Raw genomic sequence first — 72089 nt, 5'->3', positions numbered from 1 at the left:
AAATGTACTTACTTTTCACCTTAAGGGATAGAAACTTCGACAATTTGACCATCTTGGGCTTGTCAGCGGGACCAATGTTTATATGTTCAACACCTTTTTCGATGGGGACCATTGTTGGCTTTTTGGTGAAAACATCATGATCAAATAACTCCTCCAAAGGCTCGAGACCTCGTGGAATGTTATTGTCTTTCTGCTGTAACATTTCAACTTCAGTAGCCTCAATTTCCATATCATTCTCATCAGATGCATCACCAATTAGGGATTGCAAGAATTCATCATCCATCTATAGAAAATTGTTAATTTGTTTATCATCCCAAAACACCTTCCAATATCTTAGATTGTCAGGGACAGCTGGATGATGCTTGACATGAGTTGAAAGCTTCTTGTTTGAGTGGATGAGAATTTTAAACATACTTGTTGCAGTAGCAAGGGAATCAGCCATAAAATTCTGACTTCTAGGAATCAAAGATAATGTATATTCTAAAAAAGTTTTGAGAATATTAAGGAAAAAATTTCAATAAGCTCCCATCCTTGGATTCTTGGCCTGGTACTCCCCTTTTACCTGTTTAATCACCAACTCGGAGTCGCCATAAACTAAAAGTTTCTTTGCTCCCAGCGTTTTGAGAATTTTAAAGCCAACAATCAATGCTTCGTACTCTGCCTCATTATTTGAGCAATCAAAAGCCAACTTATATGAAATTAATATCACATTGCGAGGGACTTTACTCGCCTGATGCAAGGGACCATGAACCCACATGTCAATCCCTACTCCTTATTTTCCCAATGCTCCATCAAACTGAACGGTCCAAAGGCCATCTTCCTCATCTGAAAACTGAAATTTGGAGGATTGATCTCTCTGAATTTTTGGAGGATGACTCGCTATCTCAACAATTTCTATTTCTGGCACTGATTCAACAATCCTTTCATGGGAATTTCCGGTGAAAAACAGTCTACATCCTTTTTCTCTTTTTCTACAATCAAATCTTCCTGTACACTACTTCTAACTTCTGAAACTTTTGAAATTTCAACAATCTGACTATTATAAGCTATTGGACTCATATCACTATACAAAATAAAAATTTCTAGGTCGATATGTACAACATGGATTGGGTGGTTATTAGGTATCTCTTTGCTACTAATGATGAGTTTCAGATTTTTCTCTCGTTACATTTTTCTAAGCTGTCTGAATACCAGTATAGTGGCATACGAGAAATCAAGTTGTAGGGTGACTTTCATCTTTTCTCCCCAATACCGTTAGAGTAACATGCCAAACTATGGAGGTATATTAGCGATAAACACATCCATCAACACATTCTTGGCTGGAATTTGGTCCAGGGACACTACTAAGTCTTTGATAAGACTGAGGCATTTCACTCTTCCCGAATCAAATGAATAGAGGTCATGGTATGGTCGGGTGATATCTAATCCCAGTTTGTCCATAATGGATTTTGGCATAAGGTTATGTGAGGCCCCAAAATCTAACATGGCATTATGGAGGATAAACTCATGGAGTTTCAGACTAAGGTAGAACGGTGCGACTTCACTATCTTCTAGACTTCCTTCTATAACTGGACCAAACAGAATTGCAGGTTCATCATCGACAACATTAACCATATTTGACATTTGATCTACCTTCAATATTTTAGCAATCTGAGATTTGTATTTATCATTCTTGATTAGTTCAATTAGAGGAATTGAAACTTTCAACTTAGAAATTTCATTCTCTAGACTAAACAAATTAGATTTCTTGTCTACCTCTTTTGAAGTGGTGTCCTTCTTTTCAGGTTGTCCTTTGGTTTGAGACTCCTTTCTCTGAACTTCACTTAGAGCTTCTTTATCCTTCCTTACGTTGCTGGTAGAAGCTTCATTTGTCTTGTCCTGACTTAGAATGACAATCTCCTTTTCTATGTTTTGATCTACAGGGGTTGTTTGTTTGTGTTGTGCATCTCTCTGAGCACTTTTTCCTTTTATGACTCAATGTAACAGGCACATTCCTGCTCCTCAAATTGTATTACTTCTTTAAATTTCGAGAACATTCCAATATCCCCTTTGGTATTCTTCAGTCTATACTACCCATGAGTCATCATTTTCAAGGACAAGCTGCTGATCACTTGGTGCAAGAGACTCTTGAGAGAATTGATCTTCCTCAGTTAGAAAAATAGGTAATTGATCTTCCTCAAAGAAATGATTTTCTTCAGCAATCTCTTCTTCATCTTCTTCTAGGCCTTGAGTGTAATTTTGCTGAAATGGAGTTCTGATTTGTCCCTAAGGATCTTGATTTTTCTGCTCTTTCTAGTTATTTCTGAATTGTGACTGATTCTTTCCCTTGTAATTTGGATTCCTTATTGAAGGCTCCACTTGTCGATTTGCAATGGTCATTCTGTCCATCATTATTTCCATAGTTTTTATAAGAGTGTTTAGTTTACCATAAGAAGAAGAAGAGGACTCTTAATGGAAACTTTATTCTTTGGTTTTATTTTGGACTTCTTGATTAGTAAGCTAGCCTCCACAATCACTGCGTTGTTTTGCATTTCTTCTAAAATGGCAGGGTCTCTCTCCCTAAGATGATAAGCCATGTCTGGGTCAAAGGCATTAGGATAGTGGAGGAGTGCTAAACCAGGGGGAGGTTTCATTTCATTAGGGATATACTTGTACAAAAAATTGAATCTTGTTGTGAACTCCTGCATTGTCTCATTTGGATTTCTCTTCATGGAATTGTATTCAGCGAAAATATGTAATGGATTTTTCTTTTCTTGCCATTGGGCTAAGAAAAACTCTATCAACCACTGAGAGCTATTGATTGAACCAATTTCCAAGCTATGAAACCACTTCTTAACATCTCTAGAAAAGCTTTGTGCTATAATTCTCATTTTAGCATCTTCCTCATCAACCTCTTCAAGATCGATGAAATCCACCAGTTTGTCAACACGCTGTTGAGTTGTGATTTATGGATTTCAATAAAAAAGAGGAAGTCTTTGGCCATAGTTTTGGGGTAGGGAAGCAAGTTGACCAGGTAATGCTAGAGGGGAAAACTTTTCCATGATAGCTGGAGGGAGTTGTACGGGAACTACAATGATTTGTGCTGATGGAGATGATGATGTCAAAGGAGGTAGTGGTGGATTAACAACATCAAATGTTGTGGCTGATGTATTTGATGGTATGTAAGAGGATGTAGCAACAAACAAAATCTCAAGTTGATATTGAATGTAGGCATTTTCAGTGGTGATGTGAAGTTGGTTAGCTAGGATTTGGAGCTTATCAAAGTTTGACCAGATTAGTTTTAGAAAACATAGATTTAGAAGAAGGTTTAGAAAACAGATATTTAGAAGGAGGTAAGTAAGAATCAAACTTAATGGGGTCAAATACTACCTCTGAAAGGAAAGATTCAGATTTTGATCAAAAAAGAGATAACTAAAATTGGACATCAAAGGAAATATCTTCAACAGTAAACAATTGATCAGGAAAAGAAGTAGTCCTTAGCAATTTATGAGCTCCAATTTCAGGATGAGGACATTTGAGTTTCCTTAGTAGTTTCTCTGGATCATCAACAATAGGAGGTGGATTTGGGTCAGGGTTTGACCTCGTGTGTCTTTTAGGAGCCAGAATTTAACACCTTAACTTGATGTGATTAAGATCATCCTTATTTGAGTACTGGAACCTGTCACCCACAGGACCAGTCTTGAGAGAACTTGTAGAACTAATCCCATAAATAATATATTAGTTGTCTCCCCAACAACGATGCCAAAATTTTATCCTCCACAATATCCCAAGGCTGATAAGGGAGATCGAAGGAGGTAACCTCAAAGCCCTTAGGTTTTAGCACCAAGACTTGCTAAACTAGAGAGGGATCTCTCTATGAATTCAAAGCCAATGATAACAGGCATGGAAAAGATATTGGGATAGATATGTTCATCTCTAGGGTTTTGAATATTTTAGGGTTTTTTTGGACCAGGAGCAAAAATCGGGAAACTAGGTCAAAGGATCAAAGGTTTTAGCTACAAGAGATATAAAGGAGCAGGGTAGTTATGGTTTTATGATAATTTAGGGTTTTGTCGATGTAGTGTAGGGTAGAAAATCAGAGATCAAAATGACCATGGCAAGCATGAATTCATTTATCAGAAGACAAGTGACATAAGCATGAAGTTCCTAACAAAATAGAGCTTAAAAGTAAGAATTATGTTTATAACCTTTAAGGAAAATCATTGAAAAAGCATAAGCATGGAAAGAGGATGAAATTATCATTCATATAAGACTATAAAAAAAGAGAAAACATTATCACAAACTCACAACACAAGAATTCTTGAATAATAGCTACAACTGTCCTTTGAATTTCTGCAAAAGTGATGAGGTACAAGCTCTAAGAGTTCAACTCACTGATGTCCAACATGTTCTATGACTGAAAACTAGATACATATATACCAAAACCATTTTCCCCTCTCTTAGGGTCGAATCCTTCAGTTTAGGAATTAATTAGATGAGGTGTTCAAACAAATCCCTAATGTCTAGGGAGGTTAAAACAAATCCTCCATTTAAACTTTGACTAAACTTTCCTCATAAACAACGCCTAAACTTACATGAAAATAAATCTAACCATCTCATTTACCTTTCATTACATCATTATTACACTACGGACAAGTAATTACACCACAAAAAATCGAATCTAGATGATCAAACTAAGAAAAAGTAGTTACAAGCAAGAGGGCATCGAATTCAATCAAAGCGCAGCGTGCTAGGGGAAAACATAGTGAACTTGGGAGAATTGATTTTTGGAGGCCTTCCCGACGTCCAAATCAGGATCTTGATGGCTCATTCCAAAGCTATGGATGTATGCTACATGATGGAATCTTTAAGAACCGAAAAAGGTTTCTACTAGCCCTTCAAAACTTCATTCTCCAAGAGCTACTTCAAAGGTGCAGCAAGCTCTTCAAAAAGAGGGCAAAGAGGTGTTTTTTGAGTATTTTTCAGCCTTTTCCACATACCAACACTTGTTGAAGGTCTACTCCCAAAGGCTGGAAGTTATCTACAAGTGATGAGGAATCTAAATATGTAAACCAAATGTAATTTGGAGATCCCCATCAAAAGTGCAGTGTGGGGCAAGCTGTGTTTTTGACCAAGTGACTATCTCAAAAAATTCCAAAAATTCATAAAAACGAAAATTTCTCCAAGTTCCTTCAAAATTAGTCCAGAGCTTCTCCATGAAGACCTGAGAAGGTATTATATGCTATGAGGGAAGCATCAACAAGAGAATCCAACTTAACATTCTCTTTTTGCTTGATTAGGGTTTCCTTGAGTTTTTCCTTCAATTGCTTGATTTTAACATTGGAGACTTGACTCATTGTGTAGTAATGAGAAACCATGCATCTTTGCAACTTGTTGTCTGTATTTTACCTCTTAAGAAGCTTCTCTAAATGAAAATTCACTTTGTCGAGCCAAAACTTCCTATTCTGGTTTATTTCTTCTACAATTAGGTCAGCTGAAGACATTTGCTCTCTTTGTTGCTGAAGTGCCCTTTTGAGACCTCTAGTCCTTGGCCTCTTCCTTGTCACCTATTCTTGATGCTCATTTGAATCATCTGTTTCAACTACTTCTTTTCCCTTTACATCTTCTTTGCTACCATCAACCTTATGCTTACTCAAGTGTAGTTGATTTACCTTCAATTGCTTATTCTCCTGCTTTAGGAATGAAATTATTAAATTGGCCTTAGACAAGCTGTCCTTAAGCTCTTTGATCTTAGCATCTTTCTCCATGTTGACCTTCTCTACTATCTTATGCTCCTCATTAACCTTCAAGTCTACCATATCGGTGTCAAGATGGAATGGCTCCTCACCTTGCAAAGGTGCCTTGAGTTTTGATGGTGATCCCTGTTGTGTTGATGTAAGCTTAGACCCTTCCATAATGTGTGGAGTAAACACAAGCCTCCTTCCTCTCTAATATGGTTGAGACACCTCAAGCCTAAGTTTCCTCTTGACTGCAATTCTACTAGATGAGTCAATATCCATATGCTTGGATGATGATGATGGTGTACTTTGGCTTGTAGATTGACTAGCAGAAGAAAAAAATAAATTTGATTGAATGAATGTCTCCCAAGTGATATTATTTTGTGAAATCTGATGCAATACAAAGATTTTGATGAGGGCATGGCGAAAAAGGCTGGTTTGATGATCATTTTGTTTATGTTCCACCTTCTCTGCCATTTTAGCCAAGCTCTTATAGAGGTAGTAGGGTAGGTTAAGCAGTTTTACCCCTATGAAATGCATGAGCAACCTGACATGATACTTGTACAATCTCGAAAATTACCCTCACATGTAAAATACTTCATAGTGATCTTCATCAATGGAGAAAATTTCTCAAGGATCTGTCCAAAAGGAAAAACCCTTTGATGAAAGGTTGGTAGTTTTGCAGATCCAAGTCCAAGATCTTAAACAAATTCTCTCCAATGTTTACCATCCCTGTGGCTACTGCTATGGCTTTAGTTGAAATGGATAAACTGACCCAGGCTACAACAGTGACCTTATCTCTCCTAAGATTAGTGGCAAACAAGCTAGTTAACTTGGCATGGTACTTAACTTGTTGAACTTGCGCACAAAACCCTAAACACCCTACATTTTGAAAGCATTTCTTGGACAGTGGGGAGGACATTAGCTCATGAGTGTTGAGTGGTTCATACCTTGAAATTTGACCTCTGTTATTATAGGATTTCTTTTCTTCCTCCATGTTGATAGTTTGCAAGGGAAAACCCTAGTGGGAAAAAGAGGGGAAGTGGATGAGGGGATAAGATAAAGGGTTTAGGGAAGGGAAATGAGGGTATGAAAAGTTAGGGAAGTAGGTAGGGATGTTAGTGAACTTTGGGAAGTGGAAAGGGATGAATTGGGTGTAGGACTTAGTCTAGGGAATTTTTACACAGTCCTAGTTAGGAAACTACCAAAAACGCAGCATGGGGTCAAATGGAGGTTATTCACCATACAAAGAAGGAAATCGATTTGATAAAGATGTGAAGAGACCTGAACTTACTTGTATAATAATGATGAATACTTCAATTACTCTTGAAAACCCTTAAAAACAAGTTTTTTGGCCTTAGAGAGAAAACACAGGGTGTCTGCTTGAAAGCGTAGCGTGGCTGTTGGAAAGTGCAACATGGCTGCCTGAACTCAAATTTTGGAGTATCCTTTGCCTCTGAAATGCTGTGGAAGTGACTTGCTGGAGAGTGAGAGCTATTTTCTAATGAAATGAGTGAAAGAAATGAATTGGTGTGGTATTTTATAGGTTGTGGAAGTCAATTTCTTCATAGTGGTAGGGTGTCCCACCATGTATCTTTCACTTTTGCTTTGAAAACTATGTATATTTGGAACATTTGAATGCAACTTTAGAGAATTAGAACTTATTATAGGACATTTGAAATAAATTACACTTTGAAACAAAAACCTTTTGAACAAATTTCCTATTACTACTCCTTCATTTTCTGGATTTATGAATGAAATGACAAAGTTTGATGACTTTGGCTATGTTGACCTAATGGTGACACTAAGTTGAGTGAGGACCATGCTGGTATGGCTGAGATGATGATGATTACCTTTTAGTGATGGCACATCCAAATGAGTGATGGAAGTGACCAGAACATGAAAATTTTGAAAGGAGGAGTAATAGACTTAGACACACTAACTAGTGACCAAATTTTATTTTGAAAACATAATGAAATGATAAACATTTGACTTGAGATGCTAACACAAACCTTGTAAGAGCATATTTGATTGTTGGTGACTCGCAGGACTAAGAGACACTAACACATGCTAAGGAAAAAACTCAAGCCTTAGCTAAGTACATAAGGATGATACAAAAGCACAAAGGGTTCTAATAGAATCAATCAAAGACTCTCTCATTCCTTATGTCTCCAAATTTGAAACATCAAAAGAAATTTATGATAAGCTAGTAGAGTTGTTCTCGGTATCCACAACTAGAGAAGTAATATCTCTAAGGAATGAATTGTACAAGATGAAGATAAAAAAGGAAGAAATAGCTCCCTAATTCATGAAAATCTATGAAATGAGAGATCAACTTCAAGAGCTTGGGGAAGTCATGTCTAACAAAGAGATGACAACTGTAGTACTCAATGCTCTAACTAAGGATTCGGGAAACTGCGCATCAAGCAAATATGCCAAGAAGGAAGAAACCACACTCAGTGAAATGTGGTCTCTATGCACGATAGAGGAAATGAGACTTAAAGCAAAGGAAGATGTGGGATCAAAGGAGCAAGCATTTGCTACCATGGCCAAGAGAAAGGGAAAATTTGGAAAATTTGGTCTGCGAAGAACAAACAACAAATACATGTCCAAAATAAAATGTTATGGATGTCAAGAATATGGACACTACAAAAGGAAATGTCCTAAGCTTAAGAATGCCAACTACAACAAAAGAAAGAGGGAAGAAGCTCACCTCACTCAAGAGATGAAAGAAGAAGAAAAGAAGCAAACGAAGGAAAATCCTCCAAATCTCTACTATGACTAGGTCAAACTCTTTACTTCAAGTCCTCTTTCAAAGTTTTGAGTAGGATAGGAGCATGTAGGAATAAAATAAAATTGCATGGTTAGAAACACCTTCTAAAATCTAGAAGCATGAAGTACATAGATTTCTAGATACTAATGAAGATGTAGCATTTATAATGAGAATAAAAATGCATGGCTAGAAATATCTTCTAGAATATAGGAGCATGGTAGATATAGCTCAAGATATTCATATAGAAGGAGCATACCTAGTATAGGACCTCATACATGATAAAAGAATATTGATCATGATTAAGAATCTTAGAATATCTCCATCATCAAAATAAAAGAAACATTTGCAAGGCAAGGATCTTTAAGATCCTATAACGGAATGTTCAAAAGAAGGTTCATGAACCAAAGCACATGTCTCATTAGGAATCCCATTCATGGGATTCAAGAAAAGGATGATATGCAAGCAAGATAAGATGAAGCAAGAAGGGCCACACCAAGGACAACCAAATGAAGCTATGATGATAAAAGGAGAATCAAGATGAGGTATGTATGCATCAAAGTTTATTCATGTTATCATTTGTATATTATTGAGTCATGGGAATAGTTATATAACATGATAAAGTATGAATGAATCTCTTTCACCAAGAACATGCTCGAAGGAATGTACTACAATACAATGAAGGTCAACAAAAGAATATGCTCACATAAGGAGTATATGATTGCTGACTACGAAGCAAGAAGAAATGTTGACTAGTCCAGGAAGCAAGGAATAAATAAGTTTTGTCACAAGAAGCATAAGATGGTTGACCTATCTATCTAAGAAGAATTGAATGAAGAAAGAGATCAAGCATGTGAAGAACACCATGATCACCGAGAATCACTATCTGATAAGATACTTTGAAGATATCTCCTGAAAGAAGGCAGGACAACTCTGAAAAAGCAAGGAAGGGCCCTTGAAACCTATGAAGGCCTTGAAGATATGAAATATGTAGATAACTGATTCTACTCTACAAAGATCTCATGATGAAGAAGCCATCCAGCAAAAGAAAAGGCAATGTCGAAGTAGTATCCGAATGAAGTCATGATGGGCTACTAGGTCAAAGCATGTAAACAAACAAGTACAATGAAGCATCCATGAGAAGAATATTCCTAAGCATGGACAAGATGACAAAGGAATAGCCAGATGACAAGAAAACCTAATGTATGACAAGAAAGCCACTTTCCATGAAGGAAACAATGACATAAAAAACCAGGAATGATATTGATCAATGGATGGTTCCACTGCCCTACCTAGCAGAAGTTCGAACAAAGACTTCATGAAATCAAAGAGAGGAAGGAGATCAAGCAGCTAAAGAACCAATTAAGAAGAAGTTGCCTATGAATGAAAAAGTCCCTAGTTAAGAGGGAGCTTTGACACCACCCTAATAAAAAGGGAGTTTTGGATCACCCTTGATTACAAAAGAGTGATAATTGTGTTTTTCGATTTCATGGGTCATGCACTAGACCAAGACTAACAACCGTAAGTCTAGATGAAGGCCATGAATGGAAATGTAGACACAATATAGAAACAACATTCTTGCCTTCACTTAGGAAGAAATAATGGGAGGATTAGGTAATCATCTGGCATACGATACTCTTTGGGGATTTGTAGGGTATCCAAGACAAGAGTAGGCAAGAGGACCGATATTATTTGAGGGTTGGGAACCCAAGACAAGAATAGTCCTAGAAGGTCATACTCAGAGAACACCCGGGTGGGTATGTACCTTGAGAGACAATGATGAAGGTGTCTATAAATCATTGGTCTCGCCAGCGTTGTATCTCATGATCTCATGAAGAGATGGAGTTGTCAGTCAAGGCCTTGCACTATGACAATGCTGATGGATATGATGCTATAACAAATGGATTGCAAATCTGGTTTCTCTTATGTAAGTTCTTCAAGATTGATAATATCCAAACACCTTGTAATGTTGTATGAATACCTCCCTAGTTAAAAGGGAGTGTTGAAGGAAATGTAACTAGGTTCGGTCTTCATAAGTGTACTTTTGATATTTGTATTTATTCAAGAAAAGAAATATTATTTTTATAATATATCTCAATGAGCTTCTTTCTCATTGAAATAGGTCTAGCACATTGTTTATGGTGCTGGATCCACCAACATGTCAGGGGATATCCTTGGTGAGAAGTCCCAATTAGACCTCAGACTGTTTGGTGTAGGAGTCCCAGCAGTGGGTCATATGGTAATGCCTTGGCTGCAATTTCGCACAAAGGCAAGTAAGATAACTCTGTAGGTAGCAAGGGTGTGACAGATGGAGTGAGTCAAGGAAGGTGCATGAGAGGTTCTAACACACGAGGGTTGAGATGAGTGTGCCCCTTGGAAACCTGTAATAGTACTCGGCTTGGAAGGGAACACATGAGCAAAGATACATCACAACATGGAAGGTAAGTTAGTAAGAAATCCAAAGTGATGGTTAAACCAACAACACATTTTAGAAAGATTCATACATACTTATATAGAATAGTCCATACATGCATGCGTAAGCAAACCAATACATATATCATTTAGAGTAAATGAGATAGCATAGAATACAATACAACATATGCATGAAACGTGATGGCTCTTATTATATAAAGAAGTGTAAGTTCTAGTCATACAATACATCCATGTCCAACCACTAGTTCGAATAGTGGAACGTTACAACTACATCCACCTACTCCTCCAAAGAGATGTACTATCTTTGCATAGTGGAGAAGCCAAGGCTCATTACAATACTGTCTAAGATCTCTCCAAGATAGTCTTATCGGAAGCTTGATTGACCAAAATATTTTATAATGACTTATGAGGGACTATTTATAGAAAAGGGTGGGGTGACCCTTGACATTCTCCTTCATGACAGTTCAACTACCCTCATGACTCTTCACCTACTCTATGACTGTTACATCCAACTATCACAACTTGACTTACACTTGACATGACTTTACATTACAATGCACATGTACCCATGTGAAACAAAATGGCTTGAGCAAGCTAAGCTAGATATCACTCTGACTTATGCAACCATGGAAGTGCAACTCTTCAACATCCTCATGCTGATCGACAGTAACATACTGATGCCAAGGTCGGTAGTCCTTGATGGTGTCCGTGTGCTCCACGGTGACATTTGTTTGAAACCTAACTCTTGCCTCCATAGCATCGTGGTACACTGCTCGGGCTTCTCTATCCAACTTGTCTGAAAGCATGCACATCATTGTCTTCAATGCGAATGGACCAGAAACATACTTGTTTACGATGTCTGCACTGATGGGAAAGTCTGTGCTTGTGGCAATGCACATCAACTTGTCGAAGTACGAGTCAAGCTCTAGCCGGACCTATTTCTTTGTCTTCGCCTGGGTGAGATTCGTAATAGATGGGATCGCATGTGTGCACACCACAATATCCATACTCTTGAATACTCGTGCATGGGAAGCTTGTATGCTAGCGATGAGCTGCGGGAGCTCTTCATAGTTCCAGACATGCTTTTAGCTTGACCGCATTGGCCCTCATCATCTTAGGCAAGTGAAGTGAGGCTCCCTTGTATTTCATCATCCATGTTTGCATGTCATCAACAACAACATGCAAGTTCGTTAAGATACGTGCTCTTCTAACACATCGTTGTTGCCATACGTTGAGATGGACGACTGCCTTATGCACAGTACCAAACTTGGAGTATGACACTCACATCACTGTGTTAAGGGACAATACTTCATCTAGCATTGCCTTCTTCAATTCAGCTTGGGCAGATGTTGTCACCATGTCTCCTCCTTGCTTGGTCGTCTGTAGTTCCTTCACAATTCACTCATACTCAGCTATCAGAAAGCGAGCACTTGAGCTAGTGGCTTCAACATACACTTTGGTTGCATCGGCCAAGGATGTTGGATGTTTGCGCACATCAGTCATGATCACTCATTCCTCAACTTTCGCATGATATGTATGATCCTCTAGAGTTGACACTTTGTGAGACTGCACAACTCTATGTTGAGATTCATCAAATGGGATGTTGTGCATCTCTCCTTCGAGCTAATCACCAAGGATCTCAGTGCCTCTTTGGTCACTCAAGACTTGCTCATCATCTAGATGTGGTGAAGCAGGTAAGTTGACCTCTTGGTGATGAGGCATGAGGTCAGTGTCTTGTTCCAACTCTTGCTTCTCCATGTCTGCATCCAACTATTGAAGTGCTTGTTCTATCTCATGAGCGAAGTATTGGTCCTGCTATGGTTCACCCTGTTTACCCGATGCTATTTTTTTTTATGAATCAGCTACTTGTATGAGCGTTGTTTCATCTATTTGTACATGTTGCGCCCCCTGCTTTATTTCTTACTTTTGTGCTTCCCACTCCTATTTCGGCAGCTCTTGTTCCTTTCGAAGTTGCTCCCTCAGCTCATGCAACTCCTTCTCTGCTTCTTCCATTATTTTCTTATCCCCTTGCCTCTGCAAGATTCACATGTTGTGTTGATGCCTTTTTTCCTCTATAGCCATAGTTAATTTCTCTACTAATGGATCTTCTTGGAACTCACTGCTTTGCTCCTCCTCCATGCTATCGACAATATTCCTCTTACCCTTGTCGTGTACTGGTATGCTTGCCTGTGATGTTACTAGTGCTGGTTCTCTCTGAGATGCGTGCTTCATGTTTCTTCACTAACCACTCCATAGTGAAGCCGACCTATTCATTGGGTCTGGAGAAATTGTAGAAATATCTCCATGGGTCCTCCTCGGCCCAATGAAATGCCCCGTGGATACAATTGAACTGAACTCTCATGTAGTGATCCTTCACAATACAATGTGGGTCATACGGATTATAACTTCAAAGGTCGAATGGATACTTCTTCATCTGTTTTGCTTTGAAATCCACTTGCTTGATACTCTGGATCTCATATAACCCAATCCTCAATGGAAGAGAGGGCCAAGGTGCCTTCTTCTTTTGGTGCAATCTAGTTATCAATCCTGCCAAGATGTGATAATCTACTTCTTGCATGACAAGCATGTCTAAGGAAAACTTTGGTAGAACATGCGGATGCTTCTCCCCGCTAAACATTCGGATGAAGGTGTCGAACGGTGAGGCATACCAATCAGAAATGTCTAACAGTGCCTCCATTGTTTCCTTTTACATGTAGGGTGGATCCTGTTTGAAAATCATCTTGTAGACTGGGGTGACAAAATGACTCGACAACCATGTGATTACTCCTCTGAAGTTGCATTTGGACAACAACCTGAAATATGTGTTCATAGCAGTCTTTGTCGATGACCATGCCCACTCCAAGCCTGGGAACTCTTGTCGGGCACAAATTACATCTAAGATGTAGGTAGACATGTAAATCTGTGCATGCCTTACCTCCAGGTGACTGTCAAGCCTTTGTTACTTGTTCCTTCAGCTGATGATCCAGCATGCTAGACTAGTTACATGGTTTTCCCTCTCTAGCCAGTTGGTCCAACATGATCACCCAACTCTGTGGGAAGGTTTCCATGCTTTCTTGGCCATACAGTTAACATGAAAATATGACTAAGTATTGATATTCCTTTTGCAGTATCTTCGACTTATAGATTTGGTTGGGTGTCAACCTGAATCGAGCCGACTCCTTTACCCAGTTCTTTAGAATGTCCCCAGAGTTAGCACTATTGTTGGGCGAGTTGGAGGGAGTCTTCATGATAATCATGGGCTCTGACATCTGATATATCTCGTCATAGTCTCGTTCCCAGAAGTTTGCAAGCTTCATCCCACTGACGTTGCTCAAGATCATCGTCCTGGGATCAGTGTGAGAGATGATCCAGTGTATCATGTATGCGCATGGAAAAGCAGGTAACTGCATGCAATCCCGTAGAAGCCAAACTTTTGAATGTTCACATACACATGATGGTCTTCAAGGTCTTCTTCAAAAGTGCCTGCAAATGCTTCATTGACCTCTTGCCACTTGAGTTTGATGTACTTGTCTAGAAACAGTTTGGTATCTTCATATATTGGTAGACTAGAGGACACTCGCTCAACTATAGATCCAGCTGCCTTTCCATCAGTGTCATGTCATCCCACTCTCTTGGAATCCATTGATACTGTACTACTAAGATGCAGATGAACACCTGAAATATCTAGAGACAAGCAACATGCATGGAAAAACATCTGTCAGCAAAAACTAAAGAAAATTCGGGGAATGACATAGCACATGGCTGGGGAACTGATAGGAAAGATTACACAATTTCTTTTGGGAGGTTAGGTGACTGGCTGCCAGAACTACGGAAAAGGTAGCCTGGTCTATCTAGGAGGCAAGACTGGCTGCAAGATTTTCTCAATGTGCAATCCAGATTGGCTGCTGTCTGTTGGGATTGAGCAATGCTCAATTCCAGCTGGGAGTGACTACAGGCTCATGGACTGCATTGCGCAATTTTCTGAACTAGTAGTCACTGTCCCTTAGAAATGCACAAAACAATCCTGGAGGACAGTGCTTGGGCATAAATGCACATTTGTATAGAGGAAGACAAAGGCTTCCTTCCCTAGATTGCGCAATGTTGTCTCAGTGAAAGGCAGAGTCGGGGCCAAGGTTGGCCAGACTCATCGACGGGAAACTCAAATAAAATATGAAAGTTAATTCATCGTGACACTAAGTGAAAGAAGAAATTGACAGTGCATGCAAACATGAATGAAAGATTTAGTAAACAGATCAACATGCATGTGGGTAAAGCGAGTCGCCGAATTGCCAACCATTCGTGTAAAACAATTTCATGCATGCGACAGCAGTGAGATAGCAAGGAAAATTGAAATAGTGCTATGAAAAGCTAGTATACATGTAAATGACAACAAGAATTCAAATAAATCAAGCAAGCAACACTCGCACAAGCGAAAACACAGAAAGGAGCAGAAATGCTGAAAAATACAAGTTGAGGCGACTTACCCGTGAATAGCTAAGCCGAATGTGTCGAAGAGTCTTGGATGTGATGTGGGATGTTAGAGATCAAAGATCGATGTGAAAGAATGAGCTCTGATGCGTCGAATAAATAAACTTTGAGCTCATGACGCGCATGCCACAAATCTAGGAAAAGACGACACTTGGAGGAAAGTTTCTAAAATAACGTTGCATGTAACCTCCAGCTGCTAAAAGTAGCTTCCTGAATCATGGGATGCCTTTTTCTATTCCCGGAAAAATAAAGCCATGCATGCAAGTCAAGTTTCCTTGGTCCCGGGTGGAGCTACTCAACCGAACTACTCATGCATGAAGTTGCTTAATTGCTTGAAGGAAATACACATTTCTGGCTGGGAGCTAGGCTAGCTACCTAGGAGATTTGCGCAATTTTTGGGCAGAGTAGATAACTGTTGCCTAGATTTGCACAAATTATGGGCTGAGTAGCCCTAATGGTGAAAATTGCATAATTTTCACTGTGAGGGTTGATTGGCAGAATTGCGTAATTCTGGAGCCTAATAGGTTGCCAAACATGAATGTGCAATTTCTTGGGGGAGCTGCTCAACCTACAGCTGGACCAAGTCTAGATGTATAGCCTGTGAGGGGAATGCATCAAGCTGTGATCGACAGGCCGCCTCTGTGCAAGAAAAACATTGAAGCTTGTGTTCTTGACGAAGCAAGACAATGTGCTGTGAAAGGTTGGTAAGGAAGCTCCAAAACGAAGCGAAGGCTAAATTTTGGAGGGTGGTTGTAGCTGCTACAACACACATGTTAAGTGTTATAGGTGATTAAAATAGTCAAAAGGAAATGTTGAAGGCCTTAAGGGCATGTTACACCATGTATGGATATGTATTAAATTCAAGAGAATACTTCCAAGCAAAGTCAAGTGTCCTCCTAGTAAAGACACCATCAAAATAAGCAATTGCACCATTAAAAGCACCTATTGCAGCAACAAAAGTCAATTCGGCCTCAATGCAGCAAGTTGGCCTATAATTCAGCCTAAAGGAGGGAAAATCCTCTATATATAGAGGTTGTCCACTCCTCCATAGATAGCGAAGATCATCTATGAAATAAGTGAGCAGGTGCAGCCAAGTAAAGGGTGGAAAAGTCAAACTTAAGGGAGCCTCTAAAGCAGCGAAGAAGGAGGAAAGATAACTGAAGTATTAAGGACACTTTTAGGGTAAGTTACAGCCACATGTGTGAGAAATAAAAGGGCTTACTGTAGTCACTACAACAGCAACATTAAGGTTTCTCATCCATCATTGTTTGGGCTTCAAACTAGGATTACTATGCCTCCTATCCAAGCGAAGAGAGAAGCACTTCAAGCGAACTTAGAGGGAGCCCTAGCTAACTACAACAAGAACTTTCACACGTGCAAAGATTAGGGCTACAGTCACCAGTACAAAATGGCTAATTAGTTACTAAAAGAATGACTAAAATTTGCATATAAACAACGATTTTTCAATCGGTGACCAATAGTGGCTAATTTATAGTATCTTATAACGTGAGAAACTTTTAGTCATATTTAGCTTAGTCATTAATTCGGTGTCTCAATTTTATGGTTTAGTAGTATATTTAGTCATAAATTTGGTCATAAATTTAGTCATTAATTGTCAAAATTAATGACCAAATACACAACAAAATATACTATTACATGATCACCCAAGAAAATCAATTAATGACCAAGGAAATATGACCAAAATGTTAGTCATGTTATAAGATACTATAAATTAGCTACTAATAGTAATATATATACAAATTTTAGTCATTGTTTGAAACCAATTAATGACCAAAGAAATATGACTAAATTTCAGTCGTGTTATAAGATATTGTAAATTAGCCACTAATAGTCATATATATGCAAAATTTAATCTTCATTTGTAATCACAAATTTATCATTCACAATAGTCATTTATCTTTTCTTGGTAGCTTCATATTCATTATATACATGACTGATTTAGTAGTTTATATTCATTCCATTTACTTTCATTAATAATCATTATAAACGACTAATTTAGTCATATTTTCATTTTATTTGTATTCATCATTAATCAATATGAACTACTAATTTAGTAGTTTTAGATTGATTTTATGTGTTCATTATTAATCAACATAAATTAATTAGTATGATTTTGCGACTAAATTAAAAAATAAAAATGTCATACAATGTGCATGTTCATCTAATATGAAAACACAAAGTTACATATGTTAATTACAATACTAAATGATATCTACAAGTACAACTATAAATAATTTCAACCACAAAGTATATTATATGAAATGTCAAGTATTACAATATGAGTTTACAACTTAATATTGGTTGGACAAACATTTATACATAAAATATTGTTTCATCACTTCAAAACATTATCATTATGTTGCCAAGGCATTGCAGGTGAATTCACCAACTCTAAAGACTTGACCATCAATCTATATGTGTGTGTCTCATGTGGGATATTGGCTTTAAGGGTATCACTAGACTAGTTCTCTTCTCTCTCTCTTTCTATATTTGTCACTCCAGTGCTATTGTTCTCCTCTTTCTTCAATTCCCGCTTACCATCAATACTGAGTTCCTCTTCTAAAAATGAAAGAAGATACAATGGAGAGTATAAGATACAATGTGATGAATGATGAAATATAAACTAAAGTAGACTATATAGGATTTATACAAATATACCTCAACATCAGCAATGTCCACCATTTTTCCCCAGAAATGCAAGAAATTCGAACATGTTTCTTCAGTTGGGTAATAGTGACCACTATGTGACTAGATGACCTGTATAAACAAAGAAAATAAAATGTCACCATAGAAAAGAACACCTTAGGAAATTAGTATTCAACCTTCAAGAAAAGCCTAGGAACAATCATGCCAACTAAGTTACATGCTAAAAAACTCAAGTTGTAGATAACTTGTGAAAAAATATGGAAACAAAAAGACAACATATAATAAATAATGTATGACAACTAGCTAGCAAATTGCATCATAGAAGAAAAAATCTCTTATGGTTACCCGTACATGTGGGTGGGTAACATGCCCCAATATGTCATGATCCTTAGGGTCTAGAGGAAGTAAATCTCCTACTAACATAATGATAAAGCTTGGAAATATTACATGGTGCACAGGGCCTTTTAGTCCCCTTGAGAAACACGGTACACTCTCACAAAACTTACCAATACTACCACAGTAGATAGGGGCTTGTAGCCTAGCCAAGGAACAAACACAATCTCAATAAGCACATGTCAAGATCAATTCGTATCACATTGTTAAAAAGCTTACATAATTTATGAGTTGGTAGATAGAACTACCCAATAATTTCATCATTAATCAATAATTACATGAAACATATTTGTCATCTAACCTTACACAATAACAATAAACATTCATCACAATAACATATTTATTGGCTTGAAATGTATATCATTTTAACAATTTGATCCAATCATGCTGCAATAAATAAAATCATAGAACACAATTATCATTCAATGAAAGTACCACATGGGAATAAGTAGTTGAAAAAGAACAATTCAAAAAATGCCTAGAAAGAATAAAAATTCTAGAATCACCTTAGATTATAATGCAACCAACTACATGATCCCAAATATTTTCACTATAGCCTGGATTGGGAAAGTGAAGATATAATTCTCCATCACCCCTTGTCATTGCTCCATATTTTTCCTGACTATCTATTCTAATTGATGGTGCTTTTACACCCAGGATCTGTCAAGGATATTTTCATAGGAATCTCACATTTTATCCAGTAAATAAACTACTAAACTCTATATTAAAACAAATTGAAGAAAACGACTCAAAATCCTCTCAGGTGGGTTGTGGTCATGTGGTTAAATCAAAGAACTTTCAGTGCACAAAACTAGGTTCAAAACTACTTGAAGACATGTTACTGAATTAATGTGGCGAATGGAGTTATCTACCCCATCCAAATGTGGGTGGAAGTCCTAGAAACATTGATGGCCCATGGTTGTGGCCTAACTCAATAGAAGAGGAAAGATTCAAGTATTGGATGAATTTAATGGAATAGATGCCCCTTGGTCATGGCCTCTAATAAAAGGTAGATCCCAACTCATTAACAAAGGGTCATTTTCCAATTGCAAAAAGGAATATCACAAGATCTTGAACTTGATGGAAAAATACCTTCACTATTGCAACTATTAAGTCATGCATGGAATGTGTTGCCTCGTATGATTCAAAGATAGATGCTTCTACAAACTTTTCTATGGCACTTACATACACCTATGCAAAAGTACATTAAATCAAATTTGAATATCAAATGGAAATAAAGCTAAAATATCAACTATGGTGTTAATATCAGTCCCAACAAAAGATTATTCTTGGCTAAAAATGAAAGTGTTACACACCCTTTTAGGCTGTATAGAACCATCCAATGATTTCATAATAGTGCCATCTCCTTTTCTTGTAGATAAAAAAGAAAACCAATTGGATCATTTGAAGGGTGAGAATTGATGCTAACAGATGTCCAGAGAAAATTTGGGCAGACCAACACACCCAAAATAACTTTTCCTTCATCCAATAAGCCCAAGGCTACAACATATTGGTCTCCTCTAAGAAATATACAAAATAGGTTGGTCTCCTTAATCAAAATAGCAAAAACTGTAACATGAAAAAGTGTTAGAAATGTGCAATGGCTGACATATTGCAGTACACTAGAAACTGGAATAAGAAATGTAGACCAATTGTAAAAGCTTCACTAGAAATGCATTATAACACTAGGAGAAGCTAGGTGCATTCTACAACCCAGTGTGTATGAGATTATAACATCCATGGGTAACACATGTAAATTAAAACAAAAAATAAAATTAAAATTCATAATGTCAAAAAGAAAATTTACATAAAATACCAAAAATATATTTATGCGTGTGTATAAATCAATGTTTTCAAACTCATAATCAGTCAAGTGTCAACTTGGACTCCAACTCAGACTCAGACTTGGAACTAGTCGTGGGTCAACTTGGACTCCCACTCAAACTCAGATTGACTCAAGTTGATCTGATTTAATTGACTTGGTTTACTAAAAAATACTTAAAATACTTAGGTATTGATTAAAAATCATTTTTAAAGATTCCAAGCCATTAGAGAAAAAATATATAAAGTTTGCTCATGCACATAACATGTAAAGTTTGAATATCTCAAAAAATTTCAAAATGGCACTCATCAAAATACATGTCAACAACAAAATACATCATTATTGATAAATGGGTCTCTAAATTCCCTCTATACACTAAAATCTGAAAAGCATACTATATACATCTCTGTTTTCCTAGTATTGTCTTCCTTAAATTTCACAAGTTGATTTTGTAGTTCCAATATGATTTTTTCAATCTCCTCTAATGGGGCGATGCTTGGGGAAACTTGGCTTCCTGTACTAGCCAAGAATTCTTACAACTAGTTTCCCCCACCCAACCACCCCAATGCATTTATTGCGATAAAATACTCATCGACAAGATCAACATGGATCCATGTAGGGTCTTTGACTCTTGGGGGCATGGTAAAATTCCAATATTAAAATTCAAATATGCAACATTGAAAACCCTATATTAACTTCTAATTATGCAAATTTCGTACTGAAAACTTTAAAGTTCAAATTGGTAATGGGTTGAAAGTATGAAACTTAGGGTATACCTAACTAGGACAAATCACTACTCTTCAACGTTGCTCCAAAACTCCACATGCTCAATAAGAGAGGTTTGATGCAAATGGAGGGGTGGGGCAGGTCTCTTTACTTGGTTGACTAGGGTTAGTTTTCTGCTAGACTGGCTGAGCCATGCTTTGACTGGTTCGGCACCAACTGGGCCTCCAAACTAAATATATGGCTAAGTTGATATGGTCGACAATCAACTCATCCAAGTTAACCAAGTCTGAGTTGACTTGGACTGCTTTTAAAAAATGATATATAGAGAGATAGATTCTAGCACAAATCCATCTTAACTCTAGGTCTTTGAAGCACAAAGAGATTTTCATTTTAAATCATTTTTGGCCCCACCTAGTCCTTAACAATCCAGAGTTAAGATGGATCTATGCAGGTTGATTAGTTGATGCAAGTAGGAAACATATATTAGACATTGATTCATAGGAAATTAGTGCAACTTGAATAATAACAACTAACAAAGGTATGAACATTTCATATAGTGACTACAAGGTTTCTCCCTGCAACATAAAAAAAACAGAGACAAGAAGGGAACATACAGTAGGTAGACACGAAGAGAAAAGTTGGTTTGGTGACCAAGAGAAAACTTGCAACCACATTTACAAAAGAAAAGGTAAGGACTTACAATCTAGATAAATCACATTATAGGTCCCTATCACATTCTCATGGCTTACCCATTTGTCCCATCAATGGGGTCTAAAACCTAGTGCCAACCATGGGGACCTCCTTTAGATTTACCTATATCTATCGTTGCAAGCACATCTCCTGTTGTTAATGGAGAAATATCATAGGTACCATCATTAGAAATTTTTTAATTTACAAGTGTTGTAATGCGTTCCACCATATCTTGTGCATCATTCTTCTGTAAATCTCCTAAATCCTAATAGAAATACATAGATTTTAAGTATATTATTTGCAACTTAAAAAAATTATAGTTTGTATGCTGACTAAAGAAAAGAACATAATTGTTCTTCTTTTTAATAGAAATATGAAAACTTTTCCTTGCCATAGGCAAACATTTGGAAAAAAAACATGGTTGCAATTTGAACGTACCACATTGGAATAAGTAGCTGAAAAAGAACAATTCAAAAAATGCTTAGAAAGAATAAAATTTCTAGAATCACCTTGGATTACAATGCAATCAACTGCATGATCCCAAATATTTTCACTATAGCCTAGATTAGGAAAGTGAAGATATATTGCTCCATCACCCGTTGTCATTGCTCCATATTTTTCCTCCTGACTATATACTCTAACTGGTGGTGCTTTTACACATAGGATCTGTCAAGGATATTTTCATAGGAATGTCACGTTTTATACTGTAAATAAACTGCTAAACCCTATATTAAAACAATTGAAGCAAACTACTCAAAATCCTCTCAGGTGGGTTGTGGTCAAGTGGCTAAATCAAAGAACTTTCAGTGCACAAAACCAGGTTCAAAACTACCCGAAGACATGTTACTGAATTAATGTGGCCAATGGAGTTATCTACACCATCCAAAAGTGGGTGGAAGTCCTAGCATCTTTGATGACCCATGGTTGTGTCCTATCTCAACAAAGGAGCAAAGATGCAAGTATTGGATGAATTTAATGGAAGATATACCTCTTCATCATGGACTCTAAGAAAAGGTAGATCCCAAATCATTAACAAAGTTCCATTTTCCAACTGCAAAAAGGAATATCACAAGATCTTGAACTTGATGGAAAAATACCTTCCCTATTGCAGTTGTCAAGTCATGCATTGAATGTGTTTGTATTATTCAAAGAAAGATGCTTCTTCAGACTTTTCTATGGCACTTACATACACCTATGCAAAAGTACATTAAATCAACTTTGAATATCAGATGGAAATAAAGCTAAAATATCAACTATGGTGTTAATATCAGTCCCAACAAAATATTATTCTTGGCTAAAAATGAATGTGTTACACACCCTTTTAGGCTATATAGAACCATCCAATGATTGCACAGTAGTGCCAGCTCCTTTTCTTGCAGAAAAAAGAAAACCAATTGGATCATTTTAAGGGTGAGCACTGATGCTAACAGATGTCCAGGGAAAATTTGGGTAGGCCAACACACCCAAAATAACTTCTCCTTCATCCAATAAGCCCAAAGCTACAACATATTGGTCTCCTCTAAGAAATCTGCAAAATAGGTTGGTATTATTAATCAAAATTAAAAAAGGCTGTAACATGAAAAAGTGTTGGAAATGTGGAATGGTTCACAAATTGTAGTACACTGAAAACTAGAATAAGAAATGTACACCAATTGTAGAAGCTTCACTAGAAATGAATTATAACACTGAGAGAAGTTAGGTGCATTCTACAGCCCAGTGGGTATGAGATTATAACATCCATGGGTAACACATGTAAATTAAAACAGAAAATAAAATTAAAATTCATAAAGTAAAAAAGAAAATTTAAATAAAATACCAAAAATATATTTATGTATGTGTATAGATCAATGCTTTCAAACTCAGAATTAGTCAAGTGTCAACTTGGACTGCAACTCAGACTCAAACTTGGAATCAGTCATGGGTCAACTTGGACTCCCACTCAGACTCAAATTCACTCAAGATTATCAAATTTCAATGACTTGGTCTACTAAAAATTACTTAAAATACTTAGGTATTGATTAAAAATCATTTTTAAAGATTCCAAGCCATTAGAGAAAAAATATATAAAGTTTTCTCATGCACATACCATATAGAGTTTGAATATCTCACAAAATTTAAAAATGGCACTAAGCATAATACATGTCAACCACAAAATACATAATTATTGGTGAAAGGGGCTCTAAATTCCCTGTAGAGGAATAAAATATGAAAAACATACTACATCCATCTCTTTCTTCCTAGCCTTGTCTTCATTAAATTTCACAAGTTGATTTTGTAGCTCCAACCTAATTTTTCCAAACTCCTCTAATGGGGTGATGCCCAGGGAAACCTAGCCTCTTATACTATTCAAGAATTCTTGTGACTAGACTCCCCCACCTACCAATGCATTTATTGCAATAAAATACTCATCGGAAAGATCAACATGGATCCATGCAAGGTCTTTGACTATTGGGGGCATGGTAAAATTCCAATCTGCAAATTCAAATATGCAACATTGAAAACCCTATCTTAACTTCTAATTATGCAAATTTCGTACTGAAAACTTTAAAGTTCAAATTGGTAATGGGTTGAAAGTATGAAACTTAGGGTATACCTGGCTGGGACAGATCACTTCTCTTCAACGCTGCTCCAAAACACCACATGCTCATTAAGGGAGGTCTGATGCAAATGGAGGGGTTAGGCAGGTCTCTTTACTTGGTTCACTAGGGTCAGTTTGTTTCCAGATTGGCTGAGCCATGCTTTGACTGGTTCAGCACCAACTAGACCTCCAAACTAAATATATGGCCAAGTTGATATGGTTGGCAATCAACTCATCCAAGTTAACCAAGTTTGAGCTGTTTTGGACTACCTTTAGAAACTGATATATAGAGAGATAGATTCTAGCATAGATCCATCTTAACTCTAGATCTTTGAAGAACAAAGAGATTTTCATTTTAAATCCTTTTTGTTGCCACCTAGTCCTTAAAAATCCATAGTTACGATGGATCTATGTAGGTTGATTAGCTAATGCAAGTAGGCAACATATAGTAGACATTGATTCATAGGAAATTAGTGCAACTTAAATAATAAAAACTAACAAAGGTATGAACATTTCATATAGTTACTACAAGGTTTCTCCTTGAAACATAAAAAAACAGAGACATGAAGGGAACAAACAACAGGCAGACAGGAAGAGAAAAGTTGGTTTGGTGACCAAGAGAAAAGATGCAACCACATTTACAAAAGAAAAGGTAAGGACTTACAATCTGGATAAAGAACATTGTAGGTGCCTGTCACATTCTCTTGCCCCTTTGTCCCTTCAATGGGTTCTAAAACCCAGTGCCAACCATGGGGCCCTCCTTTAGATTTACCTCTATCTATCGTTGCAAGCACATCTCCTGCTGTTAATGGAGAAATATCATAGCTACCATAATTATAATTGTTTTAATTTACAAGTGTTGTAATGCATTCCACCATATCTTGTGCATCATTCTTCTATAAATCTCCTGAATCCTAATAGCAATACACATATTTTAAGTATATTATTTGCAACCTAAAAAAACTACACTTTGTATGCTGACTAAACAAAAGAACATAATTGTTCTTCTTTTTAATAGAAATATGAAAACTTTTCCTTTCCATAGTCAAACATTTGGAAAAAAAACATCGTTGCAATATCAAAGAATGTGCTAATATATTCAAACAACAATACCTCTTCTGCAACCAAGGAAAACAATATCAAGGGTAGTTCCCCTGAAAGTACAAAGCTAACTAAAGCCTGAGAATCTAAGATCATTTAATAATAAAAGATCTATTAAATTGAACTCTCATATATGATAGAAAAATATATAGAACCCCTATATTAACAGCTGATGTGCAAAAGATAAGAATATAAAAAATACAAATGTTTCATCAAAATTCAACATCCTATAACAACAGTTGAAGTTCACAATCTCATTGGGCAGTCAGCTACAAACTTCGGAAATAAACATGTATATAAAACTCATTTTCATACAACCTAAAGAAATAAAATATTGATCATTATAGTCAAACCTATAGATCTTCTTCATTTGTATTCTTCTTTAGAAATTTTCAAAGCATTTCAATAAGAACTTATTATCTAGCATATTGAGAAAGTCAAATACGAACTACCTTCTAACTATGGTAGACTGATGTCACAAAAAGTACGAGAATTTTCAGGATAAATGGTTTTTGTTTTAGCAAAGTCATCAAACACAATTATTGCTGAGTGTTATTTCCATTTTTCTTTTTGGGAGAAAGTAGGGGATATTCTTTGATTCCTTGAAACAAATGTGTCTTGTATGGAGATGTTTATAAGGACATGGATAACAGACTCAAAAGAGTTCAATAGATCATCATATATTATAGCCCACTAATCAAATCAAGAAGAGAGTTGTCAAGAGATAGGACAAACTCAACTTGCATTTGCGTACTTTGGCATATGCATAAGCATGGCATATTATGATGAGTACTATTTGCTTCATTTTGAAGATAAGTGACTAATTATCTACAACGATCCTGGGGTGGCTAAGAGAAGTAGAGCATATATTATTAAATATTGTCCCAAGTGACACCTTCACATTTTGGAATCAGGTTGCTATATTTATTGTTAGAACTAGCTCACTTGAAGATGTGTAAGTAGTGGTTACATGCTAAGGATTGGGCTAAAATCATGGTAGTGGAATTCTAGGGTTATAGAACTCATCAATTTGAAATCGATTTGAATTTAAGTTTTTAAGAATTTGGTAATCTATTTAGCAGATATAAAAAAACTTGACCACTTATTGGTTAATTCAATCCTACACCTAGAATGTGGAAATAAATGCATAATCTAGATTCCCAAAGGCTACAAATTAAAAGATATTTTCAAATTCCCAAGAAACAAGGAAATTATGTGTATGTATACACACATATTAGCCATAGTTTCATCTATATTTCATATGACTTAAGAATGTCAGATGAAGATTATCATTAGAGTTTAGTGGCTTCAATGGCAAGGTTCATGGCAGTTCCCAAAAAAAATGGGGAAAATATAGTTTTTTGTTCAATCAAAGACCACAAATCAATTTTATATGATATGATAGGAAAGAAGGTAGAACATAGTCAGTTTTGAAGATAGTTTTCTTTCACATAAAAATATAGTTGCTTAATTTTTTTTGTTTTTTAACTTTATTTCCAGTTTCATGCCATGGGGCCCACCCACAGTTCTAAGCAGATGTAAAAAAATGAAATTTAAGGAAAAAAAATAAGGTGAAAAACAAGAATTTTCAGAAAGGGAAATGCTAGTGAATATAAATCCTTGGAGTCATAGTTGTGTGCCATTGTTTTCCCTTGGAAAAGTAGGCCCACAACTTTTCAAGGAGATAATTCCCACCTACAGCTGGGAGTATTGAGCATGTTCAAAAATGATCTAGCATATCTTGTTAAAGCTAGATTTGATTGTTCAAATCCTACAATTAATACAGATGACATCATGTAAAACTAGAGTTTCTCTCTCAAGTTATCTTTTCTTAGGGACAACCATGACTTCCCTGAGGAGGGGTGGCTCCCTCTCCTCCTCCAATCCAACCTTTGATGCAGCCACAAAAGATTTCAAATATCTCATGGAAGCTTCTTTCTCAAAAGAAAAAGATCCATAACATCAGCCAAAGTATGGTTTGTTAACAAATGGAGTAAGTGCTTAGAGTCATTCCATCCATCTAAGGAGAAAAGCACTTAATTGTTACCTCTAAAATCTGTGCTTCAAAAAATAAGTTCAATTATCAACTACAAACCCCAAAGTTACTTGAGGATATCACCCATTATCACCTTGGTGATCATTCGTCTCACTTAAGGCTAGATCTCCTGCAGTAGAAGGGAGGAATCCCTGAGAAGCCTACAGAACCGTCCTTTAAATGCTAAAAAAAATAGATTTGCACAATGATATTGTTTTCGTATTTTAAGATTTAAAATGGAAAGCTAAGCAACACCTAGTGCCTAGTCCCCGGGCTATAGACTCTAGGCAACAAACAAAACTTGAAAACTGATGAATAAGATGTGAATCATGAGAAAAAGACCAAACAACCAGTGTTATCAGTCAAGAATAGATCAAATAAATATGTAACAACATTATCTCCTAATAGATGGAACAATTGAAGATCCTCCAACTTGATCTCTTCTAAGTGACATAGCTGAAAATTCCTTTTGAGGTGTGTGGTGAGCTATCTCAAACCAATGCTAGTGGGAGCCCACTCTGAATGAACCTAGGGGAATCATAAGGTCGTGCATCCAATGTCTATTAGTATAGTCAGGACTAACAATAAGGGTCACTTATCTACATAAAACACTCAAAATAATAAAATGACATATTCAAGCTAATGCCCTCGAGTAGGGAAATCCAAGTGATTTGGATGTAGCTTGTAGATATCCTCTCTAATCTCCTAGGTTGAGTCTCATTTAGATAGTAGGAGATCACCTAGAGTGTCTAAATATTACCTAAAAAGGGCAAGTCAATTGATAGAAATGGCCACTAACTGAAGAAATTAAGAAGAGCCCACAAGAATTACACCAAGCGGGGGGCGGGGGCGGGGGGGGGGGGGATGGTCTATTGAAGAAATACTGTGAACTCCAGCTAGATGATAGACTGAGGAATTGGATGTTCTTAGGAGATGAAACATTGTAATATAATGGTTTAGAATCTCTCTATCCTAGCCCAATTAACCCAAAGAAGGCCAGGTCCCCACACCTTGAAGCCATAAAGGGTTATGGCTCTGATGACCATGTCCAAAGTGGTACGTCTTGAACAAGATGTCCTACACCATTATCTCTTGAGCCAAGCAAGACATATTCCTTATTAATTTGGGGATACAAAGCATGCCTCAATCTAAACTAGACTCCTAAGACCTAAACCCCAAGTATGTGTAGGTTGTAGGAGTCTCAATCCCATCCCATCCAAGGTAAAAATGGTAGTCAAAGAAAGTGTGTTGAGACATGGTGATGATCATAACCTTAGTCTCGAATATGAATCTATATTAACTTGATAGTTTTCTTGCACGCTTCAGTTTGGTACTTTCTATTTCTATTTAGAAACTTCAAATAACTAGAAGAATAATTATGTTTCCCTCCTCTTACCAGAATGACACTACTCTTTCGAAGGCAAATTTTCCAACATATAGTTGGGTTTTGGCTGTCTTCCAATCATCACCTGGATCTGGAGAAAAGGAGAATACAATGAACATACATAAGTAGTCAGAAAACATGGCCTATTGGAATTATGATATGCCACTAGTCTTATTTTTGAATATTCTTATTGAATAATGTAACTTAAGCAATAAGGCACGGGTCAAGCCACAAAAAAAAGAGGGGTGAAAAATAGGTTGTGCCACCATCACAACAATGCAAAATTTGGGGAGACCAAAAAGTTCTTTCTCTCTAGATCCTCATTGAAAGATATAATCAAGGTCAACCTCCTCATGTGTTCAAGGAGTTTAGGGTTTTCAAAATAAGCCTAAAGAGAGTTACAATGTGACAATATTGTAAATGCTTTAGCTACTTGGAATAGATTAGAATGTAGGGTTGATGTTTCTGTTGGAGCCTAAATTCATGCAATGTTCAGATTGCAAGTTGGCCTCCAACAATTATCAAAACAATATGTTATGTTCCCATTGTAGTTTTTGATGCCTACTGCATCCATTCTAGGATTGATGGTCAACATGCTGTTGGCATTATGGCTAAAGTGTTGTCCTTGATGGCAACCCATTCAGGTGATAGATCTCAGTACTTCAAGTCAGCAGCAGAGATTGATGATCAGCTATCAAATATTGAAGAAAATAAGGGGTACGCAGGTACACCTTACATAAGGTGCGTACACGCAGGTCAGTGTTACATAAAGCGCGTACATACCCGCAATTATCCCGTTCAGGAGGTGCGTACCCCCAGTGCACACATTTCAAGGCAAAGAAATTCACATGTGGGGTTTTCTTATGTTTTACTCTTGGTATTTAGCCGACGGTATTGTGTTATTATGGTGTCGGCTCGTGGTATTGATCCATGATTTAAGGAAGAGCTTTCCTATATAAAGCAAAGGAGATCATTTGGCTTGTGCATGTTTTTGGTTGAATATCTTATGAGGGCTAGATCTGGTCTAGATCTAAATAAGGCGAATCTACTGATGGACCGAGATCTCTTCGGCGCATGTTCAGATCTGTAGATCTGACTGTCTGGGTTATTTCTGAAGTCTTGAAATCATCTATGCTCGAAGGTACGCAGGTACAGTGAGAGAAAAGTGCGTACATACGCAGGCACAGAAGGGTTTCAGGTGCGCCAGTACGCAGGCACAGAAGGGTTTCAGGTGCGCCGGTACGCAGGCACAGAAGGGTTTCAGGTGCGCCGGTACGCAGGCACAGAAGGGTTGCAGGTGCGGAGGTCCGCAGGCAGTTCAATGGACTCAGAGCGAGGTACGCAGGCTAGCAGTTGAGCAGGGTGCGTACATAAGCAGGCTAGCAGTTGAGCAGGGTGCGTACTGTAAGCAGGCAAGCAGTTGAGCAGGGTGAGTACTGTAAGCAGGCCAGCAGTTGAGCAGGGTGCTTACGTAAGCAGGCGAGCAGTTGAGCAGGGTGCTTACTTCTCTTAAAATCTTTGTTTATCATTGTTGTGTTCTGGGTTTGGTCCTATTATTGTTGATCTGGTTACTACAGTTGACTGGGTGATTCTCTTATACTTGATGATTATTTGATGCTTATGGATCCAGTTTGAAAATTTATGAAAAGTGGTCCTTGTAAGAAAAGAAGTAGGGGGTTGTAGCTCCCTTCCAGGAGAGACTGGAAAACGAGAGAGAGAGAGTTGTAGCTCTCTGCAGGTTGCAGCCTGCGTACTGGTAAAGGACTGCACCAGTACAAAACCATTGTAAAAGGAGTTTCTAATTTGAAAGAAGATAGAGACATATTGCAGCAGGTGGTTTTCATCCACATTAGGTTTCCACCTTACATCTTGTGTTCTTTGGTGTGACTATCTGTTTTCTTTTGTTCATGCTCATTATTTTATGGTACTGACATGCAAAAATAATTCAAAGAACAAATAAAGAAGATTTATTAAAAGAATGAGATAATACTGATTCACCCCCCCTCTCAGTATTATTTCCAACACATGCTTCATACAAAACAAGAACTAAGGAGATCGTAGGCATTGCAAAAATTTTCCCATATGTCCCTTATAACACTTTCTTCATCATAAGTGACTAAGCACAATTGCACTTCCCCAAAACATCTCTAAGGGAATCTTCCAAGCATGGTGGAGGAGGCATTTGAATGCAATCCACATATAGAAACATGCTTCAATTAACTTTAATCCAGTGACCAATGAGTACCAATTTTATATTGTATTTATTAAAGGATGGGTACTTCCATGAAGTCAGTTAAAGGTATCAATCAAGTAAATAGGCAGAAACTTTTACAAGCCAATATTCCTGGTAATCTACTCTATCTCCAACAAGAACATAACTTTCACATAAAACCAAAATACATTAAGTTTTGAAACGTAAATGCCAAAAGAAAATTCTTGGAAGTTTATGAACTTACCAGAGAGAAGTTATTCCTCCTTTAAGCACTAATGTATGGATTTTATGAAAATTGGTCCGTCCAAAGGCATGAACAGAGCAGTGGAGTAGAAGGAATTAGTGATATAGTAGATTTGTGTCATGGAAATCAATGTGCGCACCTCCAATTATTCATCTGTGACACTGATATTTGGAGCTCTGTAAGAATTTATGTCAGTAAATCTACATGAGTAATTGACTTTAACCATATACTCTGTCACGGGAATAGTAAAAAATAATAAAAATCAAAATTAATTATGTTCTGGCTGAGTCTATAAAACGAAATAAGAGAGAAATGAGTAAAGAATAATGTAGGGTTATCTCCTCGGCCAGTTCTCTCTGCTCATCTTTCCTTTCACTATTTATTCACAAAAATAGGCATCAAACAAATCGATGTTTTGTAGCAAGGCACAAACAATGCTTTTCATTTCCTTTCGAGAATCTCAATCTTTATCACTAACATCCAAATCGAGCCCTCTACCATGAGGGCTAGATACGCCAATGATACGCCATCCATGCATAAGGTTAATGGGTTAATAAAACTAATAAGGTTTGAAGTTACTTTAAATTTTGGCTGGGTTCTAGATCTAATCTTCTGTGGCTAGATCTAGATCTAGATCTAATCTTCTGCCTTATTCTCTGCGGCTGTGTTCTAGATCTAATTTTCTGTGGCTATATCTGGATCTCATCTTCTACCTTATTTCTATGGGAAAATATGGCTACCAGCTTCGCGAAAATCGATGTTGGCTCAGTTTCGTCTGCTTCTAGAGGGCAAGCTCCTACCCATATTGTTAGTGAAGCCCCAACTCCACAGTCCAGGTGGTCTAGGCCTCACTCGATGAGGCTTTGAAGTTTTCCGAAAGTGCCCTAATCTATCGGTTCAATGGTTTTTGGCCGCAGTCGATAGCTCTCCACAATTGGATCTCGGAGGTATGGAAGCCTGTCATTTCTGATCAAATTAATATCTACCCCTGTGCTAGGGGTTTCTTTATAGTAGATTTTGAAAATCCTGAAAGCAGACAATGTATTCTAGATTCCGGCCCTTGGTTTTGGGAAAACCCAGGCCTATTCATGACACCATGGAACCCATCATTCGACCCCTCAACAGCAGTCATAACCTCAGCACCAGTTTGGGTGAGATTGCCAAGCCTACCCTTGCATCTTTGGAATCTCTCCTCGCTAAAAGCCATTGGAAATGCAATTGGGAAATTTTACTACAGGTGCACAGAAACAGAAGAATATGCCAGAACCACATATGCACGCATCTGTGTGGAAATGGACTTCAGTGCCAGATTCCCAGCTGAAATAAACCTAACAAGTAAAGACTATGTGTGAACCAGGAACTCGATTATGAAAGTGTCCTCTTCAGATGTCGATCCTACTTTGAGACAGGCCATCTAGCCAAAAATTTCCCAAAAGCCTCCCAGAAAAATTCTGCTAGAAAAAACAACCACAGATCTACATGGTGGGAAGGAGCACAAAAAGAACACTACACTGTCATCAAAGAAGAATTCTCTAGAGAAAACTCTGAATCACAAGAAATCGGGCAAGAAAGAAACAACTCTCAAGGCAAGCATGGAGAAAGCCCCATCCTCTCAAGCATCAATAGTTATGAGGATTCGAATATCGCACAAAATAAATCTTCATTTAACAGCAAAGCAGATCTCCTAGACCAAACTTCTTCTCCGACTATCTTCAAAAGGATGAACACAATAGATCGCGAAGCTAAGACACCAATGTCCCAAGAAAAAGAAGAGATGAAGGAGATGCAAGATGAAGGAAGTTGGAAGACCGTAGAGAAAAAAAGAAAGCTACAACATCAATCTCGCCAAGAAATACAAGGAGCCAGACAATTAAAAACTAAGAAAATTATAGGTCCAATAGACCATTTTGGTCTCAGTGGACATTAACCACTATCATCATCATCATCATCATCATAATAATATTCATCTCGCTTAGGAGCATCAAACTCACATCAAGCTCTTCAGCTCAAGCATTCGACTCTTTATCCCGACCACTAAACTTACGCTCTTCTTTTCAATCTAGAACATAATAACATCCCCTTTGAGCACTTGCATTTCATCTCGATCTCGATATGCATCCATCGATGCTACGTTGTCTCTATTGCTCTAGTTACCTCTACCTCTAGCCCTACCATTGTTGCTGCTTGCTCTACTGAGGGTTCCATTGATGGTTCTATTGGTGATGGTGTTGATGGAGATGCGAGGGCAGGTGCAATGTATATTAATGCTTAATATACATCAATGGATACTAGTGGTGGCACTCTTATCTTTTCAAGTTCAATATCGATTTCCTAGCAATATAGAATAAGGAATTTTTATATATAAAAAAATTAGCAGAAGAAGTTGTTAATCCAATCCATATGGTTTCTTATTTGAATTCAATATCCGTGGTTTTTTGTCGGAAAGGGTCTCAACTTGAGCTATTGATGAGATCCTCCTCCATCCATTGATCCTTATCTTTCTCCCCTAGCAGGGGCAAGCTATTGAAGAGATCGCTCAATGTATCCAAATTCAACCCTGAATTCCTAATTGTCGGTGAATCACTGCCACATTTCCTGTGAAAACATATAATAAATTTTCAACTAAGGCATCAGAGTTCAATCAATTCGAAGAAAAAGAATCGATTTAGATATTCTAAAGATCTATCTAGTGGCTTGTACTTGTTTCCATATATGCAAGAGAACAAATTGATCTATTGTAACAGAAAATATTGTAGATTTAAGATCATAGCTATCGTGTGGAACAGGATAGAAATACACACGCACCCAATGACTGGCTTGCTGATTAATTTGGAAGGTGTAAGAGGAGTGCTGAGTAAAGATATAGGCCATCAAATAGAGATCTGAAGGAATGCTGGCGCTCTGAACAGTGTCCAGGATATCCTGGCTTGTGGAAAGAAGGGATGATGGGTAGGAATCCACCTCAAAGATCTTCCCTTCAACGATGGTGTTTTTTGATGCCCAACAATCAATTAAGTAATTATCTGTTAGAGTGAGGGAAGATACATGGAAGATTGAAGATCAATCTTGATGTGGAGCTGTGCCTAGCAATTGTTCTGGCCCTTTCATTTTGACAACTCACCAACATCCATTGGTACACGTTATTATTGAAAACCCAATTTTCAAAATCCCTGAAAAACGAAATGACTGACATCAATTTGTGTAATCATTAGTACATTATTATTAAAAACCCAATTTTTAAAACACATGAAAAAGGAAATGGCTAACAGCAATTTATATAATCTGGGTGTTGCGCTATAATTTTTTAAGCATCTCGATACTCTAAACGCAAATAATTTAGTGTGGATTTGTCTGACAATATTTGTGCACACCATCTTGGTTACACGGGCACTTAAAAAGGTAGATGTCATGATCGATGTTGTGGGGTGTGACATCTTGGGCTTAAGTGGGAGGGATAGGCTTTGCAGCGGATTGGGACTGATTAGCGTGCTTATATATCTCGTCTATATATAAATATGCATGTTTTTGTAGAAAGAATTGACATGATAGGTTTGGCCGAATTGAACCTAAGTGACCACCCAGAAAAAGCATGTTTCTGGAACAAGAATCTAGCGACTACCTAACCTATTGCTTTATCCAGGAATCAGGGCAGCATAAAACACGATATTTACTCTTTAACTTACCTTATGATTCGAACGATTGCCAATAAACAAATATGTGCAACTATGGAGCTGATTGGGGACGGTGAACCAGGTGCATCTTTTTTGTCCAATAGGATACCATCTGTATTCCCACATAAGATCCAATGCATCCCATTGCCCTCCAGTACACCAAGTCATCAAAGAAATCAAGTGAAAGAGTTTACAAACCATGGAAAACATGTGGGTACTTCATAATGGCATGCCCTTCCAGAGTGAGCTTTGGCATGTGCAAATGTCTCCAAGCTCAAAGGGTGGTTAACCAAGAACCATACTAGGTGCTTTCTAATTCTAAAGAGGGTGGTATGTCCATGGTACATCCTTCAAATAGTGGTGTCATGTGATAAAGTGATGGAACGTAGTAGGGGATTGAAGGGGAAAACCTGGGTCACATGCCATGGTACAAGGGTAGCTAATGAAAGGGCAGCCCATACTTGGGTAAATGATGTGTAGTAAGGAACAATCATGATATATGAATTACCCTGGCCTTGAGTCTTCCAACCTTCTTCATATTCCTTTTTCCTTTTATGATTTTTCTTAGGTTAACTGCTCAGGGCTCAAGGGAATGAGGGCATGATGTGTAAATTATAATCGTGGATACCTCGTTTAAGGTAGGGTAGTTTCTCACCCACCAGAGGTTGAGACAATAATGGGTTCCTGAATGAAAGAGGAGGCTCATCTAGGGCCTATAGGAACTAGGGTGATGGCCATGGAATGGGGTAGAGCTCATGTATTGGCTTTTGCCCACGTGCTAAATGTGTTTGTCCCAGCCATCTTTTGCATTTTGTGGTACAATTTCCTGTTGAATGTGGCCAATTATACTTTTTCTTTTCTTTTATTTTCTTTTTCATCAACCTCCAGGCATCGTTCTAGGCCCGATCCAAGGTGTGGGCAAAGGGGAGGGGGTGGTTGACCCTTTGTGGACCCAGTGGAGGAATGTGGACCCAGGTGGGAGGAGTGCTGAATGGGATTATAATGAGTGGAAAGCGGGGGGCGGGGGTATAAATGGATCAGGGAGTGAGACCATGCAACCAAAATCAAGGTTTCAAATGTAGTACCATCCCTAAAGACCAAAGGTCAGTAAAAGAGATCCCATGGGACTAGGGTCCAAGGTTAACATCCAAAAAATACCTAGAGGACAAGAGCACAGACCTAGACCACTCTTTCCACCAAATTCCCCCATTAATCCATGCCCAAGAGTTTCCATAATAAGTTAACTAAAATACTCAATCACCAAATGAAAAGGCATACCTTTAGGTTTAGGAGGCTCGCCTTCAAATGATCATGATAGATGGGTGAGGGACCACATGGCTAGCTCAAGTGGTGGAGAAATGGCACAATGAGCTAGATGGTGGTTGCAAGGGGCTGCTGGATGTCGGCTAAGGACCACCATGGAGAAAAATTCTCCAAGGAATGTCACCCACAAAATGGTGGGTAACAAGCCCAAACAGGGTCAGCTATTCCCCACTGTTTGTGAACTTGAAGCCCATGGGTTAGCATACCTATACATCTCTATAATTTTCTCAAGATAAAATTGTTATATCATATAGTGAATCAGATCACCTAAGAAAAATCGTACCAATAGAATGTTCTTATCACTGACAAATTAAATAACAGTTTAAAAATTATTCAACACAATTTAAGATAACACATAGCTAACACATACTACAGATCGGTAGATAGAAGAACACCATGAACTGAAAACCAAAGTCTTTCTATTATGATTAAAAATGTTCTAAGAAAAGCAGCAGCTCAATACTAACGTTACAAAATTTTCTCATCCAAAGATCATATCCCAATAAAAGCTTAATAGCTTCTTTATATAGAGAAACACCTCCAAATGGAAAATAATGGCTTTTTGGCTTGATCCTCGTCAAAATGATCTTGACCATCGAAAATAATTATGCGGAAATAGCTCTAATCTGAATAAGGCTTAAGGTAACCAACATACCGGTTAGCAGCCAACCATTGAGGGTACAACGGGTCCTTATCTTATGCTAACGAAGGAAGGAAGGAAGGAGGGTAGGCGCCAGTTGGCCTCGAGTTGAACGCCCAGTTGATGTCCAAGTTAATCACTTTATATACTTGCACCCCAGCATACTAGTGAAGCTAGGGTTGGATGAGGTGAATGAGCTTGGATCCTCTTTGAGTGATACAGGGCTGGGCTTTTTGACTGGACCATTCTTTCTTGATTCCCCAGCTAAGCCTGAAGTAACTCCCTTCTATTCAATCTCATCATATTACATATGACCTATAGGACTTACTGGAGGGGCTTGACCAATAATTCATGGCTCTTCGTAGCCTCTCTGTACCAGAGATCTCTCAAAGGGAATCTTGTAGTTGTTGAAGTTGATGCTTGGGTGGATAGCTTCCACTTGTTCATAATTGATTATGCCTTCCCCTCTGCTTGGAGTCAGAGTCATGGTTATGTCAATCAGGTGTTATTTTGTTTTTTGGGTGGGAATTAGCTCAGGGTAAAATATATTTAAGAACGCGCTCAATTTGGTGTTACTTTGTTTGTTTGGGTGGGAATTAGCTCATGTAAAGTTTTTTTGGGTGGGAATTAGCTCGTAAAATACATTTAAGAACGTTAAATTTATTTGAAGGTTTTCGACATTTGTTTTCTTCTGGACATTTGTTTTTTTTTAAATGGTGTGGAAAATAATAATTTTTCTTCATTGTGAAATGTCACAAAAGTATGCATGTTGATCATTTTGGAGGTCAAAAGATTTTAAGAGCTTAAATATTGTGAGATGTAAGAGTGAGATACTTGACACAATGAGTTTTTATATTTTCGATAAGATCTTTGTTTCATTTTACATATTAGAATTTTATGATGGGCACACTATGATTTAGTAGTGTTTGGTAGCTTACAACAACAACATATTTTTCATTTTTATTCATAGCACAGTTTTTTGCATCTGCACATTAAGTAGGGTTTTATTCATATGATCGTGCACATCATTGTAACCTTGCTCATAATATCATTTTTAGTAGCACTTACAAGTTTAGTGATAACCTATCTAGTAGACATTTCACATACATAGCTCCATCACTAAGTTGAGAAGAAAGTGGAGAAAATATCCATCTAAGTTGGGAGGACATAATGTGACATATTAGCCCGTGATCACCAAGGAGCATCATCACTAGTAGTTCACCTACCATGAAGAACCCCTTTTTAGATCTTAAATGCTATTTTGTTAGTTAGTTTCATATTTTGTTGTTTCTTCTAGCTTTTATTTTGTATGTGTGCCAATTTAAGGATTGACTCTTCAATTGATGCTCTCTTTGTAAAACTATAACAAAATCCATTGCCAAATGAATAAGGACTAGTAATTTTTCTTTGGGATTCATTTATGATTTACTTTCTCTATTCTCTAGGTATATTTTTGCAATTATTTGTGGATGTTTGAGATAAATATCATTAATCCTCATCACAATTATTCTTCCACTTGAAAATTTGCTAGGTTTTGACAACATACATACCTATACCCTTAGTCTAAGGCATGTTACCATAAATCCAACTCTAATACCATTTTGAAAGAAATGAATGTATGTTGTCTGACATATAGGCTCATGCGACTGTATTTTAAGATTCAAGAATGTAGATGAATTAATCATGCACAACAACATTTAAACATGCACCAAAAATATAGTTTTTTTTGTCCTCTTTCTTTTTGAAAGTTAGTTATCTCCTCTAGTCAAATTCCTTTTCTTATGCATGCTTTGACTCAGACGATTCAAAAGATCATTTTACTCATCACATGTTCTCGTGATGTGACTCTCTCACCCACCTCTTACATGCATTCAATAAAACCACTCCCCTCATGAGTGTATTTACCTCATGCTTCAACAACTAGTTTATATGACTCTTCTACCAACCTCAAAAATGCATTCAATGACTGGTTTTAATAACTTGTCAAATGGGGATTATATGGTAATGACAATTAATTTATTCTAATAACATGGGATTTTAGGCATGTGTGATTTACCCTTTGAGCCATTTTTATCCCCCTCTTTTATGAAATTAAAGGTCCTCCATGAATATGTTCTTTTCCATTTTATAACCAGTGATGTATTTCATATTATTATTTTTGATATAAATGTTTACATATATTTTTTTGTTTGATATTGTGTCCATGACTTGTGGGACTAGCATGTGATCTAAGAAACCATAACCTAGGGCATCTAAGCCATCAAAATCACTTGACGATCACAATAGGCCTAGAACACACTAACCCTTCTCATGGATAAATTGTTTTGGTGTCTCCTCCCGACTATTGCGAGTTTCGCACATTGGTCACCTTACATAATGAAACCATCGAAATCCAATTCTAGCGATATTTGGCTACATTTTTACATATTATATATATTTCCATTTACACATTCATCATATTTAAAAATATACATTTCTAATCTAGCGATCAAAATCGGGGTGTTACATTTTCCTCCCCCTACATTTTTTCACTATCTTTCATGCACATCACCATATAGGTTTTACATGTAGATACATAAAAAATTTACATATTAGAATTCTATAATTTGGAAATTTAGCAACTCCTATATAAATTCCAAATTCCCAACTCTCACTCCCCTCAACCTACATAATCCAAGGAAGAGTATTCCCTTCTCTCCATCACAATCCTTTAGGCTGTCCCACTTACCTTTGAGGGCTCAACCACTGGTCGGACATGAAATATCCAAGCTATGGAATTTATTAATCCTATCTATAAAAAATGGAGTCTTTAATCATTTATAAACAAATGTACATTCATATTTCCTCAAAATATGCAAAAAGCTATGGGTAGTCCTCCCACATAGCCTCTTCATGCTCCCATGTGGTATCTTCAGGATTGCAGTAGGTCCACTAGACCTTTACCAAGATAATGGCTTTGCACAAGAGCACTTTGAATTTCGAGTCTAAGACCCTTTGTGCTCCACCCAGACCATAGTCTAATCAATCACAAGGTTAGGATTAGGCACATACTTTTTCAATAAAGATACATGAAACACTTTTATGAATATTCATGGATGCAAGTAATGAAAGAAAGTATATAAACAACATTATCCTATCCATGATTTCAAATGACCAACAATATTGTGCTACCTGTTTTGGGCAGCTTCCCAATTTTACTGAGCTCCTTTTAGCCTTCACTTTGAAAAACACATGCCCAACCAATCTAAATTATCTATGTATTTTTCCTTTCCTTGCACAACTTTCTACCTATGGTATATATCCTTTATATTTTTCCTTATTTTAACATATGTTTTTCCATCTCTTTTATAATATATATTAGCCCAACAATCACTTTGTTTTATAGGTTATCCCAACTCAAAATATAACTTCACAATTTTCTTTTTATATAAATTTCCACAATATTGGATTCCTTATCAATCAACTTAATTGAAATAATATGTGTTCCTTTTGTAATCTTGTCCTTAACTACCATGATGGAGTCATCTCACCTTGTTATCCTTTGGTAACTTTGTGATGAAATTTATGGTAACAATCTATCATTTGCATTTAGGAATGGACAATGGACATATAAATCATGTTGGATGTCTATGTTTAGCCTTTACCTTCTAACATTACATGCATTTAGCTAGGTAATCAACCACATTCTTTTTCATAATAAGTCAAAAATACTGGATTCTTATACCTACAATATTTTTCTGGTACCCTAGGTGTCCAACATGTGGTGAATCACACATTTCTCTTATCACTAAATTTCTCAATTCTTGAGAATCGGGAACATAAACTTGTGTTCCTTTGCAAGATGAGTACATCCTCTTCTAGCATGCAATCTTTAAATTTTTGGTGTGAATTACCTTGTTGTAAGCCTTCTTTAATTTGAAAAAAGTGTTAGCTTGATCCTAATCTTCCAAAATTATTCTTTTTAAGTCTATGTTGTATATGTTAATAGCTATAACATATATTACATGCACCCTCTTATTGAGTGCATTAATCTCTTTATTCTCTTTTCCATTAATTTTTTTGAAGTCAAAGTTAGATTCACTAGGGCATTCCAACCATCTAATTTGTCTATGTGAGTATTTCAAACTGCTATGGTCTATTTTCGACTCAAAATTTCATCCCCTAAGATAATGTCTTCACATTTTCAATGCATGGATAATAGTTGTAAGCTCCAAGTGATGGGTAGCATAATTTATTTCATGTTCTTTTATTTTCTTCAATTCATATGACATTCCTATCTTGCATAAGGGGTCCACCAAGTCCTTTACATGCATTTATGCACACAAAAATATCCTCATTTGGATCTGCATTCTTTAGAATAGGTGCATTGGTTAATAAATATTTTACCTATTGAAAATTATCTTTACAATTTGTAGTCCATCCAGTTTATACTCATTTTTGTTGCAATGAAATAATTGAATGTACAATATTATAGAAACCCAATGAATATCATGTGGTAACTAGGTAAACCCATAAACTATCTCACCTTTAAAATATTCTTTGGTGATGGCTAATGTTTGATGGATTTAATCTTCCCTGGGTCCATTGTGAACCAAATCATGGATTTTCCTTTGATAGAAAGTGAAATTGCTCAACTTGGCATACAATTATTTCCCTTGCAACACCTATAGCACCATCCTCAATTAATGTCACTCGTGCTCCTCGTTTGTCCTGGAGTGTATAAAAATATCACCCAAGAAGGCAATAATAAATTAGTCTATATAAACTCTAAACACTCTATTCATCAAATATATAAAATTAGCAATTGCACCACATGTTTGAAAGTAAACGTTGTAAGGTGGTAGCATAGAAAACAATAACATAGAAGACAGAAAAAACTTGTATGCAATTTTCTTTCTTTACTGGCATTTCTCTTATATCATGTGTTATGTTTTAGGGATATTTCAACCAGGTCAATATCTAGAATATATTCAAAATGAAGGTAATGCACAACATCTTAACCCCAAAGGATTTATGAAAATGATCTTCATTAATATTCATGAACTATTATAAGTAAATGATTTAAATCAAACATTTCATAGCACAAGTAATCTCATATCACATTTTATTCACAATGCAATGGATAATAGTTTTTTTAGAAGGGATTCAAGATAATGTATGTGCATTTTGAGTCATTTTTATGTCAAATGTTGTTATGACTAGAAAATTTTATTCATTTTTATGTACTTAACATTGTAGAGGGATTTAGAGACCCTCATAAAGGGGTCTCTAAATTTTAACGTTGTAGATGGTCTCAAAGACCCCTTTGTCTCCAAATTTGACACTATAGATGGATTCAAAGAAGGGGGTCTATGAATCAATCTTCGGTGTTAAAATTTAGAGACAAAAGGTTATTCATAATTTTAACACTGTAGATGGATTAAGAGACACCTTTGCCTCTAAATGTTAACAATACAGATGGATTTAGAGACCCATATAGTGAAATGTAATACGTCAATATCAAAATTGCAATTTTCCATTTCTAAAGTGACATAATTAAAAATCACTAACATAAATGAGTAATTCATATACTTGTAGTACTTGTTATTTGGTCATATTTTTATTCTTGGACTATAATAATTTTTGTTAATCATTATTAATTTCATCACTTATTATCTAGTCATATATTTTAGTCCTAGACTATATTAGTCATTTATGTTAGTCACTTTTAGTTTGGTTACTTATTATCTAGTCGTATATTTTATCCCTAGAACAAATTAGTCATTTAAGTTAGTCATTTTTAGTTCAATCACTTAAAATTTCTCAAATTTAGTAGTAATTCACTTGAAATAATTGCAGTGACTAACGGTTTTAATCACCTAGTCAATAATTTCTTCATTTTATACTGGTGAGTGCTATCACACTCAGCCTACCACCATACATCAAGAAAGAATTCGAATGATCTAGAGAAGGAATGAGTATCCTTAGGTGAAGGATATCACTAAGTAAAAGTATCTCTCCTAGAAGATCTACTTATAGTAGAAGGAAGAATGAAGTGTTGGAAGAATGAAGAGCCGAAAGAAGGAGGATGGAGTGTCGAGGAACAAAGTCCTGAAAGAAGGAAGGACTTGACTTGTGCTTGGAGGATATTCTTTTCAAGAGTATAGGGTTTGGAATTGATCAATAGAAGCTTCAATAAATGAAATTCATGAAAGGGTTTTCCTCTCAAGGGAAGAGGGGTTTTGGCCCTAGCAGAGAGCCAACATCTTGTGTTCTTATTCATATGTTTTGGTAGCAGTTTGATGAAGCACACACAAATGCATTAATAATAATAAGAAGAATATTAAGCTAAAAATAAAAGGTAAAAAGGCTCCACAAATTTTTATCAAGTAACAAAGAATCACACTACACCTAATTTTCCCTAGATTCTTCAACAATTCTCACCAGCTGTCCCTCCATGAAAAACACATAGTTGCTTCTCTTTTCCCAATTTCCATTGGTCTTCAACCTATGATAAAATATTTAAAAAAGTGATCCAATAAATACTCAATAAAAGAAGACATAACCAGTCAATTATAACTATGAGTTTACTCTTTTTCTCACTAACTTGGAGAGTGCTTGCCTAAGCATATCCATAGTCTGTATCCACACTGTCTTCATGAGATAGTTTTGTATCTCATTCATTTATGATAGTTCCTTGAGGTTATCCGCCTTCTGAATCAACTTTCTATTGTTGTTCTTCATCAGCATAACTCAACTTTTTTGAGGTTATGCTACCTCCATAATATCAGGGACTTGTTCATCTCCAGAGAACTCAGTACCTACAAATTCAAACTCATGCAAATAGTTAGCTAGAAATATATTTATTTCCTCCTCGTTTAATGTTTATGACATTATTTCCTTGTTTGAAACTAAGCATATCATCATTTCATTGCCCGCAGCATCCTCTCCTAGGATTTATCCTTTCTTTAGTTCATAGGAGTGAACTTCCTCTCCTTCATACTTAGCAAATACGAGTTCTTCTCTCATTAATAAAGCATTCATGTTTTCCTACAGCCTCATTTGCAATAGAGGCCACTTTATTTTCTCCATCCTTTCTAGCATCTAGTCATCTCTCTAGGCTTCTTGGAGCAATCTTATCCTCTTTTTCTCCCTTTGGACTATTTGCCTATACATTTCATCTACAACAGCCTTTAATGGATTTTCATATTCCTTGCTTACAAATTTTTCATCCACTCACAATGTGTTAGTTTCAAAAACACAAGGGATTTTAGATTCTTCCTATGTCAATATCTCTTTTGGTTGTCTTGAGCTCTTTTCATATCCCATGATACTTTTCACTAGCCTCTCTTTTTATGCAAGAAGTGGTTTGCATAAATGAACTAATCCTTCAGGCTCAACTGCTCTGAGATTTTATTCTTCCATCAAATCTTTTATCAATGGCCTCATCCTCTACTCCCTAGCTCTTTAGATTTTGGGGCCTTCCTCTTAAATTCCTTTTTTTTAACATTTAATTTGAATTTCCACAACATATTTCATCTCTATCTTTCTTCCCTTTCTTGTAGAAGATGCATTAGCACATCAAGTTGTGCCTTCAACTTAGCCATCTCTATTTAAACTTCATCCTAGCTTAGTTTCTTTATGCCATTTTTCTTGGCATATTTATCCCCTATGTTGTGGTCTTTAATCAACCCTTCATCATGACCAACAATGGTCACCTTCGTGTTTCTTTGCATATTCTCTTCCATGTTCACCATGAGTTGCAGCCTAGCCCTGTAACAAGCCTCACCTTACTTGTTATGTAGAAACCTTACCTCCTCTTGGCTATTGGTTTCCCTCTTGGTTCCCTCCGATAGAACCTCTTGAGCACCCCTTGCTCCTCTCTAGTTGTTACTCCTTTTCTCACCTCCTGAGAACATATTTTGTTCACTTCTCCTTGAGGACTTACTTTGTCACCCTCTTCTTTCAAACCTCAACTAGAATGTTTCTCTCTCTTTGCATATTCTTTATTGCAATGGTTTTCCTCTACCATAGTGTTTGAGAACACAAAATGGTTCTCTCCTCTACCTAGAGCATCTCCTTGTTGGGTGAAAATATTCTCTTGCTCACCTTTCTTTGCATAACATATTATTGTATATCCTACTACCTGCACTAACAAATTCCTTGGAAAAACATAAAATATAAAACCATATATACCTATTCGGTTCTCCTCCTCTAAGATTTCAATATCTTAAATCCTCTAGTTCTTCCTCTGCTGGACATTCTTCTATCTATTTCCAGCTCTACTGGAATTTCTTTCTCTGCTTTCTGCAATCCTTTGTTAGAGTTTCACTCACCAATGATATTTCCTACCCCTTCTAGAATATCTCTTGCTCTGGTATCCTCTACCTTTTCTTATGTGCCTTTGTTTCACAACCCTATTGATCTAAATGGGAAAGCTAGTGTTTGTTGTGCTAAATTCTAGTTCAGAACAATAAACAAAGTTCTTGAGGATTATGAGGGTAATTGCAAGTTTTACATGAGTTTTTTATGTGTTTCTATGTAAATTTCATGAGAAAATTAACATAAGTAAAACATTGAACAACAACATAATAGTAATACACTCAATAATCCATAAAGGATTTCACCCCTCCTGGGCTACATCTCCTTGGTGTAGCTTCCAATGGATTGACCCAATCTCATTATTCTCAAAATTCTTCAGTGATAAAGAGTCCATAAGGGTGCTAACAAAAAGAGTGGCTAGTTTCCCCTTCAAGAAAACATTCGTCTACAAAGAAATATCACTATAAACACATGAGAACATATAGTTAGTCATGAAATAATAAACAAGCTAAAAGGCTCTCAAATCAAGACCCCATAATCCATCTAACAATGATCTTAACAAGTAAAACAATTCACTTGAAGTACTAAAAAAAGATATTTCTTCAAAGAAACAATGATAAAAGAGAAATATGAGCTACACCATTGATGTCTTAGCTGCTGTAGAAAACATATGAAGGCTGGGAAACCCCTACAAGGTCCTCTCAATTCTCAAAAGCCTTCAAAAACTGATTCAACCTCGTGGTTGATCCTAATACCCATAGAATTAAACCTGCAAAACGTCTCTTCAGAATTACTCCAATGGCTCTAAAACCTATTCCATTGGCTTTAGAATACTGAAAAATGTCTAAGAAGCCTCTTTTTGAGCTCAATTTGGATAAAAACTGAAGAAGTTATGAGCTCTCCAAGTTTTGTTGCTAGTTGACCCACAAATTCACCAAGTCCGGCTAACAGCCCTACAATTTCGCCCTATTTTCTACTAATGGAGCAACAAATTGGCGCAATCCTAATGCAATTTATGGGCTCATTAAATTTCCCAGTGACAACTACATTCCCTCCAGGTCACATGGATCCCCCACACGATGTGGGGCTAGCCCCCGTGGTCTAGCCTGGTTCGAATCAACCCTTGGTTCTTGCTTATGGTCACATGGGAAAATATTTAAGGTTGGGGGGCTAGAGCTAAGCCCTGGCCCCTGGTCCTACCCCTGGTCCTTTCGGGCACAGTGACTAGGGTTGGGGCTAGCCCTCGGCCCTCACCCCATATCCGCCCCAACATTAATTTAAATAAGGTTTGGGTAGGTCCTTTTAACAAGGCCCACCCTTGGCACAATGGCATATGTAGATAGTTTTTTGGTGTGAGGTGCCATGATCGAATCCCACGGAGTGCAATTCGAATTCCTAACAATTTTTTTGTGGCCCCCATGATGCCACGTGGTGGCCTCTGGTTGGGCCATGTGGCAGCATGTGGTTAGCCACCATGTGTTATGGAACGAGCTCAAGAAAAAGATAGAAAAGATAGATCAACATCTTAGAATTCAGCCTCTTCAAGGGGGCAACCTCCTTTACATTATATAAATGAACAATTCTTCGATGATTCAAATGACAAAACCTCCTTTCTATATATAGGAGTCTAAGGAGTCACAATATAACCCAACCGACCTAACAATAATAATATAAAGCCACAAAAATAACAATAGAGGGATTCTATGGGGCACAGTAATAACAACATGGGGACAATAGGGGCACAACAATATTAATAAGGGGTACAACTACAATAGTAATGGGGTAATCATTAGTATTATAGGGACCCAACATGCCCCTCTCCTTCAAAAAAGTGTTGTCCTCAATGCTTGAGTAGTTCTGGATGCTTCTGTATAAAATTCTCATCCTCCCATGTGGAATCTTCAGTGGATAAATTCTTCCACTTGATAAGATACTCTGAAATTGATCGATTTCGTAGCTGTTGAGTTCTTGTTTCTGTGATTGCTTCCGGTTCCAATATAATTTTTCCTTCCTCGTCAAGTTCTGGCAATATTGTTTGAACTGGGAGCTTGTCCCCTATAACCTTCTTTAAACATGAAACATGGAAAACTGGGTGCAATCGAGAAGCTGCAGGAAGCTCCAATTTGTATGCCATAGTACCAATCTTTTGCAACACCTTGTACAGACCATAATACTTTGGTGATAATTTATTATCCTTCTTAGCTTGCTTGAGGGACATTTGCTTATATGGTTGTAGTCGTAGAAATACCCAATCACCTACATCAGAACTTCTTTCGCTACGATGTTGATCCGCCTGTTGTTTCATTCTATTCTGTGCCAACACAAGGTTATCCTTTAAGAATTGGAGGACTTGTTGTTGATGTTCGATGTGATGTTCCACTGCTTGAACCTTAGAATTTTTTCTTAAATATGATGTGATGGATGGTGGCTGATACCCATAAAGTGCCATAAATGGGGTCATTTTTGTTGCTATATGGAAGGAAGTGTTATACCACCATTCAGCTAGAGGCAACCATTTGACCCATTGTGTCTGTTTATTAGATACAAAGCAACGAAGATATCCTTTCAAACATTTTTTTACTATCTCAGTTTTCCCATCAGATTGAGGATGATAAGATGAGCTATGAGCTAACTGAGTACCAAGACAAGAAAATAATTCTGTCCAAAAATTTCTAGTGAAAATGGGATCTTTGTCACTTACAATAATCTTTGCGTTTCCATGTAGCTTTTGAATTGTTTCCATAAATGCAGTGGAAACTATACTGGCTTTAAATTGATGTGATAATGCACAAAAGTGTGCATACTTGGTAAGTCTGTCAACTACCACCATGATGACACTCTTTCCCTCAGACTTGGGTAAACCTGTGATAAAATCCATTGAAACCTCCTCCCAATGTTGGCTTGGAATGGATAAAGGTTGTAATAGACCTGGTGTCTCAATTGTTTCAACTTTATTTTGTTGGCAAACCAAACATTCCGCCACAAACTTTTGAATATTTGATTTAAGGCCATCCCAAAAAAATTCCTTCTTAACCCTGTGGTAAGTTTTTAAAAATCCTGAGTGCCCTCCTAAGGGAAAAGTGTGCAATTCCATAAGAATCTTTTGTTTTAGCTAGGAATTCTTACAGAGGTATAAGTGATCTTTGTACCATAACGAATCATTTTTCCAGCTAAATGTATCAGACGTACTGGAATCTTGTTGTAACTTCGAATAAGTGCGCACACTTCTTCGTCATTCTTCCATTCCTCCCTTGCTTCGTTTATCCAATCTAGTTGGATAATAGAAATGGCGCACAACAATGCTTCCACATCCTCCTTTCCTTCCACAGAAAATTTCATGAAAAGTTCTTGAAAATTAAAAGCTATTGTACCCAAGGATTGTAGCCATTGGACTCCTAGTACAACATCAGCACCTCCCATTGGAATGGAAAGCATTGGGCTAGTCAATACATATTCTCCCATGGATAGCTTGATATTATGGCACTTTCCAGAGCAATTTGTTGTTCCTCCATTTGCAACCATCACTTGACACTCTGGTGCTAGATATAAGAAGAAATTCAATTCTTTTGCTACCTTACAATGAATAAAATTGTGGGTACTTCCTGAATCAATCAACACTATTACTTTTTTCTTCTTGATTTGTCCTTCTATCTTGATGGTTTGAGGAGTGGTAATTCCCGCCAATGCATTACAAGACATGGTCGGATTCATTTCTTCTTTATCTAGGCTTTGTTCCTGGAGTATATCCTCTTCTTTTGACCTTTCTTGCTCCTTTTCTTCTTCCTCTTCACAATCTATGTTGAATAATTTCTTCTCAGCACACTTATGACCTTTAGTGTATTTGCTATCACAACTATAACAAAGCCCTTTTGGTCTTTTTTCTTCCAATTGCTATGGTGTCAACCTTATAGGTTGTGGAAGACTAGGAGCAAAAACACTTCCATCTTTATAGTTGTGAGTGGTATGCTTCCTGGTTGCCATAATTTTGCTTTCCATTTTTCTTGCTAACTTGAATGCCTTCTCTAATGAATCAGGTTCCCAAAGGCGAACATCATGTTGAATATTATCCTTTAAAGTCCCTATGAACACATCAATCCTATGCTCCTTTGGAATATTTTTTACCCTTATGTTCAATTTTTGGAACTCCTCAATGTGCTCCATTATTGAACCATTTTGTTTGACACTTATCAATTGGCTAAAAAAAGTGTTGGTTTTTGTATCCTCATAATGTGCTGTCAATTCTTTCGTAAAAATTTCCCAAGTGATAATTTGTTTACGAGAGCAAAGCCATTGATACCATACAAACTGATTTGGTTCCAAATATAAAGTTGCAATACGTACCTTTTGTGTGTTTTACACATTATTGAGATCGAAAATTGCTCCATATGTAATATCCATGTTGCGGGATCCTTGCCATCAAACTTCCTCATATCAATTTTTGGAATATGGTGGGTCTTTGATCCCACATTAGAGTCTATGAAATCATGATTAACATTTCTTTTGTTCGCATCATGAGTTTCCGTTACTACCTTTTCACCATTAGTAAGTATTTCATGTAGAAAATTTGTCAAATCTGTCTTCAAATCTGCCATGTCTCTCTTCAAATCTATCTTCAAATCGTCCATCTTAGCTTCTATTAGCTTTTGTGAGAGTGACATTTGTTGCATTTGGTCTTGTAATTTTGATATACCATGTAGTATTTCTTCCTCTTCTTCATGAGTCATGCTAGAGATTTCAGGTTGCTTACTAGGTGTTTGCATTTTCTTTCCTTGGGGCATCCGTTATCAATAATAATTCTCTACTAAGCCCTTTGAATTCCTTCAAAATAAATTTTCAAACCAAGCTTACACAAAAATTTAAAAAAATCTACACACCTTTTTTCACTTGGTAGGAGCTCGATATTGCCTTTGATGTATCTCTGTACATTCGAATAATCCAGTTCTAAAATTGTGACCTGTAGTAGCCCTCTATGTCCTCTTTCTAATGCCACCAGTGTGATCCAAATTGGATTCTCCAAGGAAGAGTTATGCGAAAACTCCCACATTGACCTGATTATAGACTAGTTTAGTAGAGCGAAATTGTACAACATGCCACGAGTCACTGTTTCGACCTTTTGAATTGAAAAATATATACAAGAAATTACAATCTGTCCTATTTTTGTACCTTCTTACAAAATTTCAATCCGATGCTCAAAGAGAAAGTTATGACGTTTTTCCCTAGGTCACCTGTTTGGAATGTAATTCAGGAGTCTGCAAAAAGACCAACTTCCTCAGATCATATCTCCGTAAATATATCGCAAAAAGCTCTGAAATTTGGATCCGAGATTCAGCACGATGTCTTCTCAAATGGTTTTTTTTTTTAGCTTCTGAAATGTCGCAGAAAAGATGTTATAGGGAAAATGCCACGATGACCTTTTTGTAGCAACGAAACCCTAGAATTCAAAGCTCTGATACCAAATGTTATGGAACCAGCTCAAGAAAAAGATAGAAAAGATAGATCAACGCCTTAGAATTCAGCCTCTTTGAGGGGGCAACATCCTTTACATTATATAAATGAATAATTCTTCGATGATTCAAATGAAAAAACCTCCTTTCTATATATAGGAGTCTAAGGAGTCACAATATAACCTAACCAACCTAACAATAATAATATAAAGCCACAAAAATAACAATAGAGGGATTCTATGGGGCACAGTAATAAAAATATGGGGACACTAGGGGCACAACAATATTAATAAGGAGTACAACTACAATAGTAATGGGGTAATCACTAATATTATAGGGACCCAACACCATGCCACCAATAAAACACTGCCACATCTCACCAATGACAAGGTGTCACTTGGCACCACTTGATTCGCTGGAGGAAATCCAGTCGATGCAAAGTCACCTTGCCACGTAGGCATGCCTTTTCAGCACCATGTCAGCAGTACGGATTGTTGACTAGGCTGTCATTTTTGCAAAAATTCACCTGCTTTGAAAAATGATCAGAATGTGAAAACGTTTCCATACAACGTCCGTTTGATGCACCATTTGCATTGTTGGAATCATGGTGATGATAAATACGTGGTAGCTCAACTTCCACACTGATCCAAAAACTTTTATTTTTGAGCAAATTTTTTGAGCTCAAGATCACTCCTCCCCACTGAAATATTTTGGACCCCAAAATATCACTTTCAATTGTTCAATAAATGAGGGTACCCATCGAATTTTCTCAATGAACTTCTTGGCTTTGTCTATGTTGCTATGGCCATCAATAGCAACATCCTTCCCAAGAATGAAATCTAATGACGATATTCTGCAAAATATTTACCAAGGATAAAATCCAAAACGACTTTTGCAAATAACCAAAACAAGATTCACATGGAAATACTTGTGTAAATGAGTGCGTGACACATTTGTAGCATAATGAATTTGCTGCAACTACTCATCTCAAAGTTTAGGATGCTTACTAAAATATCCAAAAATGGAAATGCATCTTACAATATGGAATAAATTTGACTCCCAAATTCCCATACAAATTGACTCATCATGAAGCCAAAATAGCATAACAATTCCAAAGAAAACACTGTTGCATATAAGTGATTTATTCATAAACATCACTTTTTACAAAATTCCCAACTGTGGAGACATGCAACAAGTGAAATACAAAGATTAATGTAGTCTTTAATTAGACAAATAGTCCAATCATTTGTAACCCAACCATGCTAGGGAATTTTCTTTTTGCACTTCACTTCCTTCTGGAACTACTTCTGGAATGGTTATGGTGTGCCTTGTACATTCCTCTACCTTCTCCTTCTCAGGTGATTCCATTACCTGTTTTTCCTTATTTGGATGAATATGTGCATGCAACTTCCAACACTTTTCAATCCAATGGCCACTTATGTTTCAATGAGTGAAAAAGTTTTTGTGAGCTTTTCTTAGCACAAATGTCTTTAAACTTGGATGACAATTTCCCTTATTGGTATCATTTCCAATTGACATATTCATCTTCTTGACTAATGCTTTCATTTTGTGGCACTTAGCTACACAATGATTAGGTGCATGAAAAAAAGTGCACGAAAAATTATTCCACAACATGTTATTCAAATCATCATGCTGTTTGAAATCATAAAAAACCTTTGAATAATCAAGACGCCTATACCTCTTATGCTTGTCCTCTAGCTTATGAGCCTTGCGAGGAGAACTTGAATGGCAAGAAGAACTTGTCTTAGTCTCTTCTTCAACTTGCTCATCTCTCTTCGGAGAAGTCTTTCATTTCATGTCCTCCATTTTCTTTAGAAACCAAGATGGTACCAATTCTAGATGAAAATCCCAACACTTTGCCTCCTCATGTTCTCTCTTATGACAAAAAGAACAAGATACCCAAGAGCTATCATTGGAATACCATTCTTCCTTTTAAACATAGCCCAAACCTTCATATCGAGGTCTCTCCTTTGCCTCAATTGGATGGATAATGCCCTGATTGTTTACTCCAAGGCCTTCTCCCTTGTAACCAATATTGGACAAGAGCATTGTTCCTATGCATTTGAAATGCTTCTCATAGGTTGAAAAAGATCTTAAGTCAACATTTTCACGTAAATAAATTGCATGTAAATGCTTACTATTTTCCTCATATTTTGACCGAGAGACAAAGATGCTCTTAACCTCTTTCCTAATTCTTTAGGTGTATTCTTGGACTCTTGGTCTTTCTTTTTTCAGATCCTTGGACTTTAGCACTGATGGAATCTCAACCTCAACATCATGTGGACAAAAGGTGCAGACTTGGCCATCTTCCTTCTCTAAGCGAATTTTTGCACTAGCCTCTTGTGGGCACTCATCCAACAATTCCTCCTTCTTCTCTGCTCTAGATGAAGCAGTGGAGGATGCTTCAAGGAAACTTCCTTGTGTACCTGGTATATAGGAGGCATCCTCCATTTGAAAAGAGCCATAGGTTTCATTCTTGCCATGTTGATCCGGATTTAAACAGGAACGCAAAAAATTACAGAGATAACCATATACACAAAGATGCAGCGGAAATAATACTTCATTTCATTAATGGAAAATACTGAAATATGCTTACAACCAGAAATGGAAATAATCCAGCTAGGGCGATGGTAGCTTATCTCTGAGAAGAGATGTGATGGCTACATGCCACTGAACTGTGTTACAATGAGGCTCGAAGGCCTATTTATTGTTGAGAAACAATGGAAAACCCTTAACATTCCAAAACCTAACCCTAGGAGATGAAACGCCAAACTGTGGGCCCCGTTTGGGGTAAATTGGTACATCAACTTCCCGGGGTCGTAACTTTGGCATATGATCTCCGTTTGACGCATACAATAGCTCGTTAGAAAGATCTATTCGAGTACTACCATTGTTGGAACGGGCAACATCGATCCATTCCATGGACCCATGTTGCCCCCGGATTCCCCAAAAAACGTCGTTTAGGGCCTCAAAACGGCTCCGAAAGTTCAGGACCCGAAAAACTGCTAAAAATAGTAAGTTGTGCTACAATTAAGGAAACTGAAAATGCTGAGAAAGACAATGGTGGGGGTCCAGGTGGACTTGGCAGGTGGCCACCAATATCCACCTGGATCATTGCTCCCCCCTTAGGAAGCAATGGTCCCCATTGCGTTGAGCTCCTCCATGAGATGAGGAAACTTTTGCTGAACTTGTTCCCTGGTGAGCCACTTGCCCTGCTGCAGGAGTTGGCCTGCTTTGACAACTCGATACAGTTGGATATTCTGTTGGCGAGTGTTCTTGATCTGTGTGTCCATGATCCGATCAGTTGCAGCTTGTTCCATGCAATCCGGATTTAATTATGTGGGTTTGAGCTATTCTGCAATGTCGGATGTGTCTAGCAATGGTGGAAAGTATGGCCGAAGGCGGTCCACATTGAACACTGGGTGCAGGCCAAGGAATGGGGGAATGCTGAGCTCAAATGCATTGTCTCCCATAGCCTTAGTAATGGTGTACAGACCATATCAGAGTGGTCTCAATTTCCGATAGGCTCCAGTAAGGCGTTCCTTTTGCAAATGCAACCAGACTTTGTCGCCCACCTGAAACTTGTGTGGCACCCGGTGTTGATCATGTCACTGCTTGTACTTGGCATTTGATTTCTCAAGAATGTCATGGACCTGCTGGCAAATATGTTGGATGCGCTCAATGAAGCTGGTGGCCTTATCTGTTTCGGACTGGACATGAGCTGAATTCATGTGAGTAGCTGCAAGTGGCATGGCCACATCAATGGGGCATAGTGGCTGGAATCCCAAACCCACCTGAAAAGGGCTATGGCCAGTGTAGCTGTGAAGAGCTCGGTTGTAGCTGTGCTGAACATAGGGGAGGCTCTCGTCCCATGTGCGTGGATGCTTTGAGTTATACATGCGCAGAATGTGCACAATCATCCTATTGACAACCTCTGTCTGGCCATCAGTTTGAGGATGGAAGGCTGTGGACTTCGTGAGTTTGGTGTCCAGCATTGACCAGAGACTGGACCAAAATGTGCTGAGAAACCAACTGTCCCGATCTGAGATGATAGACTGTGGGATCCTGAAGTGCACCCACACTCGTTCAAAGAAGAGTTTAGCAGTGGCTTCTGCTGTGATATTCTTCTTGCAGGCCATCATAATGGCCATCTTCGAGAACCTGTCGACAACCACAAAAACACAGTCATTTCCATGCTTAGTGGAAGGAAGGCCTCACATGTAATCCATGGAGATGGATTCCCAAGGTCGACTAGGGGTAGGCAACGGGGTATAGAGGCCGTGCTTCTTAATGGTCGGTTTGGCAATGGCACAGGCAGTACATGATCTGATGTACTTCCCAACATCTTGTCGAAGATTCGGCCAATAGAAATAATTTTGCAGTACTGCCACTGTTTTCTCGACCCCGAAATGCCCAGCAGCCCAACTGTAGTGTGCTTCCCAAATCATCTTGGCACGCTCGCTTGAAGGAACACAAAGGTGACCGAGGTGGCATAATAGAGCATCCTGGAGGTGAAAATCTGCAACATGCCGACCCTCCAAGAGTGTCTGGTATGTGTGGTCGAATTCTGGGTCGCTTTTGAAGAGAAGTGGCCAATCAAAAGTCTCGTGCCCACAAGAGTTGAGCACGGTGGTTAACGCCATGATCGGTGGTCGAATGAGGCAATCTGCAACATTATTGGTGCTGCCCTTCTTATACTTGATATTCAAATGGAACTATTGCAGGTATGTAGACCACTTCTGATGGCGATCATTCTGCAATTTCCCTTGGGTCTGTATGAACTGCAGGGGTCGGTGGTCTGTGTGGATGACCGTTTCCTTCCCCAAAATGTAATGCTTCCATTGTCGGCAGGCCTGTACAATGGAATACATCTCTTTATCATAAGTGGGGTACTTCCAGACTGTGTCTGAAAGTGTTTCACTGTGATATGCCATTGGATGTCCATGTTGAGTAAGGACTGCCCCAATAGCATAGTCAGAGGCATCTGTCTCGACCTCAAATGGTTGTTGTAAATCTGGTAATGCGAGCACTGGTGCCGTGCAGAGGCGATCCTTCAACTCCATGAATGCCTTCTGTTGAGATTCAGACCAAAAGAACTTTGCTTTAGCCCCTCCCTTGGTGACTTGACTCAAGGGCCAAGAAATATGAGAAAACCCCAACACAAACCTGCGGTAGAAGTTGGCAAGACCTAGAAAGCTGCGGAGCTCTGTTAGAGTGGTTGGAGAGGGCCAATCCCGAATGACTTGGATCTTGGCTGGATCGACATGCACCCCCTGTCCATCAATGATGTATCCCAGATACTGAACCTAGGTCATGCCAAAAGTGCATTTCTCCAAATTGGCACATAGCTTGTGTTGCCGCAGTGTTTGGAGAACCTGTCGGATGTGGTGGAGGTGCTCTTCCCAACTCTGGCTGAAGATCAAAATGTCATCCAAGTATACTACTACAAAGGAGTTGGTGAATGGCCGCAAGATGTCATCCATTAGCCTCATAAAGGTTGCAGGAGCATTCGTCAATCCGAAAGGCATGACCAACCATTTGAAGAGGCCCTCCTTGGATTTGAAGGCAGTCTTCCACACATCAGAGGGTTCGATTGGTACCTGGTGATATCCTGACTTCAGATCGATCTTGCTGAAATATTTCGCCCCCTTTAGTTGGTCTAGGAGGTCATCAATCCGCGGGATCGGGTACCTATTACGGACAGTGATCTTGTTCAGCGCCCGATAGTCAATACAGAGTCTCCACGTCCCATCCTTCTTCTGTACCAACACGATCGGGCTCCCACAGGGCGATGAAATCGGACGGATGTGACCTTTCTGCAGGAGCTCCTGAATCTGCCTCTTGATTTCACTATTCTCCAGAACGGAGCACCGATAAATTGGTCCATTGGGTAGCGGCGCACCTGGGGTCAGATCGATGGAGTGCTTGACTTGACAGTGCAGAGGAACCCCTGCTGGGGAGGTGAAGATGTCCTCGTACTCCTCCACAATCTTGTCCATCTGTAGTTGTCGTGCAGAGGGACCTCGTCTAGAGGCCGCGGCCACTGTCTTCTTCTTTCCTTGACGGCGTATCATCAGGAAAACAAATTTCCTGGTTTTGGAAATGATCTTACTGCATTGTTTTGCAGTAATCAAAGAGATGGCGGCAGGTGGTGCTACCTCTGGTATCCTGAACAACTTATTTCCCAATGTAATAATAACAGTACGGGGCCTTGATTCATACACAGCATGTCGCTTCCACAAGTATGGTTGTCCTAGTAATACATCACAAACTTCAAGGGGAGCAATGTCACACACTACCTCATCTGTGCAGGGCTTGATGTTGTATGGAAGGTGACACTGCTGGCTCACGCGAAGATCTCGTCCTTGGTGAAGCCACCCAATGGTGTATGGTTGTGGATGTGCTGTGGTCGGTAAGCCCAACCGCTTCACGACCTCTGCTGAAATGAGGTTCTTTTGACTCCCGCTATCAACAATGAACTGTATCGGGGAGCCCTTTACCCACATCTGGGAGTGGAAGAGACGCCCCTCCTCCTCTGGATCTTCGGGTTCATTTTTCTGGATCTTTGCGGTAGCAACAATGGCGCTGGGATCCGCATCAATGATTTGCTTCCCTTTTTCATACCCCTTATCGGGTTCTGACTCAGAGTCAGAACATGCATCTGATTCTGAAACCTTTAGCTCAGCCACCAGTGATTGCTTGGCCCGACACTCACTTGTGTTGTGAGTGGAGCTCTTATGGAACTCGCACCATTTTCCAGTGTCCTTTCTCGGCTTCGCGATGATGTTCTTTGCTTGCAGCTTCGGCTGGTTGTCTTGGGCTGTCCCGCTTTGGCTTTGTCCTTTGTTTTGTGGTTTAGGGGCACCTTTCCCCTGCTTTGGATTCGCAGATCCAAAGTCTCGCTTCTTTTGTTTAAACTTCTGCTCGACCTTGATGGCATATCGGTATGTTGCGCCGAGCGAGGGGATGTTTAGGAATTGTATTTCTTCCTGGATGTACTTGTGCAGGCAGCCACGGTATTTGAGTATCAAATGTTGCTCCGAATCTTTGATACCCAACTTTGTGCGAAGGGTATGGAAAAGATTGGTGAACTCCGGCACGTCTTGGTCCCTTCCCTGCTGCAGCGTGGTCCACTTTATGTATTCATCCTCATAGCTTCCAACAGGGTAGTACTGCTCCTTGATGGCATCCTGGAACGAATCCCAGGTGGGTGCGGCTAAAAATAGTGAGCCAGTACTTTCATCCTTCTGCTCGTAGTAGGTTTCCCACCAGTCCTTGACGTGGGGGGCTGCTTTGAGAAGAGAAAAAACAATCTTTTCCCGACTCGAAAATTCATGAACAGAAAAATAACCCTCTAGCAGATTTAACCATTTATCTACGGCATCTGCGTCTATCTGACCCTCGAATATGGGGATTTCAAAATTAACTTGTACCTTAAAGGGTGTGGCGTTTCCAGAGTAGCTGCTGGAAGCCGATGCGTCGCTTCTGGGTAGCCGCTGAAGGATCTGGGCAAAGCTATCCATCATCGCGTTCCGTTGTCGCTCGAGGGCTTCTTCGAGCAAGATTTTGATGGGATCTCCTGCCCCCTAGTCTTTCTTCTCGTCCTCCATGGGAGGTCGTCGGGATTTGCGAGGCTGGTCTTGTAAAGGTTCAACCAGTTCAAGCCCTAACTCCTTATATCCCGACCTTGTTGGGGACATGCAAAGAAAAACAGAGACAAAGCAGACTGCTCTGATACCACTGATCCGGATTTAAACAGGAACGCAACAAATTACAGAGATAACCATATACACAAAGATGCAGCGGAAATAATACTTCATTTCATTAATGGAAAATACTGAAATATGCTTACAACCAGAAATGGAAATAATCCAGCTAGGGCGATGGTAGCTTATCTCTAAGAAGAGATGTGATGGCTACATGCCTCTGAACTGTGTTACAATGAGGCTCGAAGGCCTATTTATTGTTGAGAAACAATGGAAAACCCTTAACATTCCAAAACCTAACCCTAGGAGATGAAACGCCAAACTGTGGGCCCCGTTTGGGGTAAATTGGTACATCAACTTCCCGGGGTCGTAACTTTGGCATATGATCTCCGTTTGACGCATACAATAGCTCGTTAGAAATATCTATCCGAGTACTACCATTGTTGGAACGGGCAACATCGGTTGTTGCCCTCGGATTCCCCAAAAAATGTCGTTTAGGGCCTCAAAACGGCTCCGGAAGTTCAGGACCCGAAAAACTGCTAAAAATAGTAAGTTGTGCTACAATTAAGGAAACTGAAAATGCTGAGAAAGACAATGGTGGGGGTCCAGGTGGACTTAGCAGGTGGCCACCAATATCCACCTGGATCACATGTCCACAAGCTTGCTTAGCATTGGAGGAACTTTTTGCTGCTTTGGTAGAACAACTTTCATCAGTCTGTTCCTCCACAAGATTCTGCAACACGAGGAACATCTTTTGCCTCTCTTCCTTAGCAGCTTCAAGTAGTCTTTTGAGCTCCATGTTCTCTTATTGGAGAAATAAAATAATGTCCTTTGAATCTTGGAGACTATCATGCTTTTTACTCATGCCCGTGCCTACTGAAGGTTCAACTACAATTTGAGGTAGAATTGGTGGTGGAGATTGTGGCAATCTTGCTCTCCCACCCAAACCTTCTCCTTTCTTGAGTTTCAAACTTGTAAGCTTCACATTCACTTACAAATAGTTAAATCCTTCTTGCACAAAGGAAACTAAGAGCTCTGATACCAACCTGATCTAAATGCGAAAGTTAGTGTTTGTTGTGCTAAATTCCAATTGAGAATAGTAAAAAAAGTGCTTGAGGATTATGAGGGTAATTGTAAGTTTTTCATGAGTTTTTTTTAATGTGTTTTTATGTAAATTTCATGAGAAAATTAAAATAAGTAAAACACTGAATAGAAGCATAACAATAATACATTCAATAATTGACAAAGAAGTTCACCCCTCCTGGGCTACCTCTCCTTTTTCCAACTTCCAATGGCTTGACCCAATCTCATTATGCTCAAAATTCTTCAGTGATAAAGAGTACATAAGTGTGTTGACAAAAAGAGTGGCTAGTTTACCCTTCAAGGAAACATTCTTCTGCAAAGAACTCTCACTCTAAACACATGAAAACCTACAGTTAGTCATGAAACAATCAACAAGCTAAAAGGCTCTCAAATCAAGATCCCATAGTCCATCTAACAATGAGCATAACAAGTACAAAAATTCACTTGAAGTACTAAAAAAAGAGTTTTTCTCAAAGACACAATGAGAAAAGAGAAACATGAGCTACACCATTGATGTCTCATCTGCTAAAAAAAACATATGAAGGCTGGGAAACCCCTACAAGGTCCTCTCCATTCTCAAAAGCCTTCAAAAACTGATTCAACCTCCTTGTTGATCCTGGTACCCATAGACTTAAACCTGAAAAGGATATCTTCAGAAGTGATCCAATGGATCTGAAGCTTGTTACATTGGCTTCAAAATGTCCAAAATTTTCTAAGAAGCTTCTTTCTGAGCTCAATTTGGATAAAAATTGAAGAAGTTATGAGCTCTCCAAGTTTCGCTGCTAGTTGACCTAGAAATTTTCCAAGTCCGGCTAACTTCCCTATAATTTCGCCCCATTTTCTGCTAACGAAGCAAAAAATTGGTGCAATCCCGACATAATTTATTGGGTCATTAAATTTCCCAATGACACTTGCATGCCTTCCTGGTCACATGGACCCCCCACATGACCTGGGGCTAGCCCCCATGTTCTAGCCCCCTTCGAATCAACCCTTGGTTCTTGCTTATGGTTGCATGGGAAAATATTTAAGGTTGGGGGCACTGGGGCTAAGCCTTGGCCCCTGGTCCCTTCCCTGGTCCTTTTGGTTCCAATGACCAAGGCTGGGGCTAGCCCTCGTCCCTCACTCCATATCTGCCCCAACATTAATTTAAATAAGGTTTGGGTGGGTCCTTTTAACAAGACCCACCCTTGGTGCAATGACATATGCAGATAGTTGTTTGGTGTGAGGTGCCATAATTTAATCTCATGGAGTGAAATTCATACTCCTAACAAATTTTTTGTGGCCCCCATGTTGCCACATGGCAACATGTGGTTGGCCACCATGCCATCAATAAAACACTACCACATCACATTAATGACGAGGTGCCACTTAGCATCACCTTATTCTCCTGAGGAAATATAGTCAATGCATAGTCACCTTGCCACATAGTCATGCCCTATCAGTGCCACGTCAACAATACAAACTGTTGACTAGAGTGTCATTTTTGCAAAAAATACCCTATTTTGAAAAATGATCAGAATGCGATAACTTTTTCATACGACGTTTGTTTGATGGAACACTTGCATCATTGGAATTGTGGCGATGAGCACTACACGGTCGTTCAAGTTCCACACTGATCTAATAAATTTTATTTTTGAGAAAAAAATTTAGCTCTCGATCACCTGTCTTTATAAAATAGCCAAAATTTCAGTCATCATTTAAATAAAGAGAGTTATCGTTACCTCTTTGGTCTAGTTTCTTCTCCTTTTCACTGGTTGCAAGACTCACTAGCTCATTCCTTTGTCCATAAACTTCCACCGAAATCACCTTGCTATTGTAGTCTTCCTCAATTTGTAGTGGCTCTGATACCACAATGACAACAAGTCCCTCCAGTGTCCTTCTCAATGAAGCCATGATTCTTTCCTCTTGTGTGTAGATGACCACTCCAATGCAATTTGAAAATTTCATTAATGACTTCGTCGACATTTGCAAGCCTCCACCATTTTTTTTTGGTACATAGTTCCCTAATTCCATATATTTTCTCCATTGTGACACAATCCCAATTCAATAGACCTCATTCCCATTGGATATTCTTGCAAATAAAATTCCCTTATGCGGCCCAACTGAAATTATACATACAACTTGTCACTCCCTTAATAGTCAATTTACAAATATATATATCGTGGCCCTACAATATAGGTTGGGGTTGGTCCGAGTTAGAAGCGAGAGGTAAAATTTCTTTTGCACCGGTCTGTCTCACTTTCTACATGCCTACCTCAACCTCTCAAAGGTCTGACCCGTCGAGTGCAACTCAACCTTGTTATTTGACCACCATTCAAACTGAATACCCCAATTAAACTTTAAATATGGTCTTAAGTTGATTTTGATAGGCTTGGTTTGAATTGGGCTTGGAAATCTCGTTGGAGCCGAGGTCTGACATTTGACTATTGGAACTAGTCAGGGCTTAGAATTATTATTTTTTATCCATAATAAATTTGGGTCTGCCTATCCGACCGCGACGGAACTGACTAGTGGGATCCTATCGTAAAATGTACCAGTGCTCTAATTCTTCATTGCCACAAGGATTCTTTTTCCATGAAATTCTCAAAAAGATTGTTTTGGAGCTATCTGCTATTAGAAACTAGGTCACTACTGGGGGGGGGTTTATTAGTAGTGAAGGAACTTATAACGTTTTCTCCAAATTATCAATATTTTAAACCATGCACAAACTGAAGCACATAAGAAAATATTATAACATCAAACACAAGTAAATCCATGAAAGTAATCAACACAATAGACATAGATAATTCTGGTGGAAAACCCTCTCTAGGGAAAAATCCACCTGTTGTTGCTGACCTTCCCAAATTTTCTATTATGTCCAGAAAATTCTTTACATACAAATATACATGGCTACTATCAAATGGAGACCCTTTCTCATGCAAATCTATGGACTACCATCTGCTAAAGGCTACCATGATCAATGATCCTCGCCTGGTTACTCCTGAACTATCAATCGAATTTGCAGACCCTGATCTGCTAGAAGCCACCACGACCAATGAGCCTTGCCTAGTTTCTTCTGAACTATCCAACCACCATTGGATTGATAAAACTACTTACTTATATTAATTTCACATGAGGCACCCAACTCCACTTCTCTATGTGATTCCCATTTCATATATTATCAGACTAGAACTGAGAACTACTCAACATGAGCACTAAACCAACATATCATCAAATCATATGAAAGATGAATCAAACCTACAACAAAAAATTCATCACCAAAAGAATATACCAACCCACACTTCATCACCTCACTTGCTGCACAAAAATGATGGTTGAAATATGATTCTTCTATCTCTTCTACAACTACATACTGCTTCAGAAAGTCCACAATACAATCCTCACATAGATTGCACATTCTTCTCCAAACTCACACTCACTCCACACTCAAGAGAATCAACCAAACCATCATTGATCTATCTCCAATATATAGATGAAGTGAGGAGCTCAACTCAATAATTAAAAATAACTACTGAACCCCAAAACTTTGTTCATATGCTTGATTTGATCCAGATTTAGCTCATTGACTCGATCAAGCCACTAGCTCCAATTTCCTTTTGATATTTTCACTTTGATTAGTTTTTGGAGGCCCTACTAACTTTTATGACCATATGCCAAAAATATATGAATAAGAATGTCATTATTATAGCAAAATTAGTTGAGTTGCACGAGGAATGTTGAGAAAAACTCTTTAAAAGTATCAGTGACATGCACAACACTGGATAAAATCTATTGGAACTCCTCAGTCACTCCCATAGGCCTGTCTTCTAGTGACTGGAGCCTTTCAGTTGCTCCCACAGACTTGGCTCCATGCAAGTGGGGCAAAGGATAAAGAAAAACATTGGACCTTTAGTCCAGGACCCTTGGCAGTTGATGGATCACCTTATTTAGCTCATGAACACACCTCCAAGACTCTATGACAAGTCTACAACTAATGACATAGGCCAAGGACTCCTGCAACAAGTCAATGACAAGCAGTCCCTAGTCTACCAACCTCATCACCAAGACCAACACCTCCATCTCCTCAAGAAGCAATGACAACCTATCTAAACACCTCCAACACCTGTAGCAACATCTCTAACTCATGTAGTAGCATCCTCAACACATGAAACAACACCATCAAGTCATCCAACTGCCTCCAACACTGGTAGAATCACCTCCAACATATGTAGCAACATCTCTAATGCTTGCAAGACATGTAGAAGCATATGAAACACATATATTAACACTCCAACCTCCTAGAGTAGCAGGATATCCAACATATGTGGCAATTCAATCATCAACCTATGACAAGCCATCATATCATACCTTGCAACCATCTCTACTCAACCTCCCATTCCTGCACTAGGTCATGTCATAAACATGTTGACATCAATGCCAACTAACAAGACCATCAAGTTGAACACTACAACAACCAAACACTCATCACACATCATGAGATAGACATAGGCATATGATGAACAACACCAAGACCTTGTTGACACTAATGCCAATGCTATAATGCAAACAAAATCCCCCTTTAGCATTGATGTCCACCTTAATGCAACATTTTGTGTTGATCTCATTCATCCAAATTCTTTCCCCCTTTGACATCAATGGAAAAGGGCCATATCAACACTAAAGAATAATTCCAATAATGTTTTGGATGAGAGAAATACTCCCCTTGTCATACTCAACACCATATGGATCCAAATCAAAGATGTCTATCCTACAAGATAAAAATGGGAAGCAAGGAAATCAGCGGCCAAACATATCTCTACCCAATATCATGAAATCTTTGAAACTGAACATGCTCCCCCTAAGCATGTAATGAAGCTACAATCAAACTCCCTCTATTGTTGTAGCAACATGTTTTCATGCTACAATAAGCCTCCTTTACAAGTCCAGGAGACTACTCCTCATGAGCCATGACTCCAAGTGACTTTGGACAAGATATACAATGAATTACAATACATATAATGCTTCATGGAGCAAATACATGATTGTGACAAGTACATAGAATTGACAAATGACTCCTCTATACCTATCATCAACCAAGAATTCTATGTACCCATGTTTAAATCATGCACCCAATGTAATGGGGCTACATCAATGATATGAAAAATAGAACATGACTTGGACACCCATTGGCCCATACATAACGAGTGACAAATTATACCAAAATTAACTGAGTTTCACAAGGAATGCACATAAAAACTCATGAAAAATCTCAACCACATGCACAACACTAGAAAAACAAGACTAGAACTCCTCATTTACTCCCATAGGCCTATCTGCCAATGATTGGAGCCTTTTAGTCACTCCCACAAGCTTGGATCCATGCAATTGGGGCAAAGGATAAAGAAAAACATTGGAAATTTTGTCCATGACCTCTTCCAGCTAGTGGATCACCTTCCTCAGCTCCTGAACACACATCCAAGCCTTTGTGACAAGTTTGCAACTAATGAAATAGGCCAAGGACTCCTCCAATAAGTCAGTGACAAGTAGTCCCTAGTCTTCTAACCTCATCACCAAGACCAACACCTCCAACTCTTCAAGCAGTAATGAAAACCTATCTAAACATCTCAAGCACTTGTAACAACATCTCTAACTCCTATAGCAACATCCTTAACACATGGAAGAACAACATCAAGCCATCCAACTACCTCCAACATTGGTAGAAGCAAATCCAACATATGTAGCAACATATCTAATGCTTCCAATACATGTAGAAGAATATGAAACAACTATAGCAACACTCCAACCTCTTTCAGCAACAACATCTCCAACATATGTCTAAATTCAATCTTCAACCTATGACAAGCCAGCGTATCATACCTTACATCCATCTCTACTCAACCTCCCATTCCTGCACCAAGTCATGTCATAAACATGTTGACTTCAATTCCAACTAAAAATACCATCAATATGAACAATGCAACAACCAAACACTCATCAAACACAATGAGGTAGACATAGGCATACGATGAACAACACCAAGACCTTGTAGCAAGATGTTGCCAGCTAGGGAAACCCCAAGACATACTTGTGAGTCTCTGAGTTAATTGACTAGACTAGTGTGGTCTTTATGCCTGAGATTAGACCTTGCTTAGGGGGTGAAATGGATGTGATTTCCATTCTCATCGGTTGGGAGGAGTGGTCTTTCTCTTGGATGAATTCCCTGGATTCCTAAACCTAAAGAAAAAAGTATTTCTATATTGGTAGAAATTTCCTACAAATTATAACTTTATGTAAATTAATTATGGAAATTAAATTCTAAAAACCACTTCTATGGATTTTGTGGCACATATAGGAATTTTTATCAGTTGTGTTTATGAAAAATTATGTTTAAAATAAAAGTATGAAATGTTTCTAGGAAATTTGTGAAGTTGTGTTCTCTAGACTTGAAGCTTATTGTACAGTTTAGAGAAAATAATGATAATTGGATCTATTGTATAATACCATGAATTATTTATCGGGTTCGTTTGTGGTTTCTAATAACAATGGAACATGATACTAATAATGTAACCTGATACAACCATGTAAGATATTTGGTTAGTCCCAAAGCCAAGTCGATAGATTGAACAACCCAGGTCAGTCCCTACCTCATTAGAGGGTCATTTTGGTGGCTCGAGTGTAGGCGTAAGAGACAAAAATTCTACACCCGATACAATTTCTCTTATTTCTGGAAAAATTTCGTCTTGGATTTCTCTCGGAGTCTCGGTCATTTACCTTAAGAGTTAGATACTCTGCTAAATTAGCAGAACCACTAATTTAGCCGTAACTACCAAATACCCACCGAACCTTCTAACCATCTCATATCGCAATCGCGGCTCACCAGTAGGTTTCTTATTTGTAAATGTTTCGATGCGATATTTATTGGTGCACTTCAATCGCATGTCACATTTCGTAACTCTGCCAGGCTAAGGTCCTTTCCATTAAAACCAATGCGATGCATGATTATAACTAATGTAATGCGAGGTCCATTTGACGGTCCGCATTCCTCAGTGATCCGGCGGTCACTATGATATTGCAAGGAAAGATATGTGACGACACCACCTCGCAGAGCCAAAATAATTAGAAGCCCCAGTTTATAACGGTTCAGGTCAACTACTTGAGATTAACACCGATAACAAAGATTTTCAGGATTTACGGCTCACAGAACTTCGATTAACGCAAAGTTAAACACAGGGCCAACCCCTGCCATTGACTAAGCCACAATGTGTTGAACTAAAATCAACAGTTCATAAAGAATATGGGACTACAGTCTTGCATCCAGAATTCAGGCACTTCTAACCCCGCAGTCGTTAATACATGACAAAATAAAGTTGAATGCTAACACACACAGAACAGTAGAACCCAGGATTAATCCAAACTTGGAAACTCAAAAACACACAGAAACATAGAGACACTACAGAGGGACACGATACCTTTGGGATAGACCAATTTCACCTTAAAATTACATAGAGTTATGCTTCTTGTAACTTAATCATATATAATTCAAAAGAAGCCGAATTAGTCAAAAATCCGCTTCCAGTGATTCAGAACTTACATAAGTATTAGTTCATTAACAACCAGATCCTAAATCGAAGGATAGAATTAACTAATCCTATCTAATCTGCCTAATATTCTCCTTGAGAATCTCCACTACATCTAACTACTAGAATTTATTACATGATAATCCAAATCCTGGATTCTAGTTCAAATCCTAACTAGAAAGCTTTGTAAATTGATGGCTAAAGGACCCCACTCCTTTGCTTGTAAATTGTTTTTGAATTTTTGGAATAAATTGAAGCCTTTTGTCTTAAAGCCTCATGCTCCTGCATCAGACTCCTGAGGACAAAATTCTTCATGGGCTCCTGTCCATGAGCTCTTCTACAGAACTACCCATTTTTTGTAGCATGGCATCTATTACCTAGGTAGCATCAGCAATTGGTTGATCTTTCCACTTGACCAAATATTGAAAATACTCTTGTCCCCTTGTCTTCTTTAACAATTTCTTGTCCAGAATCCTCTCTAGCTATAATTATTTTGTTGTAGGTAACTGTTTTACCCAATCAATCTCTTGTTCTTCTCAATCCTCTGCAGTGTCATCTGCCTATTCCTTTTCGTACCTGTATAAGTCAGCAACATTAAAAATTTGAGATATTCCAATATCAGGGGGTACTTCAATTTCATATGCATTTGCAGAAAATTTTCTCAAGACTCTGCATGGTCAAATTTTCTTAAACTTTAGTTTATTATACTCCCTTTTTGGAAATCTTTCCTTCCTCAGGTGTGCTAAAACCAAATCTCCAACTTCAAAGTTAACTTCTCTTCTCTTCAAATCTGCTCTGCCCTTGTATTTTATGTTGCTGTCCTGTAGTTGCTGTTTTACCTGTTCATGTATGACTTGCATCTCTAAAGCAAAATCCTCCCCTTCAGCACTTCTCATCTCAGCTTTTCCCATATTTCTTAATTCAGACACTCCCCTTGGATGCATTCCATAAACTATATGGAATGGACTCTGCCCTGTGCTCCTGTTAGGAGAGTCATTATATGCATATTCAGCCTGTGCCAATACTTGATCCCATTGTTTTGGATGTTCACCTGTAAGACTTCTCAGAAGATTACCCAAGCTTCTATTTACAACTTCAGTCTATCCATTTGTTTGAGGATGATAAGTAGAACTGAAACTCAGTTTAGTTCCAAGCTTCTTCCACAATGTCCTCCAAAAATGTCCAACAAATTTGGAGTCTCTGTCTGAGACAATACTCTTAGGTAACCCATGCAATCTTACAATCTCTTTGAAAAACAGATTAGCAATGTGAGTAGCATCACTGGTTTTATAACATGGAATAAAATGTGCCATTTTTGAAAATTTGTCAACCACAACATATATTGAATCATTTCCTCTTTGAGTTTTTGGTAAGCCCAAAACAAAATCCATGCTTACCATATCCCAAGGTCTATCTGGAATAGGTAATGGAGCATACAACCCTGTGTTTTGGCTTCTTCCTTTTGCATACTGACAGACTTTACAATTTTTCACATACTTCTCCACTTCAGTCCTCATCTTCGGCCATAAATAAAACCTGTTCAACTGCTCATAAGTCTTGTCTGCACCAAAATGTCCTGCAAGTCCACAACTGATTTCTTTTAAACAACAACCCATCTTGCAAGAAATAATCAAGCCACTTACTTCTGTCTAACAAAATAGGATTTTTACAAGCTTCAAATGCCTCTTTAAAATCTAAGTCTTTTTCATACAATTCCTTAAGAAAATCAAAACCCAACACTTGAATTTGACTTTCTTGAAGTAGTATGTTTCTTCTACTTAAGGCATCTGCTACTTTATTTGATTGACCATTTATATGCTTCAAGACAAAATTAAAGCCTTGAAGATATTCTATCCATTTGGCATGTTTCTGATTAATCTTTGGTTGTTGCATAATGTACTACAATGCATGGTTATCTGAATACAATATAAACTCCTTGGACATCAAGTAATATCTCCACTTCTTCAAAGACTGCACCACTGCATAAAACTCCTTGTCATAAGAAGAATATTTCTTCTTGGTCTCGTTCAACTTTTCACTAAAATAAGCTACAGGCTTGTCCTCTTGACTCAAAACAGCTCCAATGGCTTCTCCACTGGCATCACACTTTACTTGGAAAGGTTTATTAAAATCAGGCAAAACCAAAATAGGTTTTTCAGTGATCTTCCTTTTCAACAGCTGAAAGTTCCTTTCTACTTCAACAGTCCATTTAAATGGTTGTCTGTCCTTCCTTATTATGTCAATAATAGAAGCATTGATCATACTAAAGTTCCGTATGAATTTTCTATAAAAAATAGCATGACCGTGAAAAATTCATACCTCAAAGACACTTTTTGGTGAAGGCCACTCCATGATAGCTTTGATCTTCTCTGGATCCATCTTTAACCCATCAGCAAAAACAACAAAACCCAAATACACCAATTCTTTTGTCATGAATGAACACTTCTTTAAATTTATCAGTAACTTCTCTTGCTACAACCTTTGTAAGACATAATTTAGTTGTCTTATGTGTTCCTCCTTAGACTTGTTGTAAACTAATATATCGTCCTGCATAAAATGAAACTTCAGTTCTAGGTCTAGATGTGGATTTCAACACTGACCTAAAGAACCTCATCTCGGGAGTAACTTCTATAGGTTCCTCCTCTTCTGCAGCTTCAACTTCAGCTTCAATGACATCACCAACATTTGCACCTCTCCCTATTTCCATTGCTTCTAATCTAGCTTGCATCTGTTGCATAGCCTCCATCACTTCAACATTTGCAACAGGTCTTCCTCTTCTACCACGTCCTCTTCCAACTCTAAGAGCCATGGTGGATTTCTTTCTCTAATCCTTACGACCCTGTTCAATGTCAGTAAGCTGCTATGATACTAGAAATGGTGGTTGGGGTGCAAGCATAAGAGACAAACATTCTACACCCAATACAATTTCTTTTATTTATGGTAGAATTTCCTCTTGGATTTCCCTTAGAGTCTCGGTCATTTACCTCCAGAGTTAGATTCGCTGCTAAATTAACAGAACCACTAATTTAGCCGCAACTACCAAATACCCTCCAAACCTTTTAACCATCGCATATCTCAATTGCGGCGACAGGTTTCTTATTTGTAAATGTTGTGATGTGATATTTATCGGTGCACTTCAATCGCATGTTTCATTTCGCAACTCCACAAGGCCAAGGTGCTTTCCATTAAAACCAATGTGATGCGAGATTATAACTGATGCGATGTGAGGTCCACCTGACAATCCACATTCCTTGGTGTTCCAATGGTCACTATGATATCGCAAGGAAAGATATGTGATGACACCACCTCGCGGAGCTGAAATAATTATAAGCCCCAGTTTATAACGGTTCAGGTCTGCTACTTGAGATTAACACTGATAACAAAGATTTTCAGGATCTACGGCTCACGGAACTTCGATTAATCCAAAGCTAAACACAGGGTCAACCCCCACTGTTGAATAAGCCACATGTGTTGAACTAAAATCAACGGTTCACAAAGAATACGGGACTACAGTCCTGGATCCAAAATTCAGGCACTTCTAACCCCGCAGTCGTTAATATACGACAAAATCAAGTTGAATGCTAACACGCACAGAACAATAGAACCTGGGATTAATCCAAAATTGGAAACTAAAAAACACACAGAAACACAGAGACATTGCAGAGGGACATGATACCTTTGGGATAGACCAATTTCACCTTAAAATTACACAGAGTTATCCTTCCTGTAACTTAATCATATATAATTCAAAAGAAGCCGAATCAGTGAAAAATCTGCTTCCAATGATTCAGAACTTACATAAGTATTAGTTCATTAACAACCAGATCCTAAATTGAAGGATAAAATTAACTAATCCTATCTAATCTGCCTATATTCTCCTCGAGAATCTCCACTACATCTAACTAATATAATTTATTACATGATAATCCAAACCCTCGATTCTAGTTCAAATCCTAACTAGAAAGCTTTGTAAATTGATGGATAAAGGACCTCACTCCTTTGCTTGTAAACTGTTTTTGAATTTTTTGGAATAAATTGAAGCCTTTTATCTTAAAGCCTCATGCTCATGCTCCTGCATCACATTTAAGAAGAAATGTTAGTGTCAATTTAGAGAAGGTTTAATTAAAAGAGATCTCTTGTTCTGTTTAATTAGAGGAGGTTTAATTGGAAGAAGTCAAATTATGGAAATGACTTGTAAAACAATTTAATTAAATAAAAAACCGCTAACTACAAATATGGAGAATCCAAGGTATAACATCACTGCATAATAAAATTATGTAATGAAAACATGAGGAACTTTTCTATGATAGGAATAAAGCTAATATTAAAAAAAAAACTATTTGGCTGCAAGGAAAATTAGAGTTATGTTGCATGCAATAACAATAACTAATCTATATGGGAACATACAATATTTATATTCCAAAACACTTCCAAACAATGTTAACACATCGCTGCAAGAATTCACTAAATGAAATAGAAATTCTGAAGGTAGTGCAAGCATAAAAACGATAATATATGTCTAACTAAATATAAAAAATTTGAGTTACACCAAAAAATCCTGAAACGAATCAGCGTAAACTCAAAAAAAGAGAATAGTAATCTCTTTCTACATCTAGAGGCAACAGAAAAACACAGGTGAAATAGGTAATGATTCTGCTTAATTCCATAATGAAATTCTAATTCAGAAATTACTGGTACTATGAATTGCATCTAAGAACTGAAAACAATTTTATTAACCAACTAGTTAAAAGAGGGTTTCACCCAGTAGCAAATCCTTTCATAATTTATACTGTGAAACCGTAAATTATATTACATCAAATAAATTATGCAAGGGGTCATAAGGTCTTAACCAGAGATTGGAAGTAATACTTTAAGGGTCGCAGTTTTTACGGTTCAACTCGAAATCTAGTAATTCCATGTATACTCATTAATTAAGAGAACTATGACCACTAACCCTAATTCCTCCATTTTCAAGAAAAAGGAAAAAACACTTCTTAGGAGGATATATTGGTCGAAACATCAATCAGGTTTGGTGGCTGGTATAATCTGTGTTTAAAGAGAATAAGATAGAAAAGGAACCTGGA

General features: G+C 37.9%; 1 pseudogene; it reads right to left on the bottom strand.

Moving 5' to 3' along the window:
- Nucleotides 1–14202: 14202 nt before the first annotated feature.
- LOC149258480 (uncharacterized) lies at nt 14203–69712 on the bottom strand (annotated as a pseudogene).
- Nucleotides 69713–72089: the final 2377 nt, after the last annotated feature.

The sequence above is a fragment of the Pinus tabuliformis genome, chromosome 6 (assembly GCF_031772625.1).
Source record: "Pinus tabuliformis cultivar Carrire ecotype Pingquan chromosome 6, CPIR1, whole genome shotgun sequence".
Taxonomy (NCBI): Eukaryota; Viridiplantae; Streptophyta; class Pinopsida; order Pinales; family Pinaceae; genus Pinus; species Pinus tabuliformis.
This window is presented reverse-complemented; position numbering and strand designations above follow the sequence as displayed.